This window comes from Staurois parvus, unplaced genomic scaffold, assembly GCF_062004578.1.
Source record: "Staurois parvus isolate SC_StPar_1 unplaced genomic scaffold, SC_StPar_1.0 ptg000415l, whole genome shotgun sequence".
In the NCBI taxonomy this organism is placed as follows: domain Eukaryota; kingdom Metazoa; phylum Chordata; class Amphibia; order Anura; family Ranidae; genus Staurois; species Staurois parvus.
The window spans coordinates 4,068,669-4,140,757 of NW_028318211.1; the positions used below are offsets into that span (position 1 = coordinate 4,068,669).

At 43.6% G+C, this 72,089-nt stretch overlaps 1 protein-coding gene across 1 annotated transcript; it reads left to right on the forward strand.

The window, feature by feature from the left end:
* Positions 1 to 13,318: 13,318 nt before the first annotated feature.
* Positions 13,319 to 43,066, forward strand: LOC149454889 (leukotriene B4 receptor 2-like). The gene is made up of 3 exons (XM_089687050.1): positions 13,319 to 13,556; positions 13,638 to 13,710; positions 40,019 to 43,066. Exon 3 carries the CDS (start codon positions 40,036 to 40,038, stop codon positions 41,119 to 41,121), a length of 1,086 nt encoding a protein of 361 aa, XP_089543176.1. The 5' UTR covers positions 13,319 to 13,556; positions 13,638 to 13,710; positions 40,019 to 40,035; the 3' UTR covers positions 41,122 to 43,066.
* The last annotated feature ends 29,023 nt before the right edge of the window (positions 43,067 to 72,089 follow it).

The following is a 72,089-nucleotide window of genomic DNA, read 5'->3' on the forward strand; positions in this document are numbered from 1 at the left end:
TTTGCAGCAGCACCCCTTTTAATCTGCCATGGAGGTGAGGTTTGAATGCAGCGATTTCAAGCATCACCTCCTGTGTAGAATAGGAGAGGTGACACCAGGAAAGAAGAAGTGAATTGTCAAAGATCCACTTCTGGGCTCTTTTCTTTTGTAGCGGTGGCGCCCCTTATAAAGTGCAGTTACTTTCTTCTTTGCTGCAGTGGCTAAACACTATAGGATTGTAAAAGACCTGGGACACCTTTGGACACCCCAAAGAGATTATTAATGGACAGCGGGTGTGGCCAAATTGCATTAACAGTGGGAGGGGATTAAAGAGACATGGTTAAATAAACCAAGAGCATTCTTGTCCCCTTAAATTATGCACACTATCACAGTAAAAATATGAAGCCTACCTTAAAAGTGGACAGTGTCAGTCAGTAGAGTAGTGGACAATGTCAGTAGGGCAGTGGACTGTGTGTGGACAGTGTCATTAGGGCAGTGGACTGTGTGTGGACAGTGTCAGTAGGGCACTGTATAGTGTCAGTAGGGCAGAGGTTGGTGTCAGTAGAGCAGTGGACGATGTCAGTAGAACAGTGGACGATGTCAGTAGCACAGTGGACGATGTCAGTAGAGCAAAGGAAGGTGTCTGTAGGGCAGTGGATGCTGTCAGTAGAGCAGTGGACTTTGTCAGTCAGTAGGGCAGTGGCTGGTGTCAGTAGGATAGTGGACAGTGTCTTTAGTTTTTTCATTTTTATTATTTAATTTTTTTACAAATTAATTTTTTATTATTTTTTACAATATTATTTTTTCACAATTTGTTTTAGGAACCAGTTGGAGGGCTTTGGTGAAATATCAAGGGACTACATTTCCTTCCACACCCCTGACATCTCATTTTTGAGCCAGAGAATAAATTAAAGACATAGATTCTTCAATTCCTTTCTCTGAAGCCTTTGTTGCACTGGACAGTGAATGTATGGGAAGGGCTCCATGCTGAGCCGCTTCCTGTTCATTCACAAACTGAAGCATATTAAACAATATCTACTATGCTTCAGTTATGAATGAACAGAGTCAGTACCTATCCCTCACCCTGTTCATTCAGAAAAGGAAAGTGCCAGTAAATTACATATTTACGGGCCTTTTCCGCTGCTCTCCATCCTGACATATTCCCTACAGCATCTAGTGGGAGAGGTGAGAAGGGGGAGCCAGCTGCGCTGCGGGGTTGGGGTACAGGGGCAGCAGGAGATCATTAGCCAGTCCACTCCCTGTCACAGTGCTGCTTGGGTGGGGGAAGATACCGGTAGCACAAAGAGAGGAGAGGGGGCGAGGTGGCATTTATAAAAATAGAACGGCTGTATTTTCCTCCTGCAGCCTCTGAATACTGGCTTTTAGTGGCTGCAGGAGGACAATACAGCTGATCAGTTCATGTAAATGTCTCACCCACTGAACCTTCCTCTTCTCTCTTCTGCTGCCCCTGTTCTGTGTCCCCTTTTCTCCCACAGCGATGTGACAGGTGTGATTGGGAGGCATGGGGACAATAGCTCCCCCTTCAATGCGGCGCCTGGGGCACATGTCCCTCCTGCCCTCCACCTAGTTTCAGCTCTGGCTGATTGGACAATAAAAGAAAAACAGAAGAATGAAGAGCTCATCCCTTTGCCTACTGTGGTCTCTCCTCTTATTAGTATATTCCATGTCAGCACCAGGAGCAACTTACTCTGGGGAATTCATAAAGAGTGCCTGCAACACTCTTTAGTAACAATGCATTGACTTTTCTGTCCAAACCTAGGTCCAGAATGAACTTTGGTTGTATGGGTGTTCAGAGGAACATATTTTTGCCCATCTGACTCCCTGTTTGGCAGGAGTTGAGTAGAAGCGGTATTTCTACTGCTTCTATATATGACAGCTTCCTGCTGTCACTGGTTTATAAGAAAACAGCAGATGATTATGCCCACCTAATTCCTACAAACTGATGATGTTACAGCACATTTCCTTACATGACCCAGATTCTCCATCCACATAAGTAAAGGGGTGGGGATAGCCACTGGCCATATTTAGGCAATTGTGTCACCATTATCCCCATCCTTTCCCTTATATACTAGAAGATGACAGCTCGTGGACCAAAAATGAGCTGCACAGTCGAGTTGCCAGAAAGAAGTCTTTACTGCGCAAATGCCACAAAAAAGCCCAGTAGGGCGTGTCAACCCAACCATACAGCTCATTTTTGTTCAAGTATCACGTATTGCTCTCCTTCAAAACAACCACATCTTTTTCCAGAGCAGCCTGTATTTCTCCTGACGTTACCTGTGGGTTTTTCTTTGTATCCTGAGTAATTCTTCTGGCAGTTGTGGCTTCAGTATTTCTTTGTCTACATGACCTTGGCTTGGTATCAAGAGATGCCTGAATTTTCCACTTCTTAATAAGTGATTTAACAGTACTGACATATTAAAGGCTTTAGACATCTTTTTATATCCTTTTCCATCTTTATAATGTTCCATTACCTTATTATGCAGGTCTTCCGTGCATCCATGTAAGTGCTAAAAACCTAAATGATTATTTCTACACAGGCAGTAATTACAATTTAAAAAGCCACAGATCGGGCAATGAACCCTTAATTGTCATATTAGCCTGCGTGTGTCACCTTCTGTATCTGTACCAAGTGCAAACATTTCTGGGTATCTAAACTTTTGATCGGGCAATTTGAGTGATTTCTGGTATTATGATTTAAAAAGGAGCCAAGCAATTATGTGATAATAAATGACTTCATATGATCACTATTGTTAAATAAAATCAGTTTTTTGACATGATCAGTCATATTTTCAGTATCAATGCCAAACTTTAAGCACTTTAAGCTATTGATAAAATTATTCTACCCTTACATTTATGTTACACAGGACACAGCAGAGGAGAGAAGGGAGACGAGAGTCTGCTGATTGCTGACCCTGCCGCTTGTTTCAGTTAGCTGATCTGTCAGCAGGTGACCGGACGCAGCACTGCAGGCAAGACCGGAGAGTTTGAATGGGTACTATCTGGAGAGAGCATTGCAGGCAAGATTGGAGAGTTTGAATGGGTACCATGTGGAGAGAGGGAAAGACCGCAAGGATCTGCCAGCTGCCATCTCTCGGGTGAGAGAGTACCAAGCCTTGCCTAGGAAAAGGAACATTGACACTTGCTCCATATTTGCTATTTCCTTCACATAGCTGCAGACGTCACATACAGTCACTATAAGTTATGACCTAGTTCTTCGGGCCGCTGTTGTCTAACCACACTAGACACAGCCTTGACACCAGCACTGATAGCAGGACAGTCATCCCACAGGCCGAACCATGGCCGTGTCACTATAATCACCAATCTACCCTTTTAGAGAGACCTTTTTCATATTGTGCCAATAGTCTTATTCCAGAGAGGCGCTACCCTATATCAACAATCACTTCTGCCAGCTTAGCATCCTTTTTCTTCAAAGTTACTGGTGACCAGTGCATGTAAAGGGACATTACACCAGTCCGCTGACATTTTCAGGGTGAGTGCTGTTCCTCTTTTCATTTTTTGCTTTGTTCTTCAGAGAATCCCTGTTCACACTTTTTCCCATTGTGCACCAACTGGGTCCCATCACGCACGCAGGAGACTCTTCGCTGCACTTAAAGGGACATTGGTTACTTCAGGGGTAAAGAGCCTATTTATTTCAGGCTAAATCCCTGCCATCAGGTCCTGAGGGCCCAAAGTGAGCTAGCCTTGTCTGGTTTGATAGTTCTTGTTCACGCTCGCTGGGGATTCAATAGTTACTTCAGATTGGAGGCAGTGGATTATCCCTGAAAGCAGGCCTGCTAACAGTAATTGGTACTTTACTGGTGGATGCTGTTACTTTTACTTAAAATTGAGGGTTTATATTTGTTGCATATGCCAATGCTATCTTGTGTTTTTTTGACCAAGCTACGTTCACATTCAATATAAACATAATATTGGTTTACCCTAACTTATGTGTTAGTCCACTTCATAGTGGTGACTTGACGAGAGTACGGTGGTGCCAGCATAGGTTGGGATTTCAGGAGGATGCCCAGATTGACAGGGAACCCAAAAATTATGAAGCAATCCTTAAGGGGGTAGTTTTCTCTCTCTGTCTTTCTCTTTCTCTCTCTCTTTTTGTGTGGGACGCATTTGTGACACAGTATCTGTGAAGTGTTTACAGCGAGCATGCTCAGGTTCTTTTTACCATACCCACTTAAGCCCCTCCTACTGTCAGTGCTATGTGGTCATGCTAACCATTCACTGCAGCATGGGCATCATTGCTCTTGTCAGTGTGTCCAGGTCTTTTACAATCCTGGTAGCACCCTTTGCCCCACATTAAATGTTGCTCTGCTCTTATAAAGTGTTGCCCCCCTACATCCCAGTCTTGATACTTGGCACTTTGTCTCAAAAGACATCACTTGGGGGCATGGTCTGCACATAAAAAGCACAGACATGCGCTAGCTGAGTTCCTACGGTGACTTAGGGAAAATCTGTGATCCACAGCAATCAGATCTAACATCACCAGCTCAAAATGGGTCATAAGAGCCATAGTTCTTACACTTATCCTCCTAGCATCCCCAAAACAACATCCCAACAAGGCATCCAAGGATTGTTTGCTTCAGAAGAACAGAACCAGCATCAACATGCTCCATCCAAGATAGCAGACCATAATCCACTAACAAGCAGCCCCACCAACTCTTGAGAGAGATCCCTCTCACCAATACCTAGTCCCACTAGGATTCCTTTTGATATGGCTCCAGAACAAACTACATTTCCTTCCACACCTCATTCTAACTCATTTGGAAGGGCTAGGGACTGGGACTGGAGGGAATACATTCAGACCCTGCCAACTAGAACCAAAACAGGGGCCTATGTCAGGTGCCTGAGGACTAATCACAGATTCAAGATACACTCTCTCAAGGTAGAAATGCAGGCTGCTCACTTGAAAACAATTGAGCTAGAGAAAACTTGCCTGACTCTTGGAATCTGTTTCAGCACAAATGAAACATTTGGATACTCAAGAGTCTCATATATCTTCAATGTTCCTGCTTCACGATGATCTTAAAAACTCCAGAAGGCCAACAGCAAATAGATTTGGGGCTTGCCTGAAGCAACAGGAGCTGAGGACCTAATTCCCACAGTCAAGGGCACCTTGGCACATCTGACTCGGTGGATCTCATGATAGACTTTCATAAGGTGCTCAGTCGTAAACGCTCCAATCCTGCAAGGCCATGAGATGTCCTTTGTCTAGTCAATTTATTCCAGAACAAAAAAGATTTCAAAGAGAAGTATGGAAATAGTTTTCTTTTTCATACTTACCTAGGTGTATGCAGTCACCGCTGTCTGCTCTGTCCCCCCAGTGCTCACTGGAGCCCTGGGCTGTGGAGGGGGAGGGAGAGGCTGGCTCACACATTTGGCGCATCACTGAGAGGTGCCGCCCCAGACTCTGGGGTGGATCCCGACTTTAACTCCAGGATCTTTCCCCAGACTGGACCGGATGAGTGACTTCAGACGACAGCGGACTTCAGCCCGCTGTCAGCTTAAAACGGGCCACAGGAAAGCAGAATGAACCACACTCCTGTGATCCACAGAAGTACAGCCAAAAGAGCTTTGACTGTACTTCTCTTTTAATGCTTAAGTTCACATATATGCAGATCGGATGCAGTTTAAACCGCATCTAATCTGCATGACATGTGAAATAACATTGCTTCCTATGGTGTCTATTCACATATGTTCAAAGCACTGGCAGTGCGGATTCAGTGCAGATTGAAAAAGCGTCCTGTCCGATTTCGGAGCAGTGTGGTCCAGTTCAGGTGTGGATTACAGGCTTTTATTGACTTTTATGGGAACTGTTTCTAAACCGTACATGTGTGAACAGGATAAAATCCTGACCTGAACCTGTATTAAGCCTGATGTAAACCTGACCTGAACCGCTGAACAACTACTGTGTCAATTAGCTATGAAACCTGAGCTTCAATGTGCACCCCACATGTGTTAATCAGCTCCAAAGCCAGAGAGCTTGACACGTTGGATTTGGATGGATCCTCCATAATTTTGCTTCCTAGTTTATTCAGGCACACTCTGGAACAACAAAGAACCACAAAATCTTTGCTCACTCTCCTATGGGTTCATGATATTCCTTACCACTGGGGCTTTCCTTTTTATTTGATGATCAGGAAGAATAACAAGACCCACACTAACCAACTCCCAGCAGACATCCCCAAAATTCCTAACTCTCTTCACCTTCCCAATATACTCCTGATCGCCTGGCTTCTGACCTGTACCACCCCAAATGCAATGGTACCAGGCTCTCGGGATTAACCTCACAACATATGGAACATTTTTTGGATTCCTACTCATTGTATGCCATTATGTCTTCACTGTTGAGACACTGCTTCCTGGGAAGTACCATCTGTGCCAGACGTTGTTGACTGGGCTATAGTCTGCTTCTCAAGTTACTGTTAACATGTAAGCTGCCTTATCTAGAAATCCCTGCTGTATTGACTGCCTCAGGATACCAATAAAGTCTATGCACTGATAGCCCCTCCACTTTCATCATGGAAACGTCTGTAAGAATTTGTTACTACATTGAGGGACTAATGTAATTCACTCATGCTTGCTTCACCATTTATTTCTTTATCAATAGCTATGTATCCATATACTTTATTCAGAAAATGTTAGGGCACTGTAGTATTTACAAATCATTTACTAGTTATTTTTCTATAATGAAATACTCCAGTGTGAAATCAGAGATCTGCTGCCCTGTGGAGTCCCTGAGTGGTAATCTCCTATATATTTATTTATTTTGTTGTGCATGTAAAATCTAATGACATTCACTCCATTCAATTTAGGATATTTTCTTATAATTCCAAAAGGCTATAAACAAATCCAAGAAAACTCAAATATTATAATACCTTCACAAATCTAAAGTTGACATAGCTTTTTTCCAAGAGACCCACATGTAAAAAGTTTCCTGGAGGGCAGTGACTTGTCAGTGACACAAGATGTGTAAAAAAACAGGTTTATTTATTTGTCAAGGAAAACACAGCTACATAAAATTATGTCTTCATTATAAAGTCTTTATTAAAGTTGCTTGTCTTTGAATGTCATAGCAGTTACAAACTTGTCCATACACCGGTGTTGCATTCCATTACACATGGCATAGACAGTCTCCAATCTTTGGGATAATGATGTATATCATGAAATTGTCCACATTCTGGCTGTATTAATTTAACAATCCAGCCAACTACATAATAGGGGGTGCTGTGGTGCTAATCACTATGCTAGAGTCACATAATGTCCTCTCCAGGCCCCAGGCATCATGGCTTCCCTCTCCCTGGCTCCCAAGAGAAGTATTTTTATTGCTGCATCTTGTTGCACTGCTGTAGACCTTGATTGGTTTCCCACCTCCATATTTACAGGAACTGGGCTGGGCAAATGAGGACACACTTCCCAAAGGGAAGTGGCCACACGTTAGAGGTGATTAGTGCTTTCTGAATCTCTTTTTTTGCTGCTTAGCTGTTCCTACAAATATTCCTCCAATAATTTATGGTCGGGGGCCGACTCACCTGGTGCACACTGGGCCTTTTGCTCTGTATACAGGTGCCTCCCGGTCCCAGACACACAATATATACACCTGCTTAGGATATGACATTTTGAAAGAGACACCACATTGCAGTGTCCTGTTCTATCAATCCAGCTAGATTCTGCCACCCATCTCCCAGTGACAGAGCGGGAGACAACACCGATCCCATGTGAGCACATAATCAACTCTTCTGTAAAATATGGCTATGTTCCTGGGGTCTCCGCCATGCAGGTCCAGTCCTGGTTACTGGGGCACTGAACCGCTCCCCTCACTATACCTGAGACCCGTCACCCCTGCCGGTATCACGCTCCCACAGTCTGGCTGTCATAACATCTTCTCCTTGTGCTGGTTGCCCCTAGCAAGGCTTGTCACCACTTCAGCCCTTATGTGCAACACAGCCCTGTTCTTCTATATGCTATTACCACCACACACCCCTTTAAGTAACATCAGACCAGTCATGACAATGTTTCACAATCTTTACTGGAATCAAGTGAGGTAACAGTTCAATATAAAGTGCAGTCTTTCCCTAACATCCCTATTCCCTAACTACAGGCTTCTGTACTGCCCTAGCATACATAGAGTCCATGGCTGTCATTTTCTGGGAGGACTGAAAGTCCCAGCAATACCCCTACATGTTGAAGGCTCCAGGACGTAGGTTTGAAGCAGCTTTGCTGGAATCAGGAACAGAAGCACTCTCCCACACCTTGCTGGCCGGCTGTGTCTTTCCTTTCCATGCAGCAGGTTGTGTGTTGTAGGACCTAGGCATGTCACAGGCTCCTCAGGCAAGCAATCTCCAGTGAGGATAGTCAGGATGAGAAGGTAGCTAGAGGAGAGCTGAGCAAAGCCCCTTCGGGGGGACGGTGTGCTGGAGGATCAGGTTACATCTTCAGCTATCAGCCTGTCTTCTCCCATGTGCTGGAGTAGCAAAGCTCCCTTCTGATTTTATTTGCACAGGGAAGGTGGGCAGCAACCCAACAGAAAAGCCCCCCAAAAACAGAGACCTACGAGATACAGTTAACTCCTTCCCTCCCAGCTGAGCAGTAGATGCTATCTAGCATTTCAACCTGCTTACAAGTTATCAGATTAACAGTTATCAGGGGACTACTTCGATATGTGGAAGCAAAGAGTTGCATGTTTCGCCCAATGGTTGGCTAGCTATGAAGGAACAGATACAGAGAAAGGACCTCTATAGTGATCTAGCCAGTGCCATTCCACTTCCATCCAACTGAAGGAGCCTGTGGGACACAAGCATCAGAGAGACTCTGATGCAAGACCGTGAGGAATTGTGGGAAGTCAAGTTCACTGGAAGGACTTGGCTATTGCTGCAGATGGAGGAAGGACTACAATTCCCAATGAGGGGCATAACAAGTGGAGGACCAGATTTTGTTTCCCGGGCAGAGAAAGGTAGAACGATCTCTTTCTGCAGGGAGATTGGGGCAGTGCACACCATAACCTGACTTTGCAAACAGAAGACCTATGCTGAATGTATCACTGTCAGGGATGTGATGGCCGTAGTGCAAATGAAGCTCCAGCATGGGAGCATGGGAATATACCAATCTATATGTGTATGCACAGGCCATGTTCTGGGTCGGCTGCTTCTGCTGCCATCTGCTGTGTCAGCTGCCTGATCTGCTTCCTGGTGATGCACCTGCTACTTACCTGTGCAGACGACTGGACATTCTACAGGCACTTGTACATCGCCGTGCGCTTGCAGCCACTTTCCCACTATCATTAGCCCTTGAGCTGGGGCTGTAGAAGAGACCTTCCTCTCAGGGCTGCTGTTAGAAACCATGGGGTCCCATACAGCCAACCTGACAGCCCCCTTCAGAAGAAAAAAGTTTACTATGCTTCAGTTGTGAAATAACACAGTGAGTGATCGGTACCGATCACTCATTGTGTACATTAAGGAAAGGAAGGGGCTAGTAAATGTGACATATTTACTGGGCCCTTCCCCCACTCTCCATCATGAAGGATCCTATTGTGTCTGCCACTGTGAAATGGAAAGGAGGGAGCTGGCAGCACTGTGGGAGCGGGGGCACACAGGGGGACCTGGGCAGCAGGGGGAAATGTATGGTGCTTAGGGAGGGTAATGGTTGAGGGGGCAATTACTGGAACTGATCCCTTGTATGGTTCTCTCTGCAGCAGCTGAAAGCCAGCAGTTGGGAGAGGAAAAGAAGCCAGCTCTTAGCTGCTGCAGAGAGAACCATACAGGGGATTGGTTCCAGTAATTGCCCCTCCACCATGCACAACACACTCCCTGCCCATATGTTACTCACCCAGCTGCCTGGGCCCTCTTACTGGTCTGGGCCCCATACAGGAGGACTGGTGGTACCACCTTATCCATGGCCCTGCTCCCTCTACAGTCAGGCTCTGCTATAAGGTATGTGACAATCACCAAGGAAGTCCCTTGTTGCCAAGCATCTGACTAGAGGTCACTTTGCACAAAGGACTGGTGAGAGACTACTGGCCACCCTTAAACTGCAGCTGCTAGCAGAGAAATAGATTTTCATTTAGGAGCACTGTGCAACTGTATGCTGAATCCTTAAAGGGACAGTATTTTAAGCACGTCAACACAGTTTTTTGGGCCTCTACAAAAGAGCCAGCAGAAGATTGAAAGCAAGAGACCTGCTGATTACTATTATCACAGTGATCACCTACAGGCCCCCTTTCCCTAGCTAGGGATACCCATTGCATTTTAAAGATACAGGTGTACCTTTGGGACATTCACTGTTTGCTTAAACGAAGAAACACTTCAAAAAGTATTCAGGTGTCGTATAAATCAATTAATAGTGCATACATCTCTTATAAAATATATAAATAATATAAATTATATTTTCCACATAAAAATATATATTAATAGAATAACAATGATTAACAATTAATGATATTCCAAAAGAAAAGTCCAAATGAATCAGTCCATAAAGCAATCACCCCGTGAAGAAAACTTGTACAAAATTATAACACATAAATACGTGTGCAGTGCTCCCCTCTCAGGTGTGAACTCACCAAAAGGTGTTGCCTCCCACTTTTGTGGTTGGCACACCAGGCTTAAATGGATGATTTTTCAAGGAATAAATCAAGCCACTGTGATGTTTTATACTCCTTAATCTTGAAACATTGGAATCCCAGGACAAGCGCTCGCAAACTCCGGCACACAAGCTCATCCTCCCAATGCTCCACACTCAAATAACCAAGATGAAAATAGGTAAAAAAGCCCAAAGATTTTTGCTTTAATAAGCTGTCAGTGTTAAGAAAGACGAACCAGTGCTCTCACCACCACCGGCCTTCAATCTCTGACACTCCTGCGTCACTTCTGGTTCCTGTCAGTGTCACTGCTGGTTGCCGCACAGCCATGCCCTGACGCATTTTGTCACTTCCGACCGGAACCGGAAGTGACACAGGAGAGATCGAAGGCCAAGAGAGTGAGAGCACTGGTTTGGCTTTCTTAACACTGAGAGCTTATTATCTCTTTCTTGTTGATTCATCATTGCAGGGTTCTCTTACCTATTAATCCATGACAATGTACTCCACTTATAGTCAAACAGTTTGTTATAATTTTCTGGTGCTTTGCATTGCTGTGTTTTAAGATACCTTTATGTGGACAGATGCAGTCAGCTTCCTCTACTGTATGTGGCGCCCGACCGGAGCGGCCTCACAGCCTAGATAGAAAGTCAGGGGAAACTCAGTTTCTTTGTGGTTTCCTGGTTTTTGGAGGCGATATTAAGGTTGGCTGCGCTGCATCTGGATGACCCTGGAAGGCCATCTTGGGTCATTAGTGTCTTTTTAAGTCCCTGCTCCCCAAGTTTTGGTGCACATTCATGTGTTGGTATTGTAGGGACAGGTTCCTCATCTGTCAGGGACAGTAATAGCAGCAGGGAGAGCTTCCAGTCAAGAAGAGAAAGCTTAGGTTCCGCCACTGCCTTGGACATCTTCCTGGTTTGGGTACAAGATGGGCAGGGCACATTATGCCCCTCCTGAAAATGCTGTCAGTTTGGCTGATACCTGCTCCGCTACACGTTGTTGGTATACGTGAGTGCTCCTGGTTGGGTCCTTTCCCACAGGGTTCATTATGAACTGTTTGCCTTGGCTACAATACAAGTTCTGCCTTTTCTGTAATACAAGGTATACTGATTGCTTCTGTACTGTATTGTTACCGCTGAACCATGCTGCACCCACCCACATATATTTTTACATACATTTTATATATTTGTATATGCACAGGTGTCTGCAGCCATATTCTCAGCTAAGTCAAGTGTGTTAGAGAGTACCGAGGTGTTCTCAGAGTCATGGCACAAGAACAGAGGACCTGATAAATCATGGGGCTCCTTTAGGGGTAAGCACTACATATGGTAAGTCTATGGGAAAAGATGAGCAGCATAGAGCTTATAGACAATATTGGTTATTAGTCATTTTCCCTCTGTTTGACCCTCTTTAGGCTTTAACTGTAGAATAAAATATATTTAAAGCGTTTGTAAAGGCATTTTTGTAAATTAAAATATTCAAAAAAGGTTTTACTCACCTGTGCATGGTATTGTACAAAACAGAACAGAATTCCTTTTCTGGGGTCCCCCATGGTGATCTTGGCTCCTACTCTTCTGTGTCTGCCCTCATAGCAAGAGCTTGCTATGGGGGCACATGTGTGGGCTTGAACCCAAGCAGGGCTGTGTGTGCCCGTTGACACACACAGTGCGACTCAGCCATGCCCACTGCTCTCTCCTCACAGGATTTGACTGACAGCAGCAGGAGCCAATGGCTCCCACTGCTCTCAGCCAGGCTTGTGAGAGCAGAGGGAGAGGAGAGAAGAACTGAAGCCAGGCAGACACTGCTGGATCGATGCAGGACTCAGGTAAGTATGTAAGGGGAAGGGCACAGCGAGAGACAAATAGTTTTTTACCTTAATTCAGGGAATGCATTAAGGTAAAAAATATTTTACCTTTAGAACCACTTTAAAACGTCAAGGTTATTGAGCACAGATATTTTGTATAATAAAAAAATAGAAATTGTTTAAGGTTGATGGTCTATGTAATCATAAACATACTGTGGAATTTGTTGCCATTAAATATAATTATTAAATTAAATAAGCAATTCACTGAGTGTTGTTCTTCCCTCTTTTTTTTTCTCGATCTCTCATCTTTCTGTAAGAAAATAAAGGAATATATTTACAATGCCAGTACAAAGCTGCACATTTAGGATATAATACACTAATGACAGATTTTAAACTAGTAAACATAAACTGTAAAACAAAAAAAACTTTCTATATCAGAAGTTTTACAGGGCACTGGATTCATAAACTATATCACATACCTTTTATATATTTTAACAACTTAGTATTTAACTTTTTACAACTTAATATGAAATATTTTTGTTTTATTTCAATTATAATTGTGCATAAAATTAGCTATGGTGCTTTGCTTGAAACTGATCTAATGATGACGGTTATTTAGCAGTAATTGGCTTTGCCTGTTTATGTGAAAAGCAGTATTCTGTCAATCAGCTGACAGCGATGATTGTTTCATAGCCAGTATCCTCTGCAGGGTGTGCTATTAAAAGTATTTCATTTTATCAACGTCATTCAGTCATCCGATCGTCAGTCTGTGACATAGATAAGAGGCTGTGAACAGAGGCAGAGGGAAAAAACGGGAAAGACAAAAATAGAAGACATACATCTCAGTTTGTATATGAATAAGTGAAAGCAAACATATGTTAGAAAGCAAATAATACATATTTTAGTGTTCACAATGACCCTGGGGTGAATGTGGTCAATTGATTGCTGTGTAGCTTACAGGGAGAGGCAATTGGAAACATTCTTCTCCGGGCTGTCTAAGCATGAGCTGGGCGTGACACTTAAGAAGCATGTTTCAACTGGAGAGGAAGGATGGACCAATAGTTTGGAATTCATGGGAAGCAGACCAAGAAAGACTGGGAAGACAGACAAACGCTGAGATGAGACATGCACAGAGATAAATCCAGTCTGCATTACACTAGGACAGTAAAAGTAAGTCTACTCTTCTTCTAGTCGTAAGATTTCTTTCATCTCCCATTGATCTCATCTACCCAATATTTGACTTCATTGCAGTGACAGTGAAGAATCCTAAGAGGATAACCGTAATTACATCGAGCCACTGAGCCAGAGGCTACTACATCACTAGGTGGGTAATGAAGAATTGATTGTAGGCAATACATTATAATCAGCAGATTAAACATGTGGTCTGCTCAAAATTGCGAAACAATTAGGAAATAAGGAGTGGAATGATGATGACACATGTTTATCTGTTACTCAATAATGTGTTATATTGCTCATGTGTTTAATCTAAATGTACAGTGGAAATCAATACTTGTTACTTATGGATGTTCATTTTTTTATTTAGCATTCAAAGGGGCTTTTTTTAATTTCAACAATTATTCAAATTATTTGTGAATCCTAATAGTGTAATATACAGTTTTTATATGTATTAAAATGTGTATTTCAAGCTCAAAATAGCATTTATAGCAAAGTTCAACAGCAACTTATAGATGTTCAATTTTCTATTTAGCCATTTAAAAGATTTTTTTTTACAGATTTCTTAATCTGTTCACATTATTTGTGTGTCCTAATAGTGTGATATAGTTATATGTATTAAAATGTATACTTCAAGTTCTGTATAACCTTTATAACAAAGTTGAACAGCAACATCAGAATTACAGAGCTTAAATTACTGCTTGCTTCATCTAGTTCAGTGGGGAGCCTGACTTTACGTAGTGTTCTAGCATTGTAAGATACCGGATAAAATTATCCCGCAAAACCATAGGACCTCAGAATCATATTCTTTTAGGCTACATTTGAGACCCCAAACAAGTAGTTGTACATTCTTGGTCTGTATAGCCTTAAGTATAATAAATAGATATTGAAGCACCTATCTAGGCAGCCAACTAATTTTACCAAAACCAGAGGACCTGATAATCAAATTATTTTAGGCCCTATTTGAGACTCCAACCAAGTGGTTTTACATTCTTGGTGTGCATAATAATAAGTATAATAAATAGATATTTAGGCTCCTAGGCAGCAAAGTAAAAATAATTCAAACTGGTTTCACCAAAACCAAAAATAAAAGCAAGCAAAAATATTTAAAATTGGTATGTATATTTAATATATCAATCAAATCAAAATATATTTATGCGCTGTTTTAGTCCCCTGGTAATTTGGAGAACAATGGGTTTTTAAATGATTAAACTAAATATAATATTTCTACTGAATAACATTTCCGAAGTCCTCCAAACCCACTAACAAAACTTTTTTTTCGATTTCCTGTCATTTTCAGTCATTCATTTGGCAATGCACCAAAACATATAAAATATATACTTTGCAACACAACACATGCTAGTAGTACACACTATTGTAAATGGGTCCTTAAACATAGGTCAATGATTTCTACTTTTAAAGTATTATTAATATATGTACTGTATCCTCATACTTATACTCATATTTACCTCTTCCTATATGCATACCCTCCATTGGGGACTATGTGTCATAGGTGTGCTCCAGCAATCTGTGTCAGCACAGTGGCTTATAGCCTTCCCTAAAAGTGCATATAACAGGGTGCCAACATGGGACAGCAGCTGACATACAAGGACAGGGAGTCAGAAAGTGTCTGAAATAAGACCTCAGGGCAGGATTACCAGGTAATATTTTAATTGAAGCAGCATCTTTAAAAAAACTGAAAATTATCAGCATTAACAAGTTAGGATTTAGTGATTGGTTTAGATCTACCGTACTTTAACCTTTCCATTCTCCAAACATATGAATAAAATGTTACCTTCAAAATTCATATCACCATGCGTTTCAAATGCACACGCTGTTATTGATATGCATACTGATAATTTGATTTTTGGGAAAAGTCGACAATGTAAGCTGGGTATACACGCAGAGTTTCTTTAGTGGGTTGAAGAAAAAACTCACAGATCACACAAGTGATGTGGATGCAAGGGTCTTCCCTGCCATACTATTGTATTCTCTCAGAATACACTGATCACCACTGCAGCCATTGGCTGCATATGCTGATTGAATGCTAGTTTCCAGTAGGATCATTAGACAGAAGACTGGCTTCTGTTGAACTGCGCAGAATGAAATTCAGCCTGTTCCTGTTGAACCGGGCGAATTTCGATACTTGTATACCTAGGTTTAGACCTCATCTCCATCTTTTGCCTCTTACCCTGGCTCTGATCCATGATTCTTGCAGACTGAACAAAGGGTGGGGGAGCTGTGACTAATCTTTCTTTTTCACGCCAAGTAAGTGGTAGGATGGTCATGCTCAATGGGAAAAAAGTGGCAGAATGTTGTACTGGGCTAACCATGGACAGTGGCAGAAAAAATGTACCGTTAAGGATAGTTAAACCCAATCCAATGTGGAGACTGCGTTTGTTTTCTTTTTTTCAGACTAGGATCATTGTTAGCAAACACAGAAAATACCTGCTTGTAGAGAAAATTGAATCTGGACTCCAAGATAAAGCTAAAGTTGTTTATCAAATTCTGTCTGGTGTAAATGGCAAAATCACCTGAACCTCTAATGCATTTCTCTCAGCAATGAGCCTGATCGCTATGATTAAAGTGGTTATAAAGGCTTAAAGTTCTTTTTACCTTTTATGCATTCTATGCATGAAGATAAAAAATTTTGTGTGCTGCTTCCTCACAGCCACCCTAATACTTAGCTGAGCCCCATCTTGATCGGCTGAGACACTTTGGCCTTTGGTTCCCACTGCTGTCAATCACAGCCAGTGAGGAGTGAGCAGGGGAGGGGGCAGGGCTGAGCCACGCTCTGTGTATCTTATAGACACACAGATCTGGGCTAGGGAGCGAGCACGCTCGAGTGCCCCCAGAGCAAGAGGCTTGCTCTGGGGACACTCAGCAGGGGGAGGAGCCAGGAGCGCAGGCGGGTGACCCGAGAGGAAGAGGATCAGGACTGCTCTGTGCAAAACCACTGCACAGAGCAGGTAAGTGTGGCATGTTTGTTATAAAAAGAAACCTAAGCCTCCTAATAAGGAGGTTTAGATGATTTTGCAATTTGCATCAGATAAATTAGTAAAAATGTTTTTTTTCGGATTCTGTCTTGGATCACGCCTACTCTTTGCTCTATAATGTTTGCATATTGAGCAGAGGATGAACTGTTTGGGGAGCCAGTACCTGTAGCTAAGTGTGCACGAGCACAGAATATACAATAGAGCATTTAACAGAAAATACTTGTTGATCCTGACAGCAATGCAGTATCCTTGTCCTTTCCTGACAAATGAACTGACAGCATAAACAATCCTATCCCCCCTTCAGTGATGTCATGGAGATAAATAGAGAAAGGCTTCAGGAACCATACTGCATTAATAGATACAGTGGAGTGAGTGTTGTCACCCTAGGACAGGAAGTGTGTTATATACAAAACTAGCAGCTGAAAATAAAGGGGAAAAAAACCTGAGAACAAGAAGACAAATGCATCCACCACATGTAAAGACTGCTCTTATTTTACATTTTTGTTCAAACCGATTTGACCAATAAACTAGGGAAAAAAAATATTGCAAATTTTTGTGAACACTTAGGTATCATCTTCATGCATGAATGATGATCATTACATTATCTATCAATATTTTGCATGTTTTTGTTGGTTTTATTCTGGTGGAATTGTTTATGGGTGGAATTGTGCGTAATACAATATAATATATACTGTAGAATATTGCCGCATACACACATTTTTTTAAATTATATTGTTTTGAATAGAAAAATCATTCCATATGGCTTGTGCAGAGTTATGCTTAGCATATGTATAGTTATGCCTAGAGGCAATAGATATTGAAAGGCAAATTTTTCCTTGCATACCATGTCTGTTAAATGCAGTGCTTTTTCAGCAGATATGTCTGGTATACAAACTTGGTAATATACTGGTAGGGCAGCTAGTGCATATACAGTAAAACTCTAATGGATAGGGCTCGGCTATATACTAGAGTATGTGGCTAGTAGATGACAAAAGGTATTTGGAAGGTTGACTGATACATGGGGGCAAAGTATGTTCTGAGCATTAGATCATGTGGTGGTAAGCATGGTATATAATATGGTATGTAAACAATGCACTCAGCAACATATACAGCATTCAAATGAAGTCTCTGTTTTTATTTTTAGAAAATAACAAACATGTCATACTGACCTGCTTTATGCAAAGGTTTTGCACAGAGCAGCCCTGGTTCTCTTCTTCTGGGGTCCCTTGTTGGCACTCCTGGCCCCTTGATCCTGCCAAGTGCCCCCAGAGTAAGCCACATCCTATGGGGGCACTCATGCATGCTCACTCCCGAGCCAGCTTTGTGAGTCCATAAGACACACAAAGTGCAGTTTGGCCCTGCCCCCTGCTTTCTTCTTACTGGCTGTGATTGACAGTGGCAAGAGTCAATGGCTCCTGCTGCTGTGACTGAGCCAATGAGGAAAGAGAGAGGCAAGAGAACCTGTGTGTACATCGCTGGATCAAGAACGCACTCAGACAAGTATTGAGGGGGGGCTGCTTGCAAAAGGTTGTTTTACCTTAAAGTGTTTCTAAATCCACAACAGTAAAATCAGTCTGTATACGCAGTAAATCTTGCTTGTTATACTCACTGTGGAACCTAAGGGGTTAATCCTGTGTAAATGTGGTGTGTATTGCTAGAGAGTTTTTGGTTTGTTTTGGGGGGGATGGTGCATGTGATCGGCACAGGGCCAATCAGCACGGTCCAAACAGAGGGTCAGGGATCCTGCACCTCCATAGGATAATCAGAGGAGAATGAAAACTCTTCCTACAAGCTTTAACATGTGTCCTGCTGGATACTGATAGAAGTCACAAGACTGCTGTAACTGCTGATGAGAAAAGGTATTTTAACAGTTTATATTTACTAATATAATTGCATTTCCATGTTCTGTGTACTGTGGGAGACCAGATATAGTGAATGCAGGGTCCTGGGTTTGGTAACACCTTAATGCATAGAATGCATTAAAGTAAAGAAAACCTTCTGCCTTTAGAACCACTTTAAAGTTAACCTGTACAACCCAGAAAATGTTCTAACTTGCTGTACTAAAATTTATTATACTCTTAAAAAGATTGTGACATTTCCTAGTTCAGACACGTTTGCTAATATTAAAAGTAAACCCCACCTCACCTAATAAATATAACTATGCAAGGAATTAATTTTCAAATGTGTGCATGGCAAATCCTTTTTTAAGAGTATGAGAGTTATTTGATATCACTTCTTTTTTTTTTGTTGGTGATGGAAAAGAGATGCTTGCATACATAAGGCCTTATTGTCACTCTTCTCCATGAGGCCAGTCAGTATTCAAACCATAAATCCCTTGTATAATATGTGCCAACAAGCAGAGACCACACTCCCAGTGAAGCTTAGTTACACTGTAAATAGTAAAGCTAAATATTTTTTTTTCAAATGTTGGCTAGGGTAAGGGAGGGTTATAACCCTAGTCAGTTTTTATTTTCTTGCCATCTGTATCCCATAGGGGAGATTTCCCTTCACTTCCTGTCCCATAGCCAAAATAGGAAGTGAGAGAAAATCCTTCCAAAGGGAATCTCAGGGTATCACCAGGGTCACCAGAACCAGTGTCCCCATTGGAATATTTACCCTATTCTGGTGTCAACCCAGAAATTGTGATTTTCTTTTATCTTCACTTTCGGTGATAACAGTAAACAGGACAAATAGGGTGGATCTCCCTAATGGGGGCACAGACAGTAATAAATGCCAACAGGTGTTATACTGTAATCCCTCTCCACTTTATCCAAAACAAAAAAATGTTTTGCCTTTAGTTACACACATATACAGTATATATACACAGTGTATATACACTCACCGGCCACTTTATTTGGTATGCCTTGCTAGTACCTGGCTGGGCCCACTTTTGCCTTCAGAACTGCCTTAAAGTAGAACTATAGGCAAACCTTTTTTTCATTTTGTATAGAAGAAGGGAGGGTTATAACCCCTGTAAGGTTTATTTTTTTCTTTCTTTGCTCCATTAGAGAGATTTATCTTCACTTCCTGCCTCATAGCCAAAACAGGAAGTGAAAGGAAATCCCCCAAAATAAGTGAATTTCTTGGGGACGCCCAAGTGACCAGAACTAGTGTCCACATTAGAAGATTCCCCCTCTATTTCTTTTCTGGGACAACCCAAAATGTGGGATTTTCTTTTACTTTCACTTTCAATGATAATGGTAAACAGGACAAATAGAGAGGGTGAATCTCCCTAACACGGGGAACAGACAGCAATAAAAACCTAATAGGTGCTCTAATCCATCTCCATTCTGTTCAAAACTAAACAAAAAGTTTTACCTTTAGTTATACTTTAATTCTTCATAGGTTCAACAAGGTGTTGCAAACATTCCTCAGAGATTTTGGTCCATATTGACAAGATAGTATCACGCAGTTGCTGCAGATTTGTTGACTGCACATCCATGAACTGTTGATATAAGGCAGGATGGATCCATGCTTTCATGTTGTTTACGCCAAATCCTGACCCTACCATCTGAATGTTGCAGCTGAAATAGAGTCTCATCAGACCAGGCAACGTTTTTCCAATCTTCTATTGTCCGATTTTGGTGAGCCTGTGCAAATTGTAGCCTCTGTTTTCTGTTCTTAGCTAACAGGAGTGGCACCTGGTGTGGTCTTCTGCTGCTGTAGCCCATCTGCTTCTAGGTTCGACGTGTTGCGTGTTTAGAGATGGTATTCTGCATACCTTGGTTGTAACAAGTGGTTATTTGAGTTACTGTTGCCTTTCTATCAACTCGAACCAGTCTGCCCATTCTCCTCTGTCTCTGACATCAACAAGGCATTTTCATCCACACAACTTACGCTCACTGGATATTTTCTGTTTTTTGGACCATTCTCTGTAAACCCTAGAGAAGGTTGTGCGTGAAAATCCCAGTCTATCAGTAGTTTTTGAAATACTCAGACCAGCCCGTCTGGCATTAACAACCATGCCACGTTCAAGGTCGCTTAAATCCCCTTTCTTCCTCATTCTGATGCTCAATTTGAACTTCAGCAAGTCTTCACCACATCTAGATGCCTAAATGCATATTGTTTCTGTCATTTGATTGGCCTGTTAGCAATTTCTGTTACCAAGCAATTGAACAGGTGTACTTAATAAAGTGGCCGGTGAGTATATATTAGTCATTTTGCACATTGAAGTTATTATCTTTGCAAATAAAGTATTTATTCTATCTGTGTCCTGGTGACCACTGTCACCAGGAGAGAAAATCAAAAATTTTGTGTTGTCATCAGGGATTTAGATAAAATCTTCCAAGAGGAACACTTGTGCTGTGACAGCTATCTAAGAAGACGTAGCTAGTAGTGCTTAGTTACATTCATCTGGACTTGTTTTGTGATGTTGAATACATTTTACAGATTTTCCAAACTGCTTACCCCAGAATTTATATTCAAATGGGTAACTCAGTCACCTTAATCCAAGCAACAGGAAATGTGTCATGGCATATGTTCATTGTCCAAGAGCAGGATGAGAGGTGTGAAAGTTTGTTCTAATAAAAAAAAACCTTTCCATGTTACCTTTTTTCTAATTTCAAAATACCTTTTTTCTAACTACAAAATCCCCTACCTTGGTGTGAGAAGGCTGCAGCAAGGAAACAACACCAAGTCACCAGTTCAGATATGTGGATGATACTTGGGTCAGGATGAAAACTTTGGAAGTAAAAGCTTTAGGTGAAAGCATAAACTCAATGGATAAAAATATATGTTTACATGGGAAGATGCACAGAATAGCTAAAATGATCCTTTTGGACTATGTGTTACATGTCAGGGAATGGGATGACTTGGACATTGAGGTCAATAAGAAACCTACCCACAGAGACCAATATCTGTGTTTTTTGTTTTTGTTTTTTTGACAACCACCTTCCAACGAAACAGAAACTGGAAGTTATTAGAACTCTGCAACACTGGGCTGAGATTGTTACAGCAAACCCACCTAAACAAACATCAACACTAAACAAGCATCTCAGCAATGCTTTGAAATTTTATGGCAACCAAGAGTTGCTTTCATCAAAAGATCCACAAGATCTAGCAAAAACATAAGTCCATTGTAGAGAGGAGAGAAGCAGAACACATGGAGTAATATGGTCATCCCATATATGGCTGGAGTGTAAAAAAAAATATTGCAGCCCTGTGTCTTAAGCTTAGCAATACACTGAGACAGAAGCTTGTACATCCAAAAGACCCAACACTGAAACACAAGTGAAGTAACTTGGTATATTCAGTGCTCTTCAGCCAGTGTCCCCTTTTTTTAGACCCACAGTGACTATAAAGCACCAGAAGAGTAGCAAAGCATACAGAGTCTCAAGATCCCTCAGTGTCTGTACTCACAAGGCACAAGAACAGAATGGTAGACTCCTTCCAATCTTCCCAGTGATACCCTCCAGTGATACCAGACAGGTCTTTGGCAGACAGCTCCCAAGGTCATTCTCTCTCGTACTTCAGACCCTCAGGTAGCCCACCTGAAACTGCATGGCAGCTGGTGCCTGGGGATGCAGCGTGCCTTCCCCCAGGCCAGTGAAATCCTCTCCAGAAAAGACCTCAGTATGCCCAAAGAATAAATACGCTCTCCCAGCATTCCTTTGGGCTGTACTCCCTTGGATTAGCTGGAGTGACATTATTATTCATACTGTGTTCTGCATGATTTCCATCTATACATCCAGAATCTTCCTAGGTTACTTGGATACAGAGGAAGTCAGGGGCAGAACTAGTAGCACTTGAACATGCTGAGCAAGCACTACTAACAATTACAGCTCTCCTGTTAAGAAGAGAAACCAAACTATGGTCTACTTATCCTAGCACCTATCTAGGAGGGTGCTACGCAAAGTTTGCCTAGGAAAGGAGGAACATTCTTTTCAGGACTGTAAGGCACACATTTTGGACAAAGAGGACAACTGCTTTGCAAAAGACATAGAAAAGGACAACTATGGCAATTGGAACAACCATACCTTTTTATCATCCACATATAATGTTGGTTTAAAATCTCTAAGCTGTCAATTTGGCAACAATTCACATATTTCACCATGTAAATCAAAGAATTAAAATGTGCAGCAGACTTCTCACACTAACAGATGGGATTATGTAGATAGAACAGGGGGTTGCACAAATTTTACAACTCCCATCTTGTTCATAGACAATCACATTCCATGGTGGTAAAATTACTGAGTTAACCATGTGGATATAAATATTGGGGTATGTTCTTGACATTTACTAGAAATGAAGAAGCAGCTTGGAAAAGGTAAGAAGCTTTCTCAACATTACATAATGAATCCAACTGAATGTCACTAACCAAAACTAGTTAGATCATGAGATAGATACATCAGAACCTTCAGTCATGAGGCATTTTCCTCACCTTGGAAATATTTAGTCTCATTTGCTTTTGTGTCTGCAAAACAGAAAAATAAGAAGACTCTCCCCACTGAGACACAAAAGATAAACAATTGCTATTTACTACCCTGTGCAAATGAAGTATAAGGTTTTAGTTTTTCATATATTATAAAATGGTAACTTCATGATAAGGGAGTCTTGTGAGACAAAAGTTAAAACAAAGAATGCTGTTAAATTGCTAAGAACAACAATGCTTCATATGCCAGGGAAAAATAAATACTTTTTTTTTTCTTTTTTTAATACAGAACAGTTTCAGAGCACATATATAGAATCCAGATGTCTTATAAAATGAAAATCAGTGCCAAAAGTTAGCCAGTATCACTTCAACTCCAAAGTTTCCAAAAATTAAAATCACAGATTTTCCTAAAACAACATATTGCTTACATGTAAGAAGACATGTTTTCATGTGCATATAACTACCAGGTTCCCTTATGCAGCTGGCATTCAGAAATTTAGAACACAACCTTAGTCTTCTAGGATACTTAAGCCTGCTACACACTACTATTTTTTTTTTCGTTCAACCCAGTAGGTTGGATGTTAGTACAGCGATCTCCCCTGCTGTGCCATTGTGTCTTGGCAGGGGGGACGCTCCCTGCCACAGGGCCAAATGTTGTCTGTTTTCTATTGAACCGTCTGATGCCACCCAGCATTCGACCCATGTGTAGTAGGCTTTATCCTTGCCGCCTTGATCTCAGAAATGACTCAAGAACCTCTTTATTGTATAATGCTTTGTTTTAGAAGCAGCAAACATTTAGGTAATGACACAATAATCTTTTATGGTGCTTATCTCAGCACTACAGTCTAACCATGAGTCACAGTCCCAGAGACTCTACACATGAGTTAAGTTAGCCATACATGGATCGAAATCGGCTCATTCAGCAAGGACCAGACACATTTCAATCCATGTTTGGCCACTGTAGTTGAACAGAAGTTGATCTACTCATGGAATTCTGTTCAACCATCCTTCTGGTATATTGTTGCTTGATCAGCGCAGCAAGCAATAGGCTGCAGTGCTGGTCTGTGTATATGATGGCAGGGGAGTCATTCTGCTGTCAGGATACAATGACATGGTGGGCAGAATTCAGTCATCCACATCAAATGTGTGAATGGGGGATTGTGGTTGAACAAAAAATAAATTGACCCATGTATGGCCAGCTTGAGGGATGAGCATTACATACCATAAAATAATTGTTGGATGACAGTCTATGACCACTCTCTAGACTCTTATCTAAGGTTCCTCCACAGGTTGCTAGGAGTTCTTTGAGCTGTGGCTGATTGACTTCCAATCGGATGGTGCCTGCATGGTTCAAGGCTCAATTACACTTGTCAAAGCCAGCAGAATTACACCAATAATCTTTTTTAACTTTTTGGAAGGGTGGCATTCACTGTATGATAAGCATTGTCCCCACTGGACACAAATATAAAGCTCCTTCTTCCCACTGACCCCCAGTTCATTACGTATAGAAGAGAAGAATTATAGTTAAGAAAGGCTGCTTTAGACTTTTCTGTCATATGTGACAATGCTATTCTTTTGGTGGAATGCACCCATCCACAGTTGAATGTTGTTAGAACACTGCAATTTCAGTAGCCCAACATTGAGCTACGCCTGTTCTTTCTGAGTTCTGCAGTGTTTCATGGTCTCACCTCTGAGCACAGCTCTATCAGCCAACCCATATGACATCTGTGACCTGTCCCTGTCTAATTGGTGTTGTTTGAGATAAGGACAGGGCTTTTCTTGAAATGTTCTGCCCCTGTACTACACATTGCCTTAGTATAAGTCAGAACCCTAGATCCTTACACAACAAAAGCATAAATGTAAATGCACATATACACTTTTCAGTAAATTTCAGCCAGCCCCCCTCCCTACTTGGTTTGGGTCCCCCTTTTCCCTAACACGTCACATAGACTTAAATGGAATGTACCTTTTATAGTGGGAGCAGCATCTCATTTAAGATTTGTACCAGCCAGCTTGTAGACATTGCAGACAGTTGCAGCCATCAATGGAGATAAGTATGGCAAAACTTTTTTTTTAGGACAGAGTGAATGAAAGTAGGAGGAATGGAATTCACCAGGCTAGAGGAAAAAGTAAATCAGCCAATGGGAAAATGTTACCATTGTCTAAGATATCCCTCACTTTGGGGAGATTTCTCTCATTTCCTGTCCCATCGACAGAGCTGAAAATGCAGAGAATTCTTCCCAGTCTTGCACAGACAGCAAAAAAAAAAGTAAACTGACCAGGATTTAAACCCTTCCGTATTACACCTAAAAAAAAATAAATAAATAAAAATAAGATTTAAAAGTCTGCATTAAATACAGTGTTTATTAATATCTAGGGTTTTTTCCCTCACACGTGATCGAGAATTCAAAGTGAACACATTTTCTCTATATTCACTAACATTCAATTTGAAAAATGTTAATTTGCTATGCGAACACCTCTATTCCTTTAGTCAATCAACCCCATTGCCAGATATATGTGATAATCTAGCTGGTCAATTTGCATGTGATATACTAGAATGGTCAGTTTGTACACATACAAAATGACTAAATTGAAAGCAGCTGCATACACAAACAAAACCATTGTGTCACATCCATTGGAAAATTACTCTAAATACCAGTGATGTTTCTCAATACTAAGTGGGAAACGTATGTTAAAGTGAATGCTAAAAAAAGAAAAACCTGACCTGTGTTAATGCATCACTAAAACTGCAGAATTATTTTAGTAGAGACTGAAAGAATATACTGTAAATGATCTGATCTGGTAATAGAAATGATGTCCTCTATTTTTCCTAATACTCCGTCGGCTTCTGATAATTATAAAAAAGAAGAAATATTTCTCTACAAAGGTAAATGAGAGTCTTTGACTATAGTACTGCTGCATTCCTGTGACTTTCAACCTCAGGAGTAAATATGCTATAAAAGTTTTGTATTATCCCCACTGGTATAATGTTGTAGATTAAACCTGGCTAGCTGTAATTTTTTTTTTCATTTAGCTTACATAGTTACGTACATAGTCTGGCTGAAAAAAGACAAAAGTCCAGTTCAACCATATAATAATTAAAAAAAAAAAGTTATAATCCTACACCCACAATTGATCCAGAGGAAAGCAAAAAACCCCTCAAAGCATGATCCAATTTGCTCCTCAGGGAAAAAAATTCCTTCCTGATCCCCGAGAGGCAATCAGATATTCCCTGGATCAACTTTAGCTATAAATGTTAGTATCCAGTTATATTCTGTGTATCCAAGAAATAATCCATGCCTTTTTTAAAGCAATCCACTGAGCTGGCCAGAACCAACTTTTGAGGGAGTCTATTCCACATTTTCACAGCTCTTACGGTGAAGAAACCTTTCCGTGTTTGGAGATTAAATTTATTTTCCCCCAGACGTAAAGAGTGCCCCCTTGTCCTCTGTGATGACCTCAGGGTGAATAACTCTACACCAAGTTCACTATATGAACCACTGATGTATTTATACATGTTCATCATATCCCCCCTTAATCTCCTCTTCTCAAGAGATAATAAATTCAGTTCCTCCAATCTTTCCTCATAGCTGAGCTCCTCCATGTCTCTCATCAGTATGGTTGCTCTCTACTTTCTCCAGTTCCCCAATGTTCTTCTTGTGAATTGGTGCCCAAAATTGAACTACAAGAGAAGATTTTGCTCGCTTTAGAAACCGCAGCTTGGCATTGCATGCCATTATTAAGCTTGTGATCTACCAGAACTCCCAGATCCTTCTCCACCATTGATTCCCCCAGTTGTACCCCCCTAGTATGTATGATGCATGCATATTTGTAACCCCTAAGTGCATAACCTTACATTTATCAACATCAAACCTCATTTGCCACATAGTTGCCCAATTAAACAGTGCATTGAGGTCGGCTTGTAAGTTGGAGACATCCTGTAAGGACGTTATTCCACTGCACAGCTTGGTGTCATCTGCAAAGACTGAAATGGGATTTTTAATCCCAGACCCTATATCGTTTATAATTATATTAAAAAGTAAGGGTCCCAACACTGAACATTGGGGTACATCACTAACAACCCTAGACCATTCAGAGTATGAATCATTAACCACTACTCTCTGAATATGATCTTTTAGCCAGTTTTCTATCCATTTACATACGGATTTTTCCAAGCATGTAGACTTTACCTTACACATTGGCCGTGTGTGGGGAACAGTGTGAAACACTTTTGTAAAATCCAAGTATACCACATCCACCGCCGCCCCTCTGTCCAAGGTTTTGCTCACCCCCTCATAAAAAGAAATCAGATTTGTTTGACAACTTCTGTCTTTCATGAATCCATGCTGTCTGTTGCTTAAAATAATTTTTTCCAGCAAGAACCCATCTATGTGGTCTTTTATTAAACTCTCCAGTATCTTACCAACTATAGAAGTTAAACTAACATGTCTATAATTACTTGGTAAAGATTTTGCCCCCTTTTTAAATATTGGCACCACATTGGCCTTACGCCAATCCAGTGGTACTATGCCAGTCATTAAAGAATCCCTAAAAATTAGAAACAATGCCTTTGAAATGACAGAGCTCAATTCTTTCACAGAAAAGAAAGCTAAGAGATTGCTTCACCCACATGTATGAGTTGGACGGAGACATCCTCCCCGACATTGTTTTTGGACAGCGGTTCCCAATTGGCTGCAGTTGTCGATCAAGAGAAAATTTCCAACTTGTCAAATGATGAACATCTGTCAAGAGGGGACTGCTTCACACTGATCAAAGGTCACTGCAGAATTGTCCAAATTCCAATCAATGTATGGTACACTATAAAAAGCAAAATGATGATAAAAAGAAGGAGGGGTGGAGGGCCACAGATCACAGGAAGGGAGAAGCAAGATTAGATCAGGGAGGCAAAGATCTTAATACAGAGGTAGCACAAAAGGAGAGAGAGAATCAGGAGGAACAGGAGCTGTGCAAGAGGATCATTTCTGCCACTGGATGAAGATAAAGTATGAACAAGACAATTTGCACTGCAGGACCTCAGGTACAGTTTCTCTCCAGCAGGCCTTCAAAAGAACAAACAGCAAATCATTCATAACCTAATTAGTCATAGCAGAAAGATGTTCCATGTGGGGTTGCAACCTCTCCGGGATTCACTCAGACAGTCTGGGTTTTGAATCATATGTCTAGGTTTCAGACCACTTGAAACCCAGACACATTACCCTCTGCAGTGCTGCTGGCTTCCCTCCTCTCCTCTCACACCAGCTGGGCTGCAGGGAAATCTACAGGGTCTGCACCCAGCGTCCCCTCCTCACCTCTTTAATTTCTGCCCTCTGTCCGGCTTCCCTCCTGTCCTCTCCCCCGCTGGCAGTTGCTGCTGCCACCCCTCATGAACACAATGAGCGATTGGTAACGATTATATGTCCATTTATTACTGAAGCATAGTAAACTCTGTTTTACTATGTTTCCGTTTGTGAATGAACAGGAAGCCGCTCGGCATAGAGCACGTCCCATTCATTCACTGTCCAGTGCAGCTGAGGCTGCAGAGAAAACAATTTAGGAATTTATATTTTCATTTGCTTTCTCTGACTCAAAGGTGAGACATTAGTCCCCTGATATTTCACCAAAGCCCTCCAACAGAGCTGTTAAAAGAAAAGTAAAAAAGCAAAATCTAAAAAAGTGTGAAAAAAATAGAAGTTTTAAAAAAAAAATTCTAAAAAAATAAAAATTAAGGGCTTGTTCACATGTGCTTTGCTCTCTGAAGAGCAGTCAGTATTTGCATAATTCTTTAGAGAACATCTGACAGGCAGTGAGGAGGTATATTGCCTCCTCTCTTCCTGCTTTAACTCTGAACTAGCACACCACACACAGTTGCAGGGCACTTGCAGAGCAGCACAATTCAATTGAATGAGTCTTTTTCAACAGAGATATAAATTTCTGTTGTAGCTGCGAAGCATAGTATTGCAGCCATGGCCTATGTACACCCCTAGCAACTGCCTCAGTTGCTAAAGGGTGTAGCAGTTGGTGGGTGGTAAAAGTGCAGCTCAGTCACGGTGTTTTACCACCTTCCATCCTTATGTGTGAATGAGCCCTAAGGACTCATTCACACAGTTACTCTGGCAGTGTGAATGAATGGATTGTTCATGTGGAGCTGCTTGTTACTCTAACTGGACACAGCATGTGTACGAACACAGCCACAGGTCCTAATTTGAAAGGTGTGGGTGAGTGGCTCTGAATGCACTCTGTCTGTGTTCAGGGCCATAAACCTACATCGACACACCTGTCAAATTATGACCTGTCGTGGTGTTCGTACAGCTGCTGCTTCCACCATAGCATAACATAGACTGACTGCGCACATACATCATGAATGAAAGGTGACGGTCCCTGAGCCCCCATCCTCGGGTGAGTGAGCTCACCCCCGACTGTCTGTGACTGAAGTCCCCTCCACCCCCTTTCTCTCTCCTGCTTCCAAGCAAGTGAGCACACTAAGATTAGAGGGACTCAGATGTAAGGGGTGCTCTGCAAACTCTGATGTAAGGGGGAGGTTTGTGCTTTGGTAAGTTCCCCTTTACACCACAGTGTTCACCCTTTAAAAAATAAAATCGCTGTACAAAGCTAAAGTGTTTAGGTTTTGCTTGAAGAAAAGATGGCAACCCTAATTCCAAGTCATGTGAGAATAGCAGTCATCAGAGGAAGTAGTGGGTGGGATGTGACTTAGATGATCTCACACTGCAGATATATAACTATGAAGATACAGAACCAGGAGATGCAAGATATTCTGTTTAAGAAAGCAATTCTTTACTTCTAAATACTGGTCCACTTCTGTGTGCCTATCATTAGCTATAATGGTTCACATGAGATATTAGAACACGTGAGAACTTTTGACACTAGAAGTGCCTATATTTTCAGATCATATGTTTTTTGTCTACCAGAACACTGTGATTATTGAATCCATTAGAAACTGTAAAGGATCTATTGTTTTTAATCAGCCGTACCCTGTTTGGTAGGCACATTTAGTAAAAAATAAACAGATCAGCATATTACAACCAGGAAACAGAGACTGAATATGTAATGCGCAATCTGGCCACCCAATGTACATTTATGTAGCACTACCTCCTTCGGAGTCACTGAATTATTTTCAGTTTCTGTTTCGCTCTTGACCCCACTCTGAAAGCCCAAGCTCTTCTGACACACCATACATCTCTGGACAGAAAAAACCCTCTGAATATTACCGGAAAATAGACTCACGCACAGTTTAGAGTGAACTGCTGTTTTGTTTATATTTGAATTGAATGTGAGCACAGTATAGCAACATAGAGTAATAGGTGTGCAAATGAGAACAGGTATCACTCTTAGTAATTATTAAGCAAAAGTCAATACAGACAGCAAAAATCTATTTCAGTTTTAGATGTCCTGCAATTCAGAATTTGACCCAAAAGACCTCAGCTCTGAGATGTCTCCTTCCCCAGTGAGCAGAAAAAAATTATCAAAGAGTTAGCCTAGCTTACATTGGGCCCTCAGAAGCTAGTGGCCAGATTCAATTATGAAAGAAAGAGCTCTTTAAAACAGGAAATGAATGTCCATTTGATTGCAGTGTAAGATCTTCTGCACGCTCATTGGGGCCCAAGTTGGTGCACTACAAGAATTCAGGTCTCCTTGGATGCAATAGGTGGAAGTTCTTTAAAGGAATAATGCAAGAACAGGCACTACTCCTTTAACCAACAATCAACATGGGCAGTACCTCTTTAATACACAAGATGAGTTGAATATTTTAAACAGGAGGTTTGAGGAGTGGGAAGTAGCACTTGTTGGTAAAGGTTGATCCCTCTCTAGGCCACCGTAGCAAATGGCAGCAATGGAAAGTGTCCCTTGATGAATGTGGGCAAAATTTAAGAGAAGCAGTGGTGTGGCTTGTCTCACAGAGGGTGGACACTGCAGTAGGCTCTGATAACTGAAATATGCTGAAGATGTGTTTACTAATAGGTAACTTGTGAAAAATGTAATTAACTAGATAGAGAATGGCTGATTTAAGAGAATGTCAGTGACAACTTAATTGGCTGGAGAATTGGAATCTCTCACCCTATCTGTGGCATCATTCGAGTCACTTGTGGTCTCTTTGTAGATGGGGGCCCCCAGCGGTCCTACGGTTCCTCCTGCAGAGTTCGTTCATGACAGCAGCACTCTGGGTCACCTGCTGACAGTGAAGTACTTTAGACTATTTGGCGATGTCAGCAATCAGCTATTCCTCACTTTTTCTCCACTCTCTCACTCTGCGGCCTGGTCTGGTCCTCCGGCATTCCACACAGCCTTCTCTTTCAACACTTTTCCAGCTCATCTCCTGTCCCGAGTTCCCGGGTTTCTACTCATATATGCCTCCGCCCACATGCCAGCTCCCCTGGGAAAAAAATTCTTCTAATTAGCTGCCTTCCAGCAAAGCCCTGCATTTCAGCCTTCAGAATAAATAGAGCTTTTCACCAGAGTGTGTGCCAGTTGCTGGGCACTGCCACCTTGTGTCTCTTTTAATATTCTGCAGTCTGAATAATAGCAGGATGTTACATTTATTTTACATAGAAAAGGGTATTTTAAAACAACACATACAGGTGAAACTCGAAAAATTAGAATATTGTGCAAAAGTTCATTTATTTCAGTAATGCAACTTAAAAGGTGAAACTAATATATGAGATAGACTCATTACATGCAAAGCAAGATAGTTCAAGCCGTGATTTGTCATAATTGTGATGATTATGGCTTACAGCTCATGAAAACCCCAAATCCACAATCTCAGAAAATTAGAATATTGTGAAAAGGTGCAATATTCTAGGCTCAAAGTGTCCAACTCTAATCAGCTAATTAAGCCATAACACCTGCAAAGGGTTCCTGAGCCTTTAAATGGTCTCTCAGTCTGGTTCAGTAGGAATCACAATCATGGGAAAGACTGCTGACCTGACAGTTGTGCAGAAAACCATCATTGACACCCTCCATAAGGAGGGAAAGCCTCAAAAGGTAATTGCAAAAGATGTTGGATGTTCCCAAAGTGCTGTATCAAAGCACATTAATAGAAAGTTATGTGGAAGGGAAAAGTGTTGAAGAAAAAAGGTGCACAAGCATCAGGGATGACCGCAGCCTGGAGAGGATTGTCACGAAAAGGCCATTCAAAAGTGTTGGGGACTTTCACAAGGAGTGGATTGAGGCTGGAGTCAGTGCATCAAGAGCCACCACACACAGACGGATCTTGTCAAGCCGTTCCTGAACAACAAACAACGTCAGAAGTGTCTTACCTGGGCTAAAGAAAAACAGACCTGGTCTGTTGCTCAGTGGTCCAAAGTCCTCTTTTCTGATGACAGCCACTTTTGCATCTCATTTGGAAACCAAGGACCCAGAGTATGGAGGAAGAATGGAGAGGAACACACTGCAAGATGCTTGAAGTCCAGTGTGAAGTTTCCACAGTCTGTGTTGATTTGGGGAGCCATGTCATCTGCTGGTGTTGGTCCACTCTGCTTCATTAAGTCCAGGGTCAACGCAGCCTTCTACCAGGAGATTTTGGAGCACTTCATGCTTCCTTCTACAGATGAGCTTTATGGGGATGCTGACTTCATTTTCCAGCAGGACTTGGCACCTGCCCACACTGCCAAAAGCACCAAAACCTGGTTCAATGACCGTGGAATTACTGTGCTTGATTGGCCAGCAAACTCGCCTGACCTGAACCCCATAGAGAATCTATGGAGTATTGCCAAGAGAAAGATGAGAGACATGAGACTGAACAATGCAGAAGAGCTGAAGGCTGCTATTGAAGCATCCTGGTCTTCCATAACACCTCAGCAGTGCCACAGGCTGATAGCTTCCATGCCACACTGCATTGAGGCAGTAATTGCTGCAAAAGGGGCCCAAACCAAGTAGTGAGTACATATGCATGCTTATACTTTTCAGAGGTCCGATATTGTTCTATGTACAATCCTTGTTTTATTGATTGCATGTAATATTCTAATTTTCTGAGATTGTGGATTTGGGGTTTTCATGAGCTGTAAGCCATAATCATCACAATTATGACAAATCACGGCTTGAACTATCTTGCTTTGCATTTAACCTCTTGCCGTCCACCTGCTGTTTATAAACGGCAGGGCGGTGGCAGTCCAAGGTCGGGTTGCCGTTCCTAAACGGCACCCGCCTTTTCTAGCTGTGCGCGCTCCCTAGGAGCGCGCACCACCGCGATCCGGTGTCCGCTGTGTCCTCCGGACACAGTGAAACACCGATCGTCGGACGGGACCTCTGTACGAGGTCCCGGTCATGTGATCACTGATTGGCGAATCAGTGATCACATGCAAAGTAGTGAGCAAGATGTCACTTGTGACATCATTGCTTACTACGTGTGAAATCTGTGAATGATCACAGAGGTCACATGGTACAAGGCTATTCACAACAGCCTTGTACCATGTGACAAGCTGTGACCAATCACAGCTCACTCAGTATTTCTCAATGACTGCAAGAATGTAGACAGAGAGAAAGAGAAATGATTGCTTTTACATCCTATATGGGTGTAAAAGCAATCAGTGTAAAAAAAAAAAAAAAAAATCTTCATCACCCCCCACAAGTAGTACAGTGTCACCATGGTGACACTGTACTGCTAGGGTGACAGTATGTAAAAATAAAAAATAAAAATAAAAAATAATATAAAAAAAAATAAAATAAAAATGTAAAAAAAAATGTTTAAAAATTATAATGTTTGGTTATAAACTAATTTGGATTTTTTTTTTACTAAAAAAATAACGGAATAAATTTTGGCCAAGATTTAGGATGAAATATTATTTATTTGCAAAATTTTATAAAAAAAAACACTTTTTTTCAAAATTTTTGGACTTTTCATTTACATAGTAAAAAAAATAAAAATCCCAGCGGTGAATAAATACCACCAAAATAAAGCTTTATCTGTCTCAAAAAAATGGTAAAAAATTCATATGGGTACAGTATTGCATGACCGCGCAATTGTCATTCAAAGTGTGATAGCGCTGAAAGCTGAAAATTGCCCTGGACAGGAAGGGGGTAAAAGTGTCCGGACAGGAAGTGGTTAATGAGTCTATCTCATATATTAGTTTCACCTTTTAAGTTGCATTACTGAAATAAATGAACTTTTGCACGATATTCTAATTTTTCGACTTTCACCTGTAGATCATTTTTTACATCAATTTGATCTATCCATGTATCATTTTATTTATTTTAAACAATTAAAAAGCACATATGTTTTCTATATTATTGTTATAAGTGGAAGAAAGGCTTTGTATAAATGAAAGTATTGCTGAAGAGAGTTGATTTAAACTCTAATGAGAATTGTTCTGCTCAGATGTCAATTTTTGTGAGAAATATACCTCCTGGGACTCTGTACAGGAAATATAGTGTAATAACAAGACCCACAGGAACTCATCAAGAAGACAGGGTAGCAAAATCCTTTGTATACATTGTAAATTAGAAGAAAATGTGGAAAAATATGGACTTTATCGGTCCCCCATAGACTTCACAATTGTCAAAATAAACTGACAAACCTTTATTACAAGACAATTATTTATATAAAACTTATCATATATGTGATTTTAACCACCTTCCGCCCGCCCTATAGTACAATGACGGGCGCAAGGTGGTTCTCTCTTTCTGATAGGACGTCATATGACGTCCTACCATTCTTACTGCGCATGCGTGGCTCAGGGAGCGCAAAGCGTGGTGATCGCCGGTGCGCTGTGTCCCTCGGACACAGCAGATCACGGAAAGAGACGAAGATGTCGGCTCGGTCATGTGATCAGTCATGTGATCAGCTGTGTCCAATCACAGCTGATCACATGTAAACACGGAAATGCCGGTTATCGGCATTTCTCTCCTGACAGCTCGAGAGGAGAGGAGAGCTAGTAATCGGCTTTCCACGGAGGGGACATGTACACTGATTATCAGGGCACTGATGATCAGTGTGCCCTAATGATCAGTGTGGCCCCAGAAATGCCACCTGTCAGTGCCCATCAGTGCCACATGCCAGTGCCCATCAGTGCCACGTGCCAGTGCCCATCAGTGCCACATCAATGTCACATATCAATGCATACCAGTGCACATCAATGCCACATATCAGTGCCCATCTGAGCTGTCTTTCAATGTCACCCATCAGTGCCAGCCAGTGCCACCTATCAATGCCAATCAGTGCCACCTATCAGTGCTGCCAATCAGTGCCACCTATCAGTGCCGTCTATCAGTGCCAGTCAGTGCTGCCTATCAGTGCCATATATCAGTGTCATGTATCAGTGCTGCCTTTCAGTGCCCATCAGTGATGGCTGTCAATGCCCATCAATGTAACCTACCAGTGCCTCCTCATCAGTGTCCATCAGTGCAGCCTATCAGTGCCCATCACTGCAGCCTCATTAGCAAACATCAGTGAAGGAGAAAAATCACTTAGTTACAAAATTGTATAACAAAAACTAAGAAAAAACTTTTTTTTTTCCAAATTTTCAGTGGTTTTTGGTTTGTTTAAGAAAAAAAAAAAACCCCAGAGGTGATTAAATACCACTAAAAGAAAGCTCTATCTGTCTCAAAAAAATGATAGAAATTTCATATGGGTACAATGTTGCATGACCGCGCAATTGTCATTCAAAGTGTGACAGCGCTGAAAGCTGGAAATTGGCCTGGGCAAGACGGGGGTATAAGTGCCCTGTAGGCTAGTGGTTAAAAACAGAAAATATGACCCACCATTGTAGCAGGAAGAACCTCCAATAGATAAACAAACAGTTATATAAAATAAATCACAAAACCAAAATGAAAATGTAAATAATATTTGGGGAAACTCCTGCTAGTCTAGAGTATCCTAGACATGTTTCGCAGAACTGTTCAACAAAACGAACTAAGTGATTCAGCAGCGCAATAAAATATATATGTGCATAGAAATCGACAAATTAGTGATCAATAAAATGTGAAAAAACTGAAAGTCCATAAAAGTCTTTTCCACCAAATGAATCTTCCAATTCCCAAAATATCAACACGTGCAATAAAATAGAGTTCCCCTTTTGTATGTGCATTCACCAGATAGCCATGCCTCCCATTCTAATGGGTGGCTAAAATCGCTTATTAGAAAATGTATATTATATAGGGCGCGCTTGTTTGAGTCCAAGCTCTGTAGCTGTAGGATAAAGGTGCCAGATTGATATAAGGGATGGATGGATGGGAGTAGTAACACTGAGCACTGAGGTAGCTCTTCTTAGAGTGGAAGCAAGGCTCAAATCGCTTATTAAGTGGATACAAATGGAAAGGAAATCAATCATAAATGGGTATTATCCTCTCTGCTCATCCTCCAATTGCCATGATCAATTGACACAACTTCATAGATTGACAAGATCCTAATAATCAGGAACTGCTTGTGCCCACACTCTGAGCAGCATGGGAACCTCACATGGGAGCAGCCATGTTAATGACCTCATCCACCAGGATGCCAGCGTACGTAACCTCCCAAGGCCGGAAGATGTTTCGTAGAATTATCCACTTCCTCAGGAGGAGAAGGGGGCATCAGTATAGATTCTGGATGAGAGAACATAAAAATAAGCAAAATTCACAATCAAATTACCCATATGGGATATATATATATATATATTATCCAAACCTATGCTCATATTGTGAGGATTGACTTACAAAAGCAGAAAAGCAGTAGGGGGGGGGGGTGAATATGCATCCAATCATCCCGAGGGTGGGCGTAGAATTCTACATTTACTTAGTAAGGGTTGAATCCCCCATTACAAATGTGGTACCTCTCCATTGTACTCTATACACCCTAATATGCATACAAAAGAAGTTTTTTTTCTGGGTTTCTTATATGTAAATGTAGTGCTTAACCCTGATGTTTGGGTCCCCTGATTCCAGATGACAAAGACCTTTCCAGCAATACTGTTCTATAGTTTCTATGAATTAAACAGGATCTATGAATGGAGTACAGGCAGATAATTGAAAGGTTCATCCCCTCTATTTATAAATCCTGTTTCATTCATAGAAACTGTAGTATGGCTTCTATGAAGAGAGTCACTAGGCAGAAAAGGCAGGCCTAGTCGGACTCTCTGTGACAGTCCCTCAGTTGCAATAACCACCACCGCACCATAAGATTACAGCTGTAGGGGTGGGTGGGGGCATGGGCGGAGGAGGATTTCTAGTAATAATGGAGGAATCAGCACAAGGGACACATTCTACTGGTTATTCGTTTTGTTTCTTGTACTGATTTTTCTATTTTAGCCATACTTAGGCTTTAAGGTCCATCTTAGTTGATGAGTGTGCTTTCCACTAGGTGGTGGTGAATCACGAGGAGCATGTTTTCTTGCTGTGGAACCCTCTAAAGTTGACAGACATTGATTTCAACACACAAAAAATAAGATGCAATGTCAGTGGTTGTCTGATTTAAGAGACCCAATAAGGACTGCACTGAGCTTAAATTGTTATACATATGTGTAGCGCTCACTGCCGAAGAAGCCGCTTAGTATTGAGGCCCCCTATATCCTGCACAGCCAGGAAACACACATCTTCAGACTTCCACTCAAAGTAACGAGTCCAAGAGCTTGTTTTTGTTGTTTTATTTAGTGCATTAACAACTTGGATCAGGTTAGGGATATATGGGATGCCCAAGATGAATTACAGTAATAACTCTAAGGACAAACTTCCTGATTGTGTACAAAAAAGTAGATCCTGAGCTTTTTACTCCAGCCAGAGTGGCACAGTCACTTAATGAATCAAAAGCACAGTCTCTGTGAGGAGCACCTGTTCCCTCTAAGTGAACTCACTTCAGACCCCAGCTAGGAAATGCCTGACTGTCTTATGAAGAATATACTGGAGAAAGAAATTCAAAGACAGGTATCCAGCAATGTCCCAGGGAGAACTGGTTAGGTATTGCACCCTGCAGACCTCTCTCTTGTTGGGCCCCGTGGTGTAGAGGTACTCACAATGTCCTTGTATCCTATAGTTCTGAGTAACCTGTGTGCAGGCCTCTCACTGAGCCAGTTTCTGTCCCCGCTTGCAGGCTGTCCTTTCTTGGTGGACAGTAAGGCCTCTGTCCACTTCCTTCCTTTTTATGCAGCCTCCAGCCTGGAGGCAGAACCCCCCTTGCTGGGTTTCCCTCCCAGGCTACACAGCAGCAGCTTCATTAATCCATCTTCAACCCAACTCCTGACCCCTGCTGGGATGGCTCCTTAAATCCAGGGGCAGTCTACTACACTACCAGGACCTCTGGCCTGGGATTGGTCAGACTCCCATGATTATGTAGATCTAGATCTTTACCCACTGGCTTCTGGAAGTTTCCCTGGATCTCCAGAACCAGGTAGAGGTGATAGAGGGCCTACCTGCTGAGTCATCCAGCCTAATCTGGTCTGACCTGGACTTGACCTCCATTCAGATATGCTCACTCCAATTACTGCCATTAAATGTTCCTAATACTCTAGCACCAATTAAAGTTTACTAATGCTCTAGAGGGTGCTACACGTGTTATATTTTGTATATGGTTTTGTGGTATTCTGTAGTGCCGCTTCAGTGGAAATATTGTGAATTTTGTGACAAAATATGTTTATTATTCATGTTTTGTACAACTAATTTTTGTATGGTTAATGTTGTATTTGTATAGTGGTGCTGTTAGAGGCATTGTAAACACTCATACACAGACTAAGTGACATTGTCTGTAGGCATACACACGTTACATTATAGGTTATCAGATACTGAGAAGTCATTTATGTCTGCCATCATTTTAAGCCTATCCCTTTAAGCAAATACAACATTTAAGCAGATTCCAGTCAAGCTGCACATTTTTCTGATATCCAAGGAAACAGCGGAAGCCACTATGTTCACTCTTACTGTTTGCTTCATTAATGGTCCAAGCTAACTGCATTAATTCATTCATTCCTTCTGTGGTTCAGTGGACTTTAGCACTGGTTGAGTACTGCCATTTAACACTACATCGTGTAATTAACTTCAAATGGAAAATTCCTATCTAGATAGGAAGCTGCACTTTTACAAATGACTGCTTATCTTCCAAGTGTGTTTTTGTCCGCAAGAAAGGATAGATACATAGATAGATAGCTAAAAAGATAGATTGATAGACAGCTATTGATATACATAATACAGAGCTTCCTGCTGAATTTTGTTAAAACAAAATGTATGTGGTTAGGAGATAGAGCTTTTGTACTGGATAATTATGGAACTTTTTTTGCTATACAATCATCCCAATAATCTATATAGGAAAGGAATTTATGATAATTTTATTAAAACGACTTAGCATAATATTTCATTTTACCCTTCAGATCACTGTCAGTCCCGGGTTTTATGGCTACCTCTGCCAAAATATAGTCCATTGCCTTCCCCATGTGAAAACGCAGGTTTTGCTTTTCCTCATTGTAACCTCTGTTACTAAATTTCACATGAAGTAAAAGGATCTTTGTGTCTGGAACACATCTCCACCCTCACTTTTGCCTTATTTCCAAAATGATGCTGCATTGCTACAGTTATGAAATTGCACCGAAGACTGTAAATCCACATTCCTAAATTAGTGCAATGGCATTGCTCACTGCAGCTGAATAAATATGCACTGTAACCCTAGTAGAAGAGGGGGTGGATTTACTAAAGGCACATAGACTCAGCACTCTGTACGTTCAGTTGCTCCAGAGCTTAGTAAACGAAGGGAGCTCTGCTGACTTCCATCATCCAATCATGTGCAAGCAAAAATGCTGTTTTCTTTTTTTTCATTTTTCTTGCATGTGATTTGGTATTCTTTGCTAAGTGAAGCTTCGCCTCATTTACTAAATTCTGGAGTACATGCACTTGCAAAGAGCATAGTCTATTTATCTTTAGTAAATCCAGCCCAAAGTGTATGTTAATACAGTATACTTTGCTAATATGATTTATCTGAAAATAGGACCTAAAGGACAAAAATTATTAATCTTTTTGATATCACAGGTACATGTGCTACATTTTTGGTTTAAGTGTTTAACTCTGAATACACGTTAATGTTTTTAAACAATAAACATTAAATATGTTATGTGTTTCTTCAGCTGTTTAATCCTTGTCCACTTCTATTTAGTTGTTTATTTATCTTTATTTTCTATCCCATTTAGGTGGATCTATTTCAAAAATGGTCAGCTGTATCAATAGTTATAATAATGACACCATCCTCAGCTCCTCGGCTTCCCGCATCCCTGGTGCAATTTTTCTGGGATTGGCAGCAACTTTGGGTTTACCTGGGAATACATTTATTATATGGAGCATTTTGTGGAAAATGAAAGGCCGGGAAAAGTCGGTAACCTGCATCCTAATCCTTAACTTGGCAGTGGCTGATGGGACAGTCCTTCTCCTCACTCCATTTTTTATTATATTTTTGGCCAAGAAGAGCTGGATATTTGGTAGACCTGCCTGTAAAATTGCATATTACCTCTGTTGCCTTAACATGTATGCCAGCATTTTTATTATTGCTCTTATGAGCATGGACCGGTTTGTAGCAGTTTTCCGACCATACCTGGCTCAGTCTCTTCGTAAACGAGATATGGTGGTGAAGGTCCTCATAGTCATATGGCTTCTAGCAGGGGCTTTGGCACTTCCAGCATTCGCTTTCAGAGAGGTGATAGAAAACAAAGACATGAATGCTACAATATGTGAACCTTGCCATGCCAACCGTGCAGAGGCCATCTTTCATTACTCCTTTGAGACATTGGTGGCTTTCTTACTTCCTTTTCCTGTGGTATGTTTTAGCTATATGCTTGTGTTAATTAAACTAAAATCAAGCCGCTTTGGACAACGGTCAAGGATAGAGAAGCTGATTGCTGTCATCTTGTTGACTTTTGCCATCCTATGGCTTCCATATCATGTAGTCAATGCTATTCAGGTAACTGCCAATCTCACCAGTGGAAATATGTCCGAGACTCTAGCAAAAGCAGCTAAAAAGAGCCGAGCTGGAGCCACCGCGTTAGCATTCTTCAGCGCATGTGTCAACCCTCTACTGTATGCCTTTGCTGCTTCTGATTTATTTAGGGTATTTGGAGTGGGCTTTGTAGCCAAGCTGCTGGAGGGAACTGTGGCAGAAATACAAAAGCGGGTTAAATCTCAACGTGAGCTTGTAAAAGGTCTTGTGAGAGTTGGAAGTCGGGCTGAGTCGATGGACCTTGAAGTGAAAAACGGGGTAAAATTAGAACCATTGAATGGGGACTGTGCATGTAATAGTTAATAGTATAGGCTATAAAGATGGGTCTAAAAAAAATAGTGCAGTATTACATTTGTTAAATATTATAAATTCCCTCAGTCAGTCAGAAATAGTACTATGTAAGTATACAATGTTATCCTGAGTAATTCTAAGATAACAATATTTTTTGTAGAGAAGAAATGCTTTAGAGGGATGATAAAGTTGACAGACATGAACCCAGGAATGTTATTGACAGTCTCCAGAACATTCCATCACATGAAGAAACACTGGTCATATGACCAAGGAACAACTGGTGAACCCACTGATAAATAATTCACATAATGTAAAACCTATTAGAGTGCATTTTACTGTACAAAATACTCAATAACATAACATTTCAGCACTTAAGCAAAAAATACAACGCAATGGGTTTCCTTTTTCAAGGGTTTACTTTTATTATATATTACCATACACACAATAATTTTACTGATGACTTAACCATTTCATCACTAGTTGTGAAATTTGAGGTACCTTGACAGTACGTGTGATATTTACTGTTGCAAGAACAAATACACAATAAAATTTGCAGTGTAAATATGTTATTTAGGGGTTTTACATCTATTAAATGTGCATATTTACGTGTGTGGTATGCTTGGTCAAGCTGTAAATTTTCAAAGTACCAGCAGACAATTGTATGCTATATACCACAGCTGTGTTGATTATAGGACAGACGTTGGAACTAATGATTATGGAATGTGTGTTAGTTAATAAGAAATGTATTTATATAGAGTAATATATTATTCAGGACCACTAGGTATGGTGCATATGTTTCATTGACAACAGTGCTTGACCTAGTAAATTTTACAGTCTTTAAAAAACACATATATAAAATCTAATCTAAAATTGGACAGAAGCTTATTAAAGTGTATCTAAATCAAAAGCTTTTCCCTTTTAGTTTAGGATACAGTGGGGGCTGGAACAAATCTCTTGTTACTGGGACAAGAAGCAATGGGAAACTACAATTTTAAGGTTGTCACCAGAACAGGGAAAGTGAAGGGAAATCTTCTAACAGAGACACCTATTTTGAGTGTTAACTGTGTAAGAGGAGCCCCCAGTTCTGGAGAGATTTCCTCTTATTTCTCGTTGTGTCTTTGAGACAGGAAAGATAATCTTCCCAGCAGGACACAGCTAGAAACAAAATCTGAGAGGGAATCTAATCATTGTCTACTCTTTCCAAAACTAGAAATAAGTTTTCGCTTTAGATATACTTTATCCTACCTGTACCTTTTGGATTAGAAGAGCACATAAGGAGAGAAAACTCTAGGAAGAAGTCTTATATGACCATATGACCAACCTGTGAGTAGATATACTCTACCCTCTGGAATAAGAAATCACTCAATTTGCTAACTCCTGTTTTTGCCTCCTGGATCTGGTAGTTGTGGTCAGCTATGGCTACCCAGAAAATAAGTGCCATACTCAGCCTGTTTCGGGGGATGTTTTAAGAATCTAGTGAATAAGAAGTACACTTACGTGTGGAAATAATTTTTATCTAAATTCCTCATTTCCTTTTACTTCCCTGGAGCATTGCCTGAAGTATCCAAAACTGCATTTAATTCAACAATTTACTTTGTGTATGGTGGGAATTTATCATTAGATTACCAGACATCATAGCTAACTACTGCTTAACAGTGTTCCACCATTAGTTCTTTAGCACTTCTGTCATGCAGCACTTGGACTCCCGGTTCAAATCCCATTCAAGACACTCTTTGCATAGAGTGTGCATGTTTTCCCTCTGCTGGCATGGGTTAGTCGTTATCCTGTCTAAATTGGCCCTAGTATGTGTATGTATGCATGTGACATAGGGACCTTGGATTGTATGCTCCTTGAGGGCAAGGACTAACTTGAATGTACAGTATGTAAAGCGCTGTGTAAATTGTGTGCACTGTATAAATACCTGTAATAAATAAATATATCAAATAATTCACTACAACTACTGGTTTGACCAAAATTTCCATGGTATCTGATTCTTGTAAAAGTGACTATCGTGAGCAACAAAAATCTTTAAAATGCTAAATGCCAGTAGCCTCTGGCTTACGGTAGCAACACTTTGAAGGTAGCAGCAAGCAATGCAATGGGTCTGATTTACCAATCTGTTCACTGTTCAAGGAAATTCTCTTTTTTTATGGCACTTTTCCCTTAGTTTAATGAATGCATTAAAGCTCTGCTGACTTGCTGACCCATTGTTTTTGGGGAATAAAGTAGTGTAATTAGAGCAAGACAGATACGCATGGAAATTCGTAAAGAATGTCATACGTGGAAACAGGTATATGAATTTGTGGAAAGCGCCATGTGTAGAGGCACACCAAGACTGGAGTGTCTGTCCAAGCACTCTATACTATACTGCAGCTGAGCTCCCTCCTCATTGCAGCAGCCAAGATGTTTTGAGGCTGAGTGGGTCATTGACAGCAGGCAGTGTGTAGATCCACAATCAATAGACAGCAGGGGCGGACTGACAACTCCTGGGGTCCCCGGGCAATAGGGGATCATAGGGCCCCTGTGTCCTCACCCAAACCCAAAAAAGCCTATGAAAAAGCAAATAAAAGGTACCAGGCGCATCTCATGGGGCCCCCTACTGAGCCCGGGCCCTCGGGCAGTGCCCGAGTGCTCAAATGGTCAGTCCATCCCTGATAGACAGCCTTTTATTGGCTAAAGAATCCACCCACTGCCTGCTGGAGTGAGTGAAATTGATGGGAAACTATTTCAGCTTCCCCATCAGGTTCCACCCACTGCAGCGTCACTGACTGTGAAGTGGACATAACCCTTAAAGTGGTTGTAAAACTCAGACATGAAATATGAACAAAACATATTCCTCTATAGTGTATATTTGTCTCAATTAAGAGCACTGAGTGTCACTTCTGTCTGCTGCTTCGATTCTATGCTATCAGCATGAGTTACTTCTGACAAGTTTTCCTGACACCAAGAGAAAATGGTGACAGGGGAGGGACTTCCAGCATATTGACAGCCTCAGCTCTGTGCCTGTGAGCTGTGTTAAGGGAGGGGGGGCAGGGACATCCTAATAGCATCATGGGCCCCTGGGCAAAGTAGTGTACATGGGCCCCTATGACCCTGCCCCAAGTTACGTACCTACTCTTAAGAATTAGATTAGAAATAGTTGATAGGATTAAAAATATATCCATCAGTACTTTAAATAAAATCGATTTTAAACAATAAGAAAACATGTCCTAAGTCAAAGGCTAATCAACTCAAATATCCAAGGAAGTCAGGAGGGTACAGTACAGGGGAAGTCAGGAGGGTACAGTACAGGAGGAGTCAGGAGGGTACAGTACAGGGGGAGTCAGGAGGGTACAGTACAGGGGGAGTCAGTAGGGTACAGTACAGGAGGAGTCAGGAGGGTACAGTACAGGGGGAGTCAGTAGGGTACAGTACAGGGGGAGTCAGGAGGGTACAGTACAGGGGAAGTCAGGAGGGTACAGTACAGGGGGTGTCAGGAGGGCAAACTACATGGGGCAGGAGGACACAGTACAGGAAGTTAGAGGACACAGTACAGGGGGATAAGAGGACACAGTATATGGGGCAGTAATGTAAAATACAAATGTAGTGTCCTCAAGCAGTGCAGTGCAGTGAAGTTGCTGTCACTGATCGTACCTATTCTGGCAGGCTGTCACTGGGCTAAATCTACAATCAGAATGATATCCCCCCTCTTCCTTCCCCTCCATAGTTTCTGTCCCTCTTCCAGCACTTTGCAGGTGTTAAGTGTATAGGGATAAAAATGGGGGTAGGATTTGTACTGGCAAGAGGGAAGTGGGGGGGGGGGGGGGACAAAAAGATGGGTGCCAAGGGGACTGGAGAGGGACAATCAGGGATGGACATGGGGAATACTCTCAGCTGGTGAGGAATAGCCACAGTATATCAAAAGCAAATTAGCTGACAGGCAGGGGGACAGGAAGTGATCTCCATTGGATAGTAAGGAGACAGTGTTGGGATTGTGCAGGGTGGGGGAGTCCAGCCATCTGCAGGGCTTGTGTCTCCAGAGAAGAAGCAGATAGATATGATAGGGAGGGGGAGTGAACTGGAGGGACTATTATCAGGAATGTGTCTCAGGAAGAGGATTCTGGCCCGGGGGGGGCGGGGTTAGGGGGATGAGGCTGTAAATTATCAAGGCTGCTAAGCAAATCGGCTGGCTGAAGGAATGAAGCAAGGTCACCTGGGGCCTGTGTGTCAAGACGGAGGGGGGTCTCGTCTCTCTAATCAGCTCTCAGGTCTCCCTTTACTGAGCTTTGCAGAATGTAATTTTAATTCTCCGCCCCTTTTTCTGAACTCTCAGACAAGCTTTGTAAATTCTGCACTTTGAACGGATGTAGAGAAGAGAAGACTGCAGATAAATAGATACAACTTATGTATGGGATTGGTTTAATCTCTGCATCACCTGAGGCAAGTCACTTCACTTCACTGGGTATATGTGAGGATTTACATGCTTAGCTCATGTGAGGGGCTGTGCATGCTTAGCTCAGTGTACATTTTAAGGAAGACTGCAGGCACACAGGTAGACCTTTCTCTTGAGTGATAAATAGCCTGTCTGCTTGAAAAAACTATAATTTTGAATTTAGCTTTACTTGAACAACCAACGACAGATGGAGAGTAGAAGGGGTAGCAGTAGCAAACATACCACCTGATACAAAATGTACAGAGATGGGCACTCTGCCTGTCTCTGTACAGCAGCTTAGACTTGGACTTTTTTATTATTATTATTATTTTTATTATTATACAGGATTTATATAATAAATCCTGTATAATAATACCTCCAGTTTTGTTATCTACGAACTTGGAGGAAATTATTTTTGAATGTGGTGCAGCTATAGTACCACTTTTGTAAAAGTGGAGCTATTAGGAACTACCCAAATCTGCCACATGTAACTGTAAAGCTACTAAAACAGGCAGCAGGGATGCAGGTCATTTTATTAAATTCCCTTAAATGTGTGTATCTGGCATTGTACAGTGGATTAACTAGTTGGCGACCTGCCGCAGTGTTTTTACTGCGGCAGGGCGGCACCTCTGCGCACGGCGCCGTCTTTTAACGTCGCTCTGCAAAACAGGTAGGGGACGCGCGCGAGGCACGTGCCCACCCTACCCGTCCCGCCGATCGAGGCAGCGGGTGTCCATCACTGGGTCCCGACGGGTCCCGGCGATTACCGGTAATCACTGACAGATAGCACGGCTGCAGTGTTTACACTGCAAGTCTGCTATCTGTCAGTTCAGAGCACACTGAACCTGAGAGAAGACTTTATCTCTGGGGATCAATGTGTTCCTGTGAAGTACACACCCCCGCCCCCTAGTAAAACACTCCCCTCACACAGTTAACCCTTTCATTACCAAAAAAATGTTAACCCCTTCCTCCCCAGTGCCATTAGTACAGTGTCAGTGGGTTTTTTTTGCACTGATCACTGTATTGGTGTCACTGGGGATGTCAGTGACCCCAAGTCAGTTCCCCCCCAGTGTCAAAATGTCCGCCGCAGTCCCGCCATAAGTCGCTGATCACTGTCATAAATCGCTGATCACCGCCATAAGTCGCTGATCGCCACCATTATTAGTATAATAAAAAAAATTGTCAGCCTTTTTTTCTTATAGTGCAAAAAATAAAAAACACACAGGCGATCAAATACCACCAAAAGAAAGCTCAATTTGTGGGGAAAAAAAGGATGTAAATTTAATTTGGGTGCAGTGTTGCATGACCGTGCAATTGTCAGTAAAAGTAACGCAGCAACGTAACACAAACCACTTTTATAACCGCTTCCTGACCGCCCTATAGCAGAAATACTACTACAGGGCAGCATGGGTGCACAAAATCACATATATATATAGATATATATATATATACACACGTGATTCGCGCTCCCGTGGTTTTCACGCCCCTCCCAGATAGCGTCACATTGCCTGTCAGTACACAATAAACCTCCATTGCTAGTATAGTGTCTGAACGGGTCAATATCTTTGATCAGGTCAGCACTATACCAGCGTTCACATTAATATAGCGTCCCCAAAAACGCAGCGTTAGCGGGATCAGCCCCAGCACCTGCCAGCACCTGCGTTTAGCCCCTACACTTACCCCCCCCTTCTCCCCCAGCAAGTGCAGTGTCAGTAGGTCACTGTCACTTGATACATTGCACACAAAACCGCAGTGTTCGCAGAATCAGGCCTGATCTCTGTTAGCACTTGCCGGTAAATTTTGATGACTCTCATATGCAGCAGAGTGCCAGTACTAGTGCCACGCTACCTTTTGGTGAACTGGCGAGTACCAGCGGTCTAGTACATCCTGGTCTTTCACATACCTCCTTGATTTTTGGAGCTGTTTTTCACGGAATATCTGTATGTGTTGATTGTGGATCAAAGCAATTTATATGCACAACAATTTATCGCCGCCAAATTCAAACCTTGCCAGACCATTCGCATGGAAACTCATTACGGTTTTCGAATTTACATTTTTTTGGGGCCTAACCCTCAACATGGGCATTACTAAAATAAATAAATTGCGGTTGTATTGGTCCGCAGACCCGATTCATCATATGCCGTGTTCACTGCTGCCTTGGCCAGGCATAGATATGAGACTATAATGTGTTTTATGCATTTCAACGACAATACACTCTGTCATCCTCAGGGTAACCCTGAATTTGACCTGCTCCACAAAATTTAGATCCTCGCAAATCACCTTAACTAAAAATTTGCAGATGTCTATACTCCCCAGTAAAACATCTGCATTGATGAGTCCCTCATTCATTTTTATGGCCGCCTTGCATTCAAACAATTTCTCCCCTGCAAGCGTGCCAGATATGGGGTCAAGATGTAGAAGATCTATGAGAGGACAAAAGGCTATACTTATAAGTTTTGGATTTACGAGGGAAAAGATAGTCACGTGGAGCCCCCTGGATGCCCAGAGTACATGGGGAGCAGTGGCAAGATAGTTTGGGACTTGGTGTCATCCTTTTTCCATATGGGGTACCACTTATACGTGGACAATGTTTATTCAAGTGTGCCACTATTTAGACATGTGTTCAAACTTGGAACTGGGGCTTGTGGCAAAGTGTGACCTAATGTGTGCCCACCATTAGAAGTGGGTGGACACAGGGCAGTATATTCTAATGGTGGGCATACCACACACTTTTTCTGGCAGAGATTTCTTCTCATATTTTCATTCATTCCACAGGCTGCATACAAAAAAAAAAGAACATAGCATATACACCCAACAAGGACCAGCGACGTACTGGTACACCACTGGACTTTGAATGGGTATACCAGGATGATGCCTACAGCTGCAGGCATCATCCTGGTATTGTTTTTTTCAGCCAGCGATCGGCTTTCATGTAAAAGCAATCCTAGTGGCTAATTAGCTGCAGGATTGCTTTTATAAGCAGCGGGAGATGATGCCCCCCTTCCCCCGCTGCCTTCCATGGCCTTCTCGGGCAGTCTCGTGCCATCGGGGGAACCTGAGAATGCAGCCGGTGTTTCTGCCAGCTGACCATAGAGCTGATTGGAGACCAGAGTGCTGCCAATCATCTCTATAGTCTAGTAATTTGGAAGCTACAAGCATTTCATCACTTCAGTTTCACAGGATATAAACAGCGCCATTTGTAAATTGGGAAAGCATCTGATCACACCGATTTTGGTTTGATTAGATAATGTAAGGGCAGAGGAGATATCCAGAGTCTGATAGACCCCATATTTCTCAAAACAAAGTATATAAAAATGTCCATTGAAGTTATAGGGGATATTTGCATTCCCTGTTATAGGATGAAAAGTGAAAAAAAAAATGAAAGGTACAATGTAAAAATAATTTTAAAAAATCAAAATAACTAAAAAAAAAATAAAAAAAAAATCGACCCTCCCATGCGCAAGCCTTGACCCTGTGCCGGTATGTAAACAGCGGTTGCACCATGCATGTGAGGTATTGCCGTGAACGTCAGATCAAGGGCAGTAATTCTAACACTAGACCTCCTCTGTAAATCTGAAATGGTAGCTTTTAAAGGCTTTTAAAGCATTGCCTATGGACATTAAAAATGTTTGCAGTTTGTCGCCATTGCACAAGGCATGCGCAGTTTTAAAGCATGTCATGTTTGGTATCTATTTACTCAGCATACCATTATCTTTTATATTTTACCAAATAATTGGCCAATATATTGTGTTTTTGTGCATTAAAAGTAAAAAAAGTGTATTTTTTCTTTTAAATTTGCTTTTGAAAAATCGCTGCGCGAGTACTATGTGCCATACAAAATTGTAGAACCCACCATTTTATTCACTAGGGTGTCTGTTTTAAAAAATATATAATGTTTGGGGGTTTAAATTAATTTCCTAGCAAAAAATACTGATTTTTTTTCATGTGAACAAAAAGTGTCAGAAAAGGCTTCAGGTGGTTAGAAGAGTGAGTGATGTGTGGCATAAACTTCTAATGCTGGGCATAGAATGCCCCCACCCCCCAAAACGACCCCTTTTTGGAAAGTAGACACCCCAAACTATTTGTTGAGAGGCATGTTGAATCAATAGAAGAATTTATTTTTTTACCACAAGTTTTTGGAAAATGACCAAAAAAATATATGTATTGTTTTTACACAAAATTGTCACTTAAATGATTTACTGCTCACACATGCCATGGATATATGTGGAATTACTCCTCAAAATACATTCTGCTCGTTTTGGCAGTCTAGCCAAGTACAGGACTCCAAAATCCAATAAGCACCTTCAGGCTTTTAAAGGGCTTTATTTCCTCATTACACTTCCTGACTACCTATCACAGTTTCGGAGGCCCTGAAATGCCAGGATAGCACCTAACCCCCCCCCCCCAATGATCCCTTTTTGGAAAGTAGATACCCCAAGGAATTTGATAAAAAACACGGTAAGTATTTTGCAGATCTCATTTGTTGCCACAAGGTTTTGGAAAATGAAGAAAAAAAACAAAAATATATTTTTTCTATTTTTTTTTATACTTCAAAACCTTGTGAGAAAAAATGAGATCTGCAAAATACTCACCATGCCTCTTTTTAGATTCCTTGAGGAATCTACTTTCCAGAAAGGGGTCTTTTGGGGGGGGGGGGGGTTTGGGGCTATCCTGGCATGTCAGGGCCTTCAAAACTGTGATAGGTAGTGAGGAAGTGTAATGAGGAAGTTACGCACCTTCAGGCTTTCAAAGTGGTCATTGGATTTCAGGCTCCTGTATGTGGCTAGGCTCCCAAAAAGTCTCACACACGTGGTATCCCCATACTCGGTAGAAGTAGCAGAATGTATTTTGGGGTGTAATTCCACATATACCCATGGCTTGTGCGAGAAATAAATCATTTAAATGACAACTTCGTGTAAAAAAAAAACCAAAAATGTTTTTGTCATTTTCCAGAAACTTGTGGAAAAAAAATAAGTCTTCCATGGACTCAATATGCCTCTCAGTAGATAGCTTAGGGTGTCTACTTTCCGAAAAGGGGTCATTTGAGGGTGTTTGTACTATCCTGGTATTTTAGCACCTCAAGAAATGTGATGGGCAGTCAGCAAGTAAAAGCTGTGTAAATTCCATTATCTATGCCATAGTTTGTAGACGCTGTAACTTTCACACAAAGCAATCAATATACACTTACTGAGATTTTTTTGAACCAAAAACATGTAGCAGAATACATTTTGGCCTAAATTTATGACGAAATTTTAGTTTTTTTGGATATTTTTTATGACCGAAATGAGAAAATATTGTTTTTTTCAAAAATCTTTTTTCTTCAAAATTTTTTCTGGTTATAATGCCAAAAATAAAAGTGCACAGGTGATCAAATACCACCAAAAGAAAGCTCTATTTGTGTGAAAAAAGGACATAAATTTAATTTATGTACCATATTGCATGACCGCGCAATTGTCCGTTAAAATAGCAAAAAAATGTCGTAAATTGCAGTATCTATACCATAGTTTGTAGACGCTATAACTTTCACACAAAGCAATCAATATACACTTATTGGGATTTTTTTTTACCAAAAACATGTAGCAGAATACATTTTGGCCTAAATTTATAACCAACTTTGAGTTTACTATATATTTTTTATAGCTGAAAGTAAAAAATATCGCTTTTCTTCAAAAGTTTTGGTCTTTTTTTGTTTATAGCGTGAAAAATAAAAAGCGCACAGGTGATCAAATACCACCGAAAGAAAGCTCTATTTGTGTGAAAAAAAGGACGTAAATTTCGTTTGGGTGCATCATTGCATGACCGCGCAATTATCAGTTGAATTAGTGCAGCACCGAGTAGCAAAAAGAGGCCTGGTCAGGAAGGGGGGGTAAATCCTCAGAAGGGCAAGTGGTTAATAGTATAAGAAAAATATTTATGATATTATCAAAGCACTGGTAACATGCATACTCACATGTCTAAGTGCCAGGAATTGAACATTTTTATTTGTTAATATGTTACAAATCTTTTTTTTTTATTGGTTGAGTATGAAATCATTTCCCTTGCCTCTTGGTATCTGTCTCTACCTGTCTGCTTTGCATTCCTTTTTTGCACAAGACCACAGAAAAGGCATGGTTTCCAGTAAATCATGCCAGCATTGCAGAGTAGTTAGGACTCAGCACTTTTTACCTAGTGGGTGTTTAACAGGAATTAACACTGCAAAACTTGCTCACTCTCAAGACCTTACTTTCGACACGTTGTACTTTCTTCTGCTTATTGCAAACTATTCACTGCTCAGCAGAGGGTGCTACAGGCCTGAATTAGCGCAGATGTAAAATCATACAGTTTTTTTTTTTTAAAGAACATGAAAACAACAGGTATGTGTGTTTAAATATCCTACTTAGTTGTGGCATAGCTGCCAAATCCCCTATGGTACAGTTAATCATACTGGCATCGACGCGGTACTGATGGCAGTTACTGTGTAAAAGCATGGTTACACTGGTGTCACTGGGTACTTGTGCTTTCTGAAAAATCCATGTGGGTGGAGTAGGGAGCAATGTGTTAGTCACTGATTGCAAGCTATCAGTAGTGCATGGATCAGCTGTGCTCCTTGGCTTCACTGTACTGAGATACCTTCTGACCCTACAGAAGTCAAAGGATATATACCGTAAAAGTGAGTATCTCTGGTGAACAATACATTCAGTTCCTGTGATATGATTACTAACAGCTATTTCAGTTAGGGTGTGTTGGGCAAAGGCAGATTGAGTCATTATATATTCTTTTTCCTTCCTTTATCTTTCACAACTTTGTGACATGGCAATTGCTGTGGTATACAGTACGATGTGTACAATACAATATTTGGGCTATCCTACTTGACAGATTTAATCTCATTCTACTGAGCGATATAACTTTTCACCTTTACAATATACTAAGATTAATGTGTTGCAAGTAAGCGATTTCCAGGAGGTAGTTACATTGTACAGCAGTGAGAGATTCAAATTAGCCCATGTAGATTAGCCCTTATAGCTGAAAGGTACATAGTGGATCGTTATAAAAGAAATGGACAATATTCCTCTAGATTGTAAACTCTCAGGAGCAGGGTCATCCTAACCCTCTTTTTTTTTTCTTTTGGTAATGTATTGTATTGTAACGGTACTGTCCCTTTTTATTCTGTAAAGCGCTGCACAAATTGGTGGCGTTATAGAAATCCTGTATAATAATAACTAATGATGCAAAAGGTATTGTATCATGTATAGTTATACTGATATATATATGAATGATTGCAATACTTTATACAGTGTGACTGCTAAGGACACTACAGAACATGATTTCTATGTCACATTTTAAATACCCTATGTTTTCAAAACACATTGAAGAGTGACAGCAGAAAAAGACCAAGTGGTGCACCAAGTCTGACCCATCTTTTTATTTTAATAAATAGATATATTTTTTTCAACTTTTTTTTTGTCTGAGTATAGATCTATGTTTATCTCAGAACTGTTTCAATTCTTAGGCATACAGTGCCTTGAAAAAGTATTCATACCACTTGAAGTTTTCCAAATTTTGTCATGGTACAACCAAAAACGTAAATGTATTTTATTGGGATTTTATTTGGTAGCCCAACACAAAGTGGCACATAATTGTGAAGTGGAAGGAAAATAATAAATGGTTTTCAAAATGTTTTACAAATAAATATGTGAAAGTGTGGGGTGCATTTGTATTCAGCCCCCCCCTGAGTCAATACTTTGTAGAACCACATTTCACTGCAATTCCAGCTGCAAGTCTTTTTGGGGATGTCTCTACCAACTTCTAGAGAGTGACATTTTTGCCCATTCTTCTTTGCAAAATAGCTCAAGCTCTGTCAGATTGGATGGAGAGTGTCTGTGAACAGCAATATTCAAGTCTTGTCACAGATCTTCAATTGGATCTACTGGACTTTGACTGGGCCATTCTAACACATGAATATGCTTTGATCTAAACCATTCCATTGTAGCTCTGGCTGTATGTTTAGGGTCGCTGTCCTGCTGGAAGGTGAACCTCCTCCCCAGTCTCAAGTCTTTTGCAGACTCAAAAAAAGAATTTCTTCTAAGATTGCCCAGTATTTGACTCCATAAATCTTCCCATCAACTCTGACCAGCTTCCCTGTCCCTGCTGAAGAAAAGCATCCCCACAACATGATGCTGCCACCACCAGGTTTCATGGTGGGGATGGTGTGTTCAGGGTGATGTGCAGTGTTCGTTTTCCACCACACATAGCGTTTTGCTTTTAGGCCAAAAAGTTCAATTTTGGTCTCATCTGACCAGAGCACCTTCTTTCACATGTTTGCTGTGTCCCCCACATGGCAGACTGGAAAACAGGAATTCTTTTGGCTTTCTTTCAACAATGCTTTCTTCTTGCCACTCTTCCATAAAGTCCAAATTTTTTACAATTAAATATTTGAAAAGTGTGGCATGCATTTGTATTCAGCCCCCTTTACTTTGATACCCCTAACTAAATTTTAGTGGAACCAATTGCCTTTAGAAGTCGCCTAATTAGTATATAGAGTCCACCTGTGTGTAATTTAATCTCAGTAGAAATACAGCTGTTCTGTGAAACCCTCAGAGGTTTGTTAGAGAACATTAGTGAACAAACAGCATCATGGAGGCCAAGGAACACACCAGACAGGTTAGGGATAAAGTTGTGGAGAAGTTTAAAGCATGGTAGGTTCTAAAAAAATATCCCAAGATTTGAACATCTCACAGAGCCCTGTTCAATCCATCATCTGAAAATGGAAAGATAATGGCACAACTGCAAACCTACCAAGACATGGCCGTTCACCTAAACTGACAGGCCAGGCAAGGAGAGCATTAATCAGAGAAGCAGCCAAGAGGCCCATGGTAACTCTGGAGGAGCTGCAGAGATCCACAGCTTAGGTGGGAGAATCTGTCCACAGGACAATTATTAGTTGTGCACTCCACAAATCTGGCCTTTAAGGAAGAGTGGCAAAAAGAAAGCCATTGTTGAAAGAAAGCCATAAGAAGTCATAAGAAAGTTTTTGATTGTAACATGAGAAAATGTGCAAAAATGTAAGGGATATGAACAGGGGCGGACTGACAACTCATGGGGCCCCCGAGCAATAGGGGATCATGGAGCCCCTATGTCCTTGCCCAAACTCAAAAAAGCCTATGAATAAGGTACCAGGGGCATTTCATGGGGCCCCCTACTGACCCTGGGCCCTCGAGCAGTGCCCGAGTTTCCAAATGGTCAGTCCGCCCCTGGGTATGAATAGAAACTGCATTTACCAATACTGAGTTTACCTGTGTTTGCCCACGTCAAGCACTTGGGCTTTTATTAATTTTATTGGACAGAATAAATAATTTATTGTAGTCATTGATATGAAATAACACCCAAGCGCTAAACACGCCTAGCGTTAACACACGTTTACTGACACGTTTTTCTGCCATAGCACTCCACTCCTGAATGTTATTCTTGTTCGTTCAGGAAAGGAGCATTTTCCTGCCTCTAAACTCTGCTGCTCCTAAATTCTGGTAAATGTATTGAGTATTTTCCATTGACATGAGTAAACGCTCAAGTGCTAAACACGGCTAACACTTGTTACACATGTTTTTGCCGTGTTTAGCGTTTTTTGGCCAAAACGTTCCTCTCCTGAGTGAGAGTCTTCTGCGCTTAGGAGAGGAACAATTAACTGCCCCTACACTCTGGCAAAAGCCTATGTTTGCATGGACCCAGGCTTTTACTGAGTTGAGCTCAGGGCTTTGGCAAAAAAAAAAAAAGCACACCATAAGCTCCTAAATGTGAGTTTAGGTGTAGCAGTGTGCACGAGGCCTTGGATGTTATATAAACGCCAGTAGTGTTAGCTGTAGAATGCCGTGTTGAAAACGTGAGTTTTGATGCATTAACATTTGCGTTTTTTAGCAAAACTATACTCCCACAAAAGCTTGAGGCTCAAAAACGCTCATAAATGCTAGATAGCATCGTTCTGCAGCATTTTTCAGTATTAGAGGGTTTTTACAGCTGAAAAAATCAACTTCAAACGCAGTAGTTCCAGATTTTTTTTCCAGCCTGAAAACCCCCCTGCCAAAAACGCTAATAAAAGCCTTTCTATGCATGAATACATAGGATAACATGCTGGGAAGTTTACCAGCTGTAGAAATAAACGCCTGATGCTAAAAACAGTAGCTGTGAAATTGCCCAGTGTTCAAAAAGTGTTCATTTACACTGCTGCTCCTAAACGTGAGTTTAGGAGCTTTTGGGTTTTTTTTTTACCAAAGCCCCTGAACTCAGCTCAATAAAAGCTTGTGTCCATGTACACATGGGCTTTTACCAGAGTTTAGAGGCAGCAGAGTTTAGGGGCAGTTAAATGTTCCTCTCCTGAACGCAGAAGAATCACGTTCAGGAGAGGAATGTTTTGGCCAAAAAACACTAAACACGGCAAAAACACGTCTAAATGTTAGCTGCATTTAGCGCTTGGGCGTTTATTCATGTTAATGGAAAATACTCTTGCCAATCAAATGAATAAATGTCCAAGTGCTAAAAGCAGCTAAACACAGCTAAACGAGGTGCTGTGTTTAGCATTTTTTCCACTTTTAGCATTTTTCTGCTGCCAGGAGAGCTAAATGTCTAGGGAAGTTCATGTGTACATGAAGCCCAAAAAGGGTGATGTCAATTATGCATTGTTCCATGTATACTAAATGGATGAATCAGTTACTGCAGTATATTATTAGGGGTTAAGTATGTACCCGAACATCCTGGCCTCATAATGTAGAACAGCCCTAGCCACTCCAGCGATTTGCATGCCAAATGATTTGAAAATTGCATGGCAAGTCGCACCCTATTGCCCACAATTACAACAGTCATATCAGTGCGGTTCCGACTTGTTCGGAGCAGCACCAATTTCTAAAGTAGTACATGTACTACTTTTGGTGCGATTTGCATCACACCTCAAATCAGCAAGTCACCCGACTTTGAAATCGTGCGACTTCACTGTAAATCGCACAATTTCAAAGTCAGGATTGGTGTGACCAGGGTGTAAAGTCCTTCTTAATTTGATCACTAAAGTCTCATATACTGTAAGCATTAAAAGTCATTTTTTAAGTTATTTTCAGTTGTTTTAAAGCTGAACTGCAAATAACAATAATAACTTTTCTAAGACTCCCTCTCCAATCTCATGTAATGAATCAGGAAAAATGTTCTTCTCGCCTTGCTGCGCTGTGAAGATATAGGAGTTGAATTACTAAGGACAAATAGACTGCGCAGTTGCTCCAGAGCTTACTATATGAGGTAAAGGGTAAAGCTTCACTGTACAAATAATACCCAATCACATGCAAGAAAAAAAACAGCATTTTTGGTTGCACATGATGGAAGTCCCTTCCTTTACTAAGTTCTGGAGCAGCTGCACTTGCAAAGTTCTCAGTCTATTTGCCTTTAGTAAATCAACCCCATTGCATCTTAAATTCCCTGCGACATCATCACAGGATCTTCAGTAAAATCTACACAGCATCAACTTTCCGAGATGGGAACATGGGAAAAAGTATGTCAACTGACAATTGCGCGGTCATGCAACGCTGCACCCAAATTAAATCTGTGTCCTTTTATCCCCACAAATGGAGCTTTCTTTCGGAGGTATTTGATGGCCTCTGTGTTTTTTATTTTTTGTGCTATAAACAAAAAAATCCTGACAATTTTGAAAAAAAATAACAGTATTTTTCACTTTTTGCTATAAAACATATCCAGTAAAAAAATTAAAAAAATCAAATTTCGGCATAAATTTAGGCCAAAATGTATTCTTCTACATGTCTTTCTTAAAAAAAAATCTCAATATATGTAAATGAATTGGTTTACGTGAAAGTTATAGCGTTTATAAATGGCAGTATAGATACTAGAATATTCTTTTTTGTTATACTGGCAGCACTGAGCAAGATGGGAAAGCAATGCCTGCTGAGCCAGTTTTACACAGCCAGCTTTATGGAGCCATGTACAGCAAAGGCGGCTATCTTGTTTGTGTTCCCATCCCTCCATCCTCCGCGCCTCTACTAGTCAGAACAGTCGATTTGTTTTTTTTGTCAGCGTTGTACATACAGCGGTGGAGTGCTGACAGTCTTGTCACTATGTTTTATGTCTAAGCACACGTTTCAGTATCTGTCTTATATCCCAGCACAGTTCTCTTCAAAACAGGGCAGTTTTATGTCCCAGCATGCCTTTTTTTCCCAGACAGCCACTAACATAAGCCACCCGAACAGCCAGCTTCAAAGAGACCTGTTCTGGTTCATTTCTTTGCCTCCCCCTTTAGACCCCCATGCCTCCCCAGATGGAATCACAGGTGATCGCGGATAACTGTACCCTGTACAAAGCATTGACAGGCTGACGGGTACTGTGGCAGTCCACGGCTGTCCACATGTATTTGCACATCTGGGGGTTACCTGCGGCTAGAGACAGACAACCAGCCCTGGATTCAATCTGTCTGCATCCAGGCATCTGTCCCAATCCACCTGCTGGAGGTGCAGATATATGCAAACAACAACCACCTTCACAACCACTTGTATACCTCCCAACTCTCTGAGATGGGAATGAGAGACACATAACAACCATTTGTATACCTCCTGACACCCAGGAGGGGTGCTGGGTGCTCTGTTCCTCCGACAGCTTGCGGCCTGTGAAGCCACGGCCTTCCCTGCCGGCCTTGGCGAACAGAGACACTGCCGCCTCGTTCCAGTGTGAGGGGAAGCAACCACCAACACCCCCCCCCCCCCCGGTATCTACAGCCGCTGCGGCGAACCGAGACACTGCTGCTCCGCCCCAGGGAGAGGGGAAGCAATGACCACCCCCACCGGTACCCACAGAGTGAGGGGAAGCCACCTCCACCGGCACAGGGGGGGAGAGCCCCTGCCTCCTGCTCCCTCCTGTCCTGCCTCCTGTACCATGAGGGGAAGCCACTGGCACTGAGAGGGTAAGCTACCACCACCAGAACTGCATCCCTGCTCCCCACCGTGTGCTACACAGCCGCCCACCGTGCCCCCACCACCACACAGCCCTGAGCTCCGTCCTGGACCTACAGCACCTCCAGACGCCGGACCCTACCGCACCTACAGGCACCAGGCCCTACCACACCCACAGGCGCCGGCCCACAGCACCTACAGGCGCCGGCCCACAGCACCTACAGGCGCCGGCCCACAGCACCTACAGGCGCCGGGCCCTACAGCACCTACCGACACCTAGCCTACAGCAACCACAGACATCAGCCTACAGCACCCACAGACACCGGCTTACAGCACCTACAGATGCCGGGCCCTACAGCACCTACAGACGCCGGCCCACAGAACCTACAGATGCCAGCCCACAGCACCTAACAGACGCCGGCCCACAGCACCTACAGACACCGGCCCACAGCACCTAACAGACGCCGGCCTACAGCACCTACAGACTGTCGCAACCAGCAGGCAGATGACCCAGCCGCCCACCACTCTCCTTCTCCTCCCACAGATGAACCCGGCCCATGAGACCAGACTCAGCCTCCGCCACTGCACGACAGACTTTCCGCATCAAAATGCCCTGAAGCGAAACCTTTCACCTCCCTCAATTGACCAGCACTCCCTAATATGCCACCTGTACTCCTCCTCCTCATACTCCTCTCCTCCATTCCCAAAATCTCCTCCCTCTACCCCCCTACTCCCCCAAAACAACTACACATCGCACCCTCACTACTTCCATCCCCCCTCTACGGCTCTCACCACCTCCTCCTAATACTCCACTCTCCCACCGACCCACACGCCACCACTAACAGACCCACACGCTCTTGCACATCCCGCTCCCATGCCACCCTTCTTCTTCTCCTAACCGCCAGGGACATCTCCCCGAACCCTGGTCCCTCAGCACCTCACTCACCCACTAGGCCCCCTCCTGCTCCCACAAACCTGCCGCAACCCCCTCAACCTTATACCTGTCCACCTCCTCCAACTACACATCGCACCCTCACTACTTCCATCCCCCCTCTACGGCTCTCACCACCTCCTCCTAATACTCCACTCTCCCACCGACCCACACGCCACCACTAACAGACCCACACGCTCTTGCACATCCTGCTCCCATGCCACCCTTCTTCTTCTCCTAACCGCCAGGGACATCTCCCCGAACCCTGGTCCCTCAGCACCTCACTCACCCACTAGGCCCCCTCCTGCTCCCACAAACCTGCCGCAACCCCCTCAACCTTATACCTGTCCACCTCCTCCCCGCATCCACCCCTCAACTCTCGGTTGCACTCCTGAACGCCTGATCGGTTTGCAACAAGCTCACCGCCATCCATGACCTCTTTATCTCCCGCTCCCTCAACATCCTAGCGGTCACCGAAACCTGGATCCAAGCCACTGACTCCACCTCCCCTGCGGCACTCTCCTACGGAGGCCTCGTCTGGTCCCATTCACCCAGACCGAGAGGTGGTGGGTCAGCATACTCTTGTCACCGCTGAGCACCTTACAGGTCCTCCCAAACCCCCCCTCTCTATCCTTCTCCTCTTTCGAGGTCCACTGCATCAGGCTCTTCTCTCCCACCCCTCTGAGGATTGCGGCAATCTATCGGCCTCCTGGACCTGTATCCCGCTTCCTCGACGATTTTTCCACCTGGCTACCCTTCTCCCTCTCCTCTGAGCTACCCACCATCATCCTTGGTGACTTCAATATCCCTATCAACGTTGACAACCTGGCTACATCCCAACTCCTCCACTTAACCTCTTCTTTTGCACTCACACAGTGCACACAGTCCTCCACACACACCGACGGGAACACCCTGGACCTCATTTTTTCTCATCTCTGCACCCTCCACAACCTCACAAACACCCCTTTCCATCTCTATGACCACAACCTCATTACGTTCTCCGTCTCCCCATCCTCAAACACCTCACCCCCCAAACGTCAAACCATCACCAGCCGTAACCTCCGCATACTGAACCTGGCCCCTCTCCACTCCGCAGCTGACCGTCTGTACGACAGTAACCTTCCATTGTCCTGCCCTGACCTGGCCACTACTGCGTATAACAACTCGCTGTCAGCTGCCTTAGACTCCCTAGCACCCCTAACCACATGCAGCATCAGACCCCAACCGCTTCAACCCTGGCGGAACGACCGCACCAAAAATCTTAAACGACGCAGTCGCGCGCTGGAGCGATTATGGCGCAAAACCAGATCCCCTCAAGCGTACACCCTTTACAAACCCCCTTCCTCACCTACACCTCCTCCCTCCACTCTGCCAAACAAGCCTACTTCGTAACCCTCATCAATTCCCTCTCCACCTGTCCTCACCGGCTCTTCTCCACTTTCAACTCCCTACTCTCTCCTCCCCCACCTCCACCCAGTACCTCACTCACCGCCCACGAGATTGCCAACCATTTCCAAAACAAGACTGCTTTTTATGTTATCTTTATCAAATTCTTTACTACTTCTATACTAATTCTATACTACTACAAATTCTATATTAATTAACACCACAAAATGATACTTGGTTCTGTATTCACTAAAAGGGGTGGTATTAGTAGGTGGAGGAACTAAAGGATGGTGCTCACAGGTGGGTAGGGAGCGGAGATAAGGGGTGACTCGGAAGGGGAGAGTTCTTGCACCTATTCTCTAAGAAAAAAAAGCCCTTCCTTTATATTGGCTTTGGAAATTTACAAATGCAGCAATTTAGTAATTGGATGAAAGGTGAACACTGTAAAACACATTTTGATAGATAAATAGTGTATTTTATACACAGCTGTATACATCAGACCAAAACGAGGGACAAATGAGGAGGAAAGAGGGGCAGGGGGACTAAAATGAGTGACAGTCCCTCGAAATCAGGGACAGTTAGGAGCTATGCACTTGTGATCCCAGCTGCAAACATCCACTGATTCTTGCTTAAGGAATCCACTGTCTGGACGTTATAGAATGTGTAAAAGGGGCCTTCATTGGGTACAGCACTGACTGCATAAAAAAGACCAGGCTGCTATTTTTCTACTGTTCTGGGCTTTGTAAAGCTGACTGTGTGAGCAGCTGCATGGGTGGTGATAGGGGAGCCAAAAATTCTTCCATGTTACAGGATCATTGTATCAGATCACTTGATAAAATGTAAAGTGATTGTAAACCCTTACCTTGTAAAACAATACATGCAGTTTAAAATAGAAATGAAAGGCAAAACATTTGTGTATAGATATAGAAAAACATAAATACTGTATTTCCCCTTTTTTATAAGTGATCATATTGGCTCAGTTCTTAGCTGTATGAGACCTGGGGGAGTAGAAACACCAGTACACTGGCTGTGCAGGGGAGGGGGCGTGCCAAAACAAGTCTGATCATTGGAGGAGAGCAGGCTGAGTTCCCAGCACAGCTAGAGAACGGACCACGCTGTGCTCTCATGTCTAGTGTAGTGAGTTTTTAATAGGAGAGCAGAGGGACTGACAGGAACACCAGGGAATTCACACAAGGGGAGCAATACAAACAGAACAGGATACTTTGTGACCATGAAATGCTGCTGATACAGATCCCCATGTCTCACTTAAGGTCACTTCAAAATAATCTCCTTAAATTTGCCTGGGATTATAAACTCCACAGAGTTTCCAGGATTGTTTTATTTGCGTCACAAGATCACGGAGGCCTATCCTTTCTAAATGTCTTAAAATATTACCTAGCAGCTCAGCTGAGATCCTTAAAAAAATAAATAAATAAATCACAAAACCCCAGCGCACAAAATAATGGATGTAAATAAAATAAAGGTAATGGTGTGCTGCTGTGCAACAGTGTAAAACACCAATTAATAAAAAAAGAATAAGTAAACAGCGCAAAACACAAACCTCTTCACCATAAATTGACTTACAAAAATATCTAAAGTGTTCATAAATAATTTGTCATAAATAAAAAGTCCATCTTCCCAAAGGTGTATAATAAATACAACAAATGAATCTTCTCCCAAAGAAATTGTGCTTCCACCATCCACCAGTCAAAAATCAACATCAACCGCACTCACCAGATATAGGTGAGTAATGTGCCTTTTAGGATTTTAGGGATCCTATGCCTCCTCTAAATTCTCCAGGACTCTTTGTCCACCTTGACTGTTATGATGCTCTCCTCCACCTCACTCCTTCAGGAGCTCCCCAACAGTGCAAGAAAAAGAGATACCATAGTGTAATACTGCCAGTAACATTCAATAAAAATAAGTAATACCAGGCCTTTCACATATTCAAGGAAAGTTAAAAGTATTTGTTTATTAGCCTTAATGGCTCACACATATCTTCATAACCATAGTAGTAGCAGGAACCTCACAGACCTGCAGTTTTGCAGAGAATGAATAAGTATTCCATCTTGAAGATGGCCGCTTGGAGCATACCCCTCGGCGTGCGTTCCACTCACCGGAAGTGACATAGATCATAATGGTGTCTTGAGAACACCCTGTGGGTTGGGCAAAACGCGCCTGTCAGGAATGGACTGGCCAGCTATGGTGGGACTCACCTGCCTTTTGATCTGCAGTACCAGGGCTGGCCAGCGGGTGTTCCCAGCAATCAGAGACTCAACTTTGCAGCCAGCTAACACCTGGAACTGATTATGCTGGGGTATTTAAGGGATGGCCAGACCCACAGACTCTGCCTTGGTGTGTGTTTGTCCTGGGCCCTGTATCCTGTTTCTGTCCTGCATCCTGTTTCTGAACCACTGCTGACTTCTCCTGCTCTGATCCCGGCTCGCTCCTGACCATCCCTCTGTCTGACCCTCTGTACCACGCTGCTTGCTACCTGTTCTGATCCCTGGCTTGTGACCCTGACCAATCTCCGCTTGCTCCCCCTGTACCTACCTGCCCTATTGATATTGACCCGGCCTGCCTGACGACGCTTGCTTGTATGTACTGTTATCTGTGGGTGGTTTGGTTTGGTTTGTTTGCACTGTATTATGTTTTAGTATAGCACTGCGTTTATGTTTGTATTGTTAGTGTTAATAAATTATATTGTTTATAACATATCTGAGGTCTGCGTTTCCCTGCGTCAGTCACACATCTCTGGTCACACCTGGGAGCCCTGACATTACACCAAGGCCAATCCTGACCAGAAGTGGCTGCACAGGGAAGCCATCTTGGCTTGTTGATGGGAAGGATGGATCTGGATGAGGTTGAGTATTTATCTCTGCTAGTGCTTGATGACAGAGAGTATGCTTATCAGACTCTGAAGGAGTATCCCCGGGATGAACTGCTAGAATGTATCCGGCTCGCTCATGTTCTAGTAGATCAGGGCACAGATTTCTCTATGGTGCAGCCATTGATTCAGGTTTGTGTTGAGTTGGTTTCATCTGGTTCCCCCGAATGCAGGGATGAATTTTTGCCACCATTTAGTGCCGACCAGGTTGAGTCCCTGGTGTGGTTATTAGAGGATGATGTGGGTTACTTTCTGGAGCGTTATTCCACATGTTCACCACAGACACTAAGAGATTGTATAAACGCAGTGCAGTCATTGACCAGACAGGCTTTGTGTAAGCTCAGCTTTGTTCAACCCATACTGCAGACATGGACAGACTTGTTGCACCCAGCCTCAGTCAGCTTACAAAAACCCAGTCCTGCTTCTAACTCTACTCCTGTATTCCCACCAGCTCCTCCAGTTACAGCCCAGTATACTTGGCTATCTACCGCATGTCAGTACCCTGTTCCCACTCGCTGCACCTATCCTGCCTTTAACCCTGTAAAAAAGCCCTCTGTAGCAACTGCTCCTTCTCCTGTTCCATCCTCCAGTTTTTCTCTGTCTCCAGCTGCTCCATTCGTTTGCAGACCTGCGTTTACTTGCAGTGCTCCAGTAGTTAAAACCAGAAAAAAGCGAAAATTCTTTCCAACCAATACCATCCTGCCAGTATCCAAACCGGTGAACCTGCCTTCCGTGACTCAGCCTGAAGCCTCTACTCAGCCGGATGCCTCTCTTCAGCCGGATGCCTCTCCTCAGCCGGATGCCTCTCCTCAGCCGGATGCCTCTCTTCAGCCGGATGCCTCTCCTCAGCCGGATGCCTCTCCTCAGCCGGATGCCTCTCCTCAGCCTGATGCCTCTCCTCAGCCTGATGCCTCTCCTCAGCCTGATGCCTCTCCTCAGCCTGAAGCCTCTCCTCAGCCTGAAGCTTCTCCTCAGCCTGAAGCCTCTACTCAGCCTGATGCCTGCATTCAGCCTGATGCCGCTACTCAGCATGATGAACTGATCCAGCCCGACGATCCTATTAGGCCAGTTGACTCGATGCCCGCTGTTGATCCAGATGATCCGGTACCTGATCCAGTGCCCGCTGTCGTGCCAATTGACTCAGAGCCCCCTGTCATACCTGGTGACCCGGTGCCCACTGCCTTGCCAGATGACGCGGTGCCCGCTGGCAAGCCAAATGACCTGATGCCTGGTGACCCAGTGCCCGCTGTCATACCTGGTGACCCGATGCCCGCTGTCGAGCCAGACAATCCGAAACCTGATGACCCGGTGCCCACTGTCGTGCCTGTTGACTCGGAGCCCACTGTCTTGCCAGACGACTCGGTGCCCGCAGTCTTGCCAGACGACTCGGTGCCCGCAGTCTTGCCAGACGACTCGGTGCCCGCAGTCTTGCCAGACGACTCGGTGCCCGCAGCCTTGCCAGACGACTCGGTGCCCGCAGCCTTGCCAGTTGACTCGATGCCCGCTGTTCCGCCAGTTGACTCGGTGCCCGCAGTCTTGCCAGACGACTCGGTGCCCGCAGTCTTGCCAGACGACTCGGTGCCCGCAGTCTTGCCAGACGACTCAGTGCCCGCTGTTCCGCCAGTTGACTCGGTGCCCGCAGTCTTGCCAGACGACTCGAAGCCTGCTGTTCCGCCAGTTGGCTCGGTGCCCGCAGTCTTGCCAGATGACTCGGTGCCCGCAGTCTTGCCAGTCGACTCGGTGCCCGCAGTCTTGCCAGACGACTCGGTGCCCGCAGTCTTGCCAGACGACTCGGTGCCCGCTGTTCCGCCAGTTGACTCGATGCCCGCAGTCTTGCCAGTTGACTCGATGCCCGCAGTCTTGCCAGTTGACTCGGTGCCCGCAGTCTTGCCAGACGACTCGGTGCCCGCAGTCTTGCCAGACGACTCGGTGCCCGCAGTCTTGCCAGACGACTCGGTGCCCGCAGTCTTGCCAGACGACTCGGTGCCCGCAGTCTTGCCAGTTGACTCGGTGCCCGCAGTCTTGCCAGACGACTCGATGCCCGCTGTTCCGCCAGTTGACTCAGTGCCCGCAGTCTTGCCAGGCGACTCGGTGCCCGCAGTCTTGCCAGACGACTCGGTGCCCGCAGTCTTGCCAGACGACTCAGTGCCCGCTGTTCCGCCAGTTGACTCGGTGCCCGCAGTCTTGCCAGACGACTCGGTGCCCTCTGTTCCGCCAGTCGACTCGGTGCCTGCAGTCCTGCCAGACGACTCAGTGCCCGCAGTCTTGCCAGACGACGCGGTGCCCGCAGTCTTGCCAGACGACGCGGTGCCCGCAGTCTTGCCAGACGACGCGGTGCCCGCAGTCTTGCCAGACGACTCGGTGCCCGCAGTCTTGCCAGACGACTCGGTGCCTGCTGTTCCGCCAGTTGACTCGGTGCCCGCAGTCTTGCCAGACGACTCAAAGCCTGCTGTTCCGCCAGTTGGCTCGGTGCCCGCAGTCTTGCCAGACGACTCGGTGCCCGCTGTTCCGCCAGTCGACTCGGTGCCCGCAGTCTTGCCAGACGACTCGGTGCCCGCAGTCTTGCCAGACGACGCGGTGCCCGCAGTCTTGCCAGACGACGCGGTGCCCGCAGTCTTGCCAGACGACTCGGTGCCCGCAGTCTTGCCAGACGACTCGGTGCCTGCTGTTCCGCCAGTTGACTCGGTGCCCGCAGTCTTGCCAGACGACTCGGTGCCCGCAGTCTTGCCAGACGACTCGGTGCCTGCAGTCTTGCCAGACGACGCGGTGCCCACTGTCGTGCCTGGTGACTCGGTGCCCGCCGCTTCGTCTGGGGGCCCGAGACCTGTTGCTCCGCCTGAGGGCCCGAGACCTGTTGCTCCATCTGGGGGTCCGGCGCCCGCCGCTCCGCCTGAGGGCCCGAGACCTGTAGCTCCGCCTGGGGGTCTGGCGCCCGCCGCTCCGCATGGGGGTCCGGCGCCCGCCGCTCCGCCTGGGGGTCCGATGCCTGTCGCCCCGCCTGGGGGTCCGATGCCTGTCGCCCCGCCTGGGGGTCCGATGCCTGTCGCCCCGCCTGGGGGTCCGATGCCTGTCGCCCCGCCTGGGGGTCCGATGCCTGTCGCTCCGCCTGAGGGCCCGAGACCTGTTGCTCCATCTGGGGGTCCGGCGCCCGCCGCTCCGCCTGAGGGCCCGAGACCTGTAGTTCCGCCTGGGGGTCCTGCGCCCGCCGCCCCGCCTGGGGGTCCGAGGCCTGTCGCCCCGCCTGGGGGTCCGAGGCCTGTCGCCCCGCCTGGGGGTCCGATGCCTGTCGCCCCGCCTGGGGGTCCGATGCCTGCCGCCCCGCCTGGGGGCCCGAGGCCTGTCGCTCCATATGGGGGTCCGGCGCCCGCCGCTCCGCCTGAGGGCCCGAGACCTGTAGTTCCGCCTGGGGGTCCGGCACCCGCCGCTCCGCCTGGGGGCCCGAGGCCTGTCGCCCCGCCTGGGGGTCCGGCGTCCGCCGCTCCGCCTGAGGGCCCGAGACCTGTAGTTCCGCCTGGGGGTCCGGTGCCTGTCGCCCCGCCCGGGGGCCCGGTGCCTGTCGCCCCGCCCGGGGGCCCGGTGCCTGCCGCTCCGCCTGGTGGCCCGCTGCCTGCTGCTTCGCCTGGTAGCCCGATGTGCCTCTGCCCGGGGTCCTGCCCGATGTGCCTCTGCCCGGAGTCCTGCCCGATGTGCCTCTGCCCGGAGTCCTGCCCGATGTGCCTCTGCCCGGAGTCCTGCCCGATGTGCCTCTGCCCGGAGTCCAGCCCGATGTGCCTCTGCCCGGAGTCCAGCCCGATGTGCCTCTGCCCGATGTGCCTCTGCCCGGAGTCCAGCCCGATGTGCCTCTGCCCGGAGTCCAGCCCGGTGTGCCTCTGCCCGGTGTGCCTCTGCCCGGTGTGCCTCTGCCCGGAGTCCAGCCCGATGTGCCTCTGCCCGGAGTCCAGCCCGATGTGCCTCTGCCCGGAGTCCAGCCCGATGTGCCTCTGCCCGGAGTCCAGCCCGATGTGCCTCTGCCCGGAGTCCAGCCCGATGTGCCTCTGCCCGGAGTCCAGCCCGATGTGCCTCTGCCCGGAGTCCAGCCCGATGTGCCTCTGCCCGGTGTACCGCTGCCCGGAGTCCTGCCCGGTGTGCCAGTCTTTGATATCCCGCCAGTTACCAGACCCGGGCGGTGGAACATTTTTCCCAGCTAGGACTGTTTGGAGCGTCCTGAGGCCGCTCCTTGAGGGGGGGGTACTGTCAGGAATGGACTGGCCAGCTATGGTGGGACTCACCTGCCTTTTGATCTGCAGTACCAGGGCTGGCCAGCGGGTGTTCCCTTTGCAGCCAGCTAACACCTGGAACTGATTATGCTGGGGTATTTAAGGGATGGCCAGACCCACAGACTCTGCCTTGGTGTGTGTTTGTCCTGGGCCCTGTATCCTGTTTCTGTCCTGCATCCTGTTTCTGTCCTGCATCCTGTTTCTGAACCACTGCTGACTACTCCTGCTCTGATCCCGGCTCGCTCCTGACCATCCCTCTGTCTGACCCTCTGTACCACGCTGCTTGCTACCTGTTCTGATCCCTGGCTTGTGACCCTGACCAATCTCCGCTTGCTCCCCCTGTACCTACCTGCCCTATTGATATTGACCCGGCCTGCCTGACGACGCTTGCTTGTATGTACTGTTATCTGTGGGTGGTTTGGTTTGTTTGCACAGTATTATGTTTTAGTATAGCACTGCGTTTATGTTTGTATTGTTAGTGTTAATAAATTATATTGTTTATAACATATCTGAGGTCTGCGTTTCCCTGCGTCAGTCACACATCTCTGGTCACACCTGGGAGCCCTGACAGCGCCAACGCACTTCCAGTCCGCCGTCATTACAATCTACGCCACTTCCGGTGAGTGGAACGCATAGGATCACTTAAAAATCCTAAAAGGCGCATTACTCACCTATATCTGGTGAGTGCGGTTGATGTTGATTTTTCACTGGTGGAAGCACAATTTCTTTGGGAGAAGATTAATTTGTTGTATTTATTATTCAGCCTTGGCTTCTTGTCTTACTCTGCAATCTTTTAATCGGTGGACCGAAAATGAAAAGTTGTGGATGGCCCCTATCACACAAATTTTTTCTTATGGATTTATAGTGTCTCAGTGCCTTTAGCTGGCCTGCTATGACCCACGGTGCTTACTTATACCCTCTGGCACCGAGTTAAAAGCCAACCTCCTTTAACAACTAACACATCTCTTGTGACATCTTTTCTATTCATTATAAGACAAGAAGAAGGTGAGGCTGTCCATACAGCATGTAACATATATATTTGCATCGGGGGGTCACCACCCCAAAAATGCAAAAAAGAAAAAGCACAAGTAAAAAGAGGTATTCAAGGGTGATCCACCGATATATATATATATATATATATACTTATACTCCTCAAAAAAAATATAGGAACACTTTTTAATCAGAGTATAGTGTCAAGTCAATTAAACTCCTGGGATACTGATCTGGTCAGTTAAGTAGCAGAAGGGTTTATTAATCAGATTCAGCTGCTTTGGTGTTAATGAAATTAACAACAGGTGCACTAGATGGGCAACAATGAAACAACCCCCAAAACAGGAATGGTTTTACAGGTGAAGGCCACTGACATTTTTTTCCCTACTCATCCTTTCTGACTGTTTTTCACTAGTTTTGCATTTGGCTAGGGTCAGTGTCACTACTGGTAGCATGAGGTGATACCTGGACCCTACAGAGGTTGCACAGGCAGTCCAACTCCTCCAGGATGGCACATCAATACGTGCCATTGCCAGAAGGTTTGCTGTGTCTCCCAGCACAGTCTCAAGAGCATGGAGGAGATCCAAGGAGACAGGCAGTTTCTCTAGGAGAGCTGGACAGGGGCCATAGAAGGTCCTTAACCCATCAGCAGGACTGGTATCTACTCCATTATGCAAAGAGGAACAAGTTGAGCACTGCCAGAGCCCTACTAAATGACCTCCAGCAGGCCACTGGTGTGAATGTCTCTGACCAAACAATCAGAAACAGATTTCATGAGAGTGCCCTGAGGGCCCGACATCCTCTAGAGGGCCCTGTGTTCACTGCCCAGCATCATAGAGCTAGATTGGCATTTGCCATTAAACACCAGAATTGGCAGGTCTGCCAGTATCGCCCTGTGCTTTTCACAGATGAGAGCAGGTTCACCCTGAGCACATGTGGCAGATGTGAAAGAGTCTGGAGAAGCCGTGCAGAACATTACGCTGCCTGTAACATTGTTCAGCATGACCGTTTTGGTGGTGGGTCAGTGATGGTCTAGGGAGGCATATCCATGGAGGAACGCACAGACCTCTACAGGCTAGACAATGGCACTCTGACTGCCATTGGGTATTGGGATGAAATCCTTGGACCCATTGTCAGACCCTACGCTGGTGAAGCCGGTTCTGGGTTCTTCCTGGTGCACGACAATGCCCAGCCTCATGTGGCAAGAGTATTCAGGCAGTTCCTGGAGGATGAAGGAATTGATACCATTGAATGCTGCCCATGCTCGCCTAACCTAAATCCAATAGAACACCTCTGGGATATCATGTTTCGGTCTATCCAACGCCGCCAGGTTGCACCTCAGACTCAGTGATGCCCTGGTCCAGATTTGGGAAGAAATACCCCAGGACACCATCTGTCGTCTCATAAGGAGCGTGCCCTGACGTTGTCAGAAATGCATACAAGCACGTGGGGGTCATACAAACTACTGAGTACCATTTTGAGTTGCTGCAATGAAATTTCATTTCCATCAAATGATGGGGCATCCTTACGTTCCTAACACATTACCCAGTCCATATTAGTATGGATATCCAGCATGATATTTTTCCCCATTGAGATCTGATGTGTTTTTAAAATATTCCTTTAATTTTTTTGAGTAGTGTATATGTCAAATAACCAACTCTACAAATAAATATGTAATAAAATAAAAAACTTACTAACAATTATTATTAAACATGTATTAAAAACATAATTCATCCAATAAAAAGAATAAACCAGTCACAGTATAGAGTTACACTTGTTGTTTGTGTTTGCAGTAGCCACCTCTTCTTCAGACTTTTTAAACTCAAGTGTGTCAAATATTCATAATATCTCTAGAACTATAAAACACACATATAAGATACATGAACATGCATAGGTAATATAGTACACAATCAATATATTAACTGGCCCAGAAGGAAAAAAGATGGACAAACAACAAAAAAAAAGGAGGGAATTACAGAAACACTTACAAAACCAACATGGGAAATACCAAGATGCAAGTTTTTTATATTCAATATGAAAAAGTGCAGCGCTAATAAACAAATTAAATGTGCTATATCAGAGACTGGCCACACCCTCAAATAGACAGTATGAACTCCATAGGAACAATGTCCGGTAAATGACAAATGGATGAATTGGTGACTTTGTTACTCCCAGTGAGGCACTCGTCAAAACCGTGTAGGAAATATAAGAAATGCGCACTCACCAGATGCGCATTAGGTAAGCGCAATATTAATAGCCAGAGGTCCCCTCTTATCCTGTGGAAGGTGCAGTTCACACTGGACAGGCACCTGAAACTAATTACACAGGTGTATTTAAAGAAATGGCCAGGCCTGTGTTCAGGGCCTTAGTGTTTGTTTCCCATAAGCCCCTGTACCTGCATCCTGTCTGCTCCTGCCTGATCTTGATTCTGCTTAATCCTGATTCTGAATGAACACTGCCTGTCCTGACCTTGGCTATTCCTGACTACGCTTCCGCCTGCTCCTTGTACCTCGCTGACCGCACGATACCAACCCGGCCTGCCTGACTACGCTCACTTCACCCGACAATCCATCCATCCCGCACGGATAACTTCAGTAAGTCTGCCTGCCTCTTCCCATCAGACTCCGTTCCCGCACTCCCCTGCCAGTACTCTCTACCACAGCCGGACGCACTCAGGAGTCGCGACCTGGTTCCAGTCTGCACTAAGTCCATCCCCACCATCAGGGGCCCTGGTGAACAGCAGGCTGGGACTTAGACCCCGCGCCCTGAGGAAATCCGTGCTGTGGGCTTGGCCTGCCTGACCACGCCACATCACCAGCCCTGACTGCCCTTGTCTGTGTACATTCTGTTATCAGTTGGTTTTGTTATATTGTGCGTTTGTATTTGTGTTGTACCTTTAATAAATTATATTGTTTACTATACCTGAAGCCTGCGTTTCCCTGTGTCAGTCCTTACATTTCTGGTCATACCCGGATCCCTAACAGAACACCAAGGCCATTCTTGACCAGAAGTGGCTGCACAGGGAAGCCATCTTGGCTTATTGTTGCTGGGAAGGATGAATCTTGATGAGGTGGTGTATTTGTCTCTGCTAGTGTTTGATGACCGAGATTATGCTTATCAGACTCTGAAGGAGTATACCAGGGATCAACTACTACTAGAATGCATAAGGATCTCTCATTGCCTAGTAGATCAGGGCACAGAGTTCTCT

Coding starts and splice junctions, on each gene's coding strand:
- LOC149454889 (XM_089687050.1), top strand. CDS start 40,036: ATGGTCAGCTGTATCAATAGTTATAATAATGACACCATCCTCAGCTCC.